The following is a 72,089-nucleotide window of genomic DNA, read 5'->3' as shown; positions in this document are numbered from 1 at the left end:
AAACATGGGTGCAGCCATCTCGCACCAAGATCTGGCACCTCAAGTTAAGCGCTTGGGGGACATAACTTACATCATAACCTGAAATCAGTATGTTTATCAAGTATGCGGCCTCTGGGGCTATCGATAGCCTTTGGCCCTCTTCACTTCTAATCAACGTCGTAAAAGAAGTTGAACAGACAGAAAGATAAAAAAATGTGCTATATTCGTTTTCACTGCAGCTGAAAACTCTGGTAATACTTACTTCTTTGCAAGGTAATATGATTGTGTCAAAAATAAACATGCTGCCAGGAAAACCTGGGGCTGCTCAAGTAGTCAGCTGTTGATGTTGACAGTACAGCGATGGAGCTTGTGGCTATGTACTTAGCGCACCGACAATTACATCGAGAGAGAAGGTTCAGAGACCCAATAGACCCCTCTCCATGTGCCTAAGGAGCATTTGCTACGTTATTATAGGTATCCACGACATGAAATCACTCGTATATGTGAGGAACTGGAGCCACTGTTTGATCGGACTACAAGAAGATCTCGTGCAGTTCCCACACATACACACACACAAGGAATAGTAACTTTAACCCGTCACGTCCCGAGGTTTTCCGCCCCTCCGACATCCCCAGTCCCGAGCCTTTTTAGAAATTTTTTTTTTTTGGGTAAAACTTCCGCTTAGGTTGAGAAACGAAGAAAAATAACGAAGAAAGAGCTTACCGTGGTCTATAAGTGGTCCATACAGGTGAGGTCCCCCGAGCCAGGTATCGTATTCTGTAATGGACGTGCCAGGCGCTCACGTTTTCTATGGTAAGGAATACTGGGAGAAACAACACACAACACCTCTATATTTATTTAATTAATTTTTGAGCTAATAAACAATAACAGTAACAATATAATGGATTTCAGACACATATATATGAAAAATAAGCATTGTACCATCGCTCGAGCATAGCGAGTTTGGTCCGAGTCGTAACATGCTATATGCTAAGTTTCTTGTATCAGTCAACATATCATTTTTTCTACTTTTATACCTCTGTTTCAATGACATTTTACCAATTACAACTGTTGGTAAGTGTTTTCAGATGTGTTCATTCATTATGATAACATGCAGCATAAGTCTAGCGAACATCAGCTTAGTAAGTGCACTCGCTATGACTCGTATTTCAACATACCCAATTGTTTTATCACTTTCCTATTATTTTTCCCTTTACATAGAACCTTTCCTCCACCACTGTAAATGTTTGCAATTATTTTCATTCATTACTAGGGCATTTAGCGATATGCTAGCGCATATTCACGTAGCAACCACGATCTCAAACACTCGTGTTTCATCATCTACTTTATTTATTCACTCCAATTATAATTTCCCAGTTACATTACACACGTTTACACCCCTATACTGCACTGTACATACTTACTAGCATTATTTATTCAAGTGAGCGTGAGAATATCGCATGAAAATACCCTCGCAATGAATGTTTCGACCAACATAATACTCACACACTTATATACTAATTCTTCACATATGTTATACACTTTACCACTTGCTGACTTTTATTTTCACTATTACGTGCCTTATTCATTCAACTGAGCGTCAGGATATCGCATCTCTATACACATGATATGAATATTTGACTTAGAATATATTTCAGCACTTACAATAATTTGAACTTATATTATACCCTTAAGCATTTCCAATAATAATAATTATATAATTACGGGCCGTATTTATTGCACTGAGCGACAGAATATCGCATCATAAAACCCTCGCTATGTATGTTTCCACTTACGGCATATTTATACACTTACATACAATTTTTGCACTTATGTTATACCCGTATGCACTTTATACTAATATTTGGAGATCAGCATGACTGATAATTTCACTGAGCGTCTGTCTGTCGCATTTACCTCATAATTTCAGCGTCCTGTCGCATTCACACCATATCAGAATTGCATCAACGTGTGATATTCGCTGAAACATGGGTGAATACAGAGACCCACGTCACACTCCACGCACTCATAGCAGGTGTCCTTCCTCTGTGTCGTGAGTCTCACCCGGGAATTGCTGCACACGTGACACCTGCGTTGGGGCCTAGGTCTGTTTGGCTGGGGAGGGATAGGAGTGGGGAAATGGAGCCGGATATTCTCAGGGGAGTTTGTGCAATAGGGGCAGTGCGGGTGCGATGTTGGGGCCTTTCTACAGCATACCATGCAAACATTTCTCTTGTGAGCTCCCTCACAAACCCTTCAAATGTTTCCTGAACTCCTGTTGTCATGGCGTGATGGTGGTGGCAATTCAGAGCAATGTTGTCTAGCAAGTGAAAGAACAGTTTCTTATACCACTTCATCGTGGTCCTGGCACACTCTACCGTCGATATCATGGAGTCTGACTGGTCCACGAGGCGCATGTTTATATTATAGTCCATGACACACCCAGGTTTCCAAATACGACGCCTGTTCTTGCTACGGTAATCAACTGAATCAGTACGGTGCATCAAGGGGCGGTGAACCGTTGACAATAGGCTTACCTCTCTATTGTGATTCCACACAGTTGCTAGGATGTTGTTGGCTTTGAAGAAGACAACCTCATTCCTTGCAAGTTTCCGCCCTACCTTGGCCATGTGACGCCGGTTCACCTTCACGGTTCCACAGATTCCAGTTTCATGTGTGTGAAGATAACGAGCGAGAAGAGGGCTAGTGTACCAATTGTCCAGGTAGAGGACGTGACCACGATGAAGGTAGTCTTCTATCATCGTTTTTATCACTGCTCCCGACAGTCCAATATTTCGATCTTCTATTATGTCTGTCTGTGCACCGTTGTACAAGACTATGTCTTGCACCTATCCAGTCCTACAGTCGCACATAACAAAGATCTTGAACCCAAAACGGTGCCTTTTGTTGGGTATATACTGCCTAAATGAAATATTGCCTCTCCACAACACGAGACTCTCGTCTATGACGAGGTCTCTATAGGGATAGAATGAGGAACGAAAGGTTTGTCTCAGGTGATCAAAGATCAACCTAATTCGCCTCATTTTATCAGTGTTGTTTGCATTTGCAGGATCATGAGCATCATAGAAATGGAGGCGACTTAGAATTTGTTGAAACCGATTATGGCTCATCACTTGACCAAATATTGGGGTAAACATAACAGGGTCCCTAGTCAAGTAAGCAGGAATTCTGTTCTTTCGTATAATACCCATCAAAAGGACCAGGGCAAAAATAAGAACATTTCTGGAAGGGAGACAGGGTAATCATAGATGATAGAATGCCTACTCCTTATTCCCAGTCTTTCACTCTCTAGGCGCTGGGTGCTTGCAAACTGGTTGGTATGGTATACAATCTGCTCCACAAATGCCTCACTAAAAAACAGGTGGAAAAAATCCAACCTAGTGGAATTACGGTGAATTCCTGGAGCATTGCAGCCAGAGCGCCCCTGCTCAGTGAAGGGGTGAATGAGGGGAGAAAAATCACTCCCATCCTCCCAATTCCACGCCACAAATCCCTTGTCCCCATCATCCCCATCACTGCCTTCGTCTGGGTGGGGAGGAGATCCTGGTTGGGGAGGAGGGGGAGAAGGAGTGCGGAGGGCTTCCCCACTGTCACTCCTCTTCCCTTTGCCTTTACCCTTTCCCTTTCCCTTACCCTTACGGCCTTGAGGAACATTAGGGGGCTGTGGGGATGAAGTAGGGGAATATTGGGGAGCAGAAGACGTGCTGGGGAGTGGTTCCTCCCCACCTTCCCCCTCCATGACAACACCACGTGCTTTCTCACGCACCCTAGCTCGACCAAGTGTTAGGGGATATTGGGGAGCATAAGACGTGCTTGGGAGTGGTTCCCCCCCACCTTCCCCCTCCCTCACAACCCCATGTGATAATGAACGCACCCGCACTCGCCCACGTGATACACTACGCTGCCTCACACTACGTAGGGAGAGCAATGACTCACTCACGTCACTCTCACTTGCCCTAATCCTCCCTGTACTTTCCCTTTCACTCCCCACTCCCTCCACTTCACTTCCTAACTCCCCAAACAAAATGCTAGGCCCATACCTGCTCGTCCGACGTGGTGTGCGCTCTGGGCCACAATGAATGATGACCTCACGTCCATACCACGTGGCAGCACGTCCCACGGCTCCATCATCGTCCTCGTCCTCGTCCTCGAATTCTGGTTCCAAATCACGTTGGGGATAGGGATAGGATGTTGCACATGCCTTCTTTGCCTGCCGCCCCTCTCTAGCAGCATGGTAAGTCATGTGGGGGAGGTGGTGGCTCAATCGGTAGAGAGGTGGCCTTCAGTCCTTACGGACCCAGGTTCGAATCCCGGCTGGGGTAGGGAACAGTTTAAGGATTTGAATTTCATTAAATCAGGCTTTACCGATCTACCGGAAGACCCGCCGACATGTCGTAAAAATACCCCCGCTAATACCAATACACCAGTCCTGTCTGAGACAGCCCTAGCATGTATTCAATATGGACGGTGGGTGTTAGCGCCGAAGTGGTGACATGTAGAGGTGTATGGTATGTAGGAGGACTGTTGGGCCTTGATAGCAGGCTGTGAAGCCTATGCCCAGAGTCGGACACATAAAAAAAAAAAAAAAAAAAAAAAAATGTACTGCCGCTTCCTGGGAGACGGAACTTCCTCATCACTGCTGGTGGTTTCTTCCTCCTCTGGCTGCACATAATCTTTATCAACAACCTCGTCGTCCAGTGGGGAATCACTGTCGCCTGTAAAGGTGTCCAGGGTGGCTTGAATTTCGCTGTCTGAGAGACCTCTCTTAGCCATGTCTGAGCAGGACCATTGCTACCAGGTGAGTGGACGAGTGGCAGGTTAGCGCGGGTCGCGCGGGGTCGCCGAGTGTCCCCGCCTGGTGGCAGGTAGGGGAAGGTCATGCGAGGATACGTACCGCAAATCAAGCGCGAAATTTGAAAATTGTCGAAATTATGCACATTGCAATTGCACGACGTACCGGTATGTCGCCGGGACTGGCAAATGCAAAACATTGCAACGTACCCATACGTCGACGGGACGGGGCGGGTTAAAGTTTTATGCCAGTGGTTCATTCCAGGGTGTGGTGGGAGATTCAGCAGGTTTCAGCCAGTCTACTGTCAGCAGGGTGATTACCCAAGTGATCCATGTTTTGTATAAGAAAGTGAGGCTGGAAATAAAGACCCCTAGAACAGTGCACGAGATAAATAGTGCAGTGCAAAGATTTTGGCAGATAAGCGAATTTCCCTGTGTCACTGGTGCCATTGATGGCACCCATGTTCCCATCATGGCCCTAAAGAAAATGAACATACGTTTGTCAACAGAAACAACTCCCATTCACTCAATGTCATGGCTGTGTGCAATAGTGATAATCTAATTACAAGTTACACTGCAAGATATGCAGGAATCACCCATGACTCATTCATCTGGGCAAACAGCCGTGTCAAAACTCTATTTGAGGCAGGGACACTCACGGATAAAGTATTACTTGATGAGTATTTTTTACAGAAATCTTGGAAAGGTGCACAGAGTTTGGTTTTGGAATTGTATAGTGCAAGGGTTTTGTGGTTGATATGAAAAGTAACTTGTAGCTACATTACATAATTAACCCCTTAACTGCGAGCTTGTTTTGCTCTGTCTTGCGTGTCCCACGGGCATATTCGGGCTCCGACAGACTCTCAAAAAATATTTGCCAAAAATCAGTTATTAGTCCTAGAATATTAAAATTAAATAGGCATATGGAACATACCTTCTGCTTTTTCCTGGGATGTTTGTTGAGCCTTCGTCTAGTACCGTAGGACTTGTGGAGACCTCTGAAGTTGGGTAACGAAGTCTCCACTTTACACTTCCCGACAACCCGTAAGATGATTACCACAGCCAGATAATATGACTAGAAACACTATTCTATGATTATCAAGTAGTTTGGAATCCATACTAAAAAAAAAAAAACACTGTGAAAGCAATGGAAATTACGAGCGCATATGACCTTCCCACTTGCGCTAGTTCGCCGCTGGAATTCTGTCATTTATTATTCAAACAAACACTCACCTTTTATATTTCTATTATTATATAACATATATATCTGCAGTCTTTATCCATAAGTTTCCTTCAGTAGTATTAGTTTATTGTCACTGAAGTCATTCAATTTTTCATCCAATAAAATACGTAGAGAGTCACGGATTCACTTTCACTATTATAACCTCAAGTATTTGTACTCATATTCTTATATTACTAATTATTTACATTTTTATTTACATTTTCTATTGTATTTTCAATATTTACACATCTATTGTACTTACACTATGTTATTCACTGTCACTTGTAGTAACATAAAACTATATTACACTGTTTAATCATATGTTCATCCAATGCTTTCACTTGCTATTTACACATTATTTACACATTATTTTCATTTCCCATTTGCACTTTTAGAACTGCTTCTGGCTGTGGTAATCAAAGAAGCAGGTAATGCAGAGGGGAACCTGGCACTGCTTTCACTTGCTATTTACACATTATTTACACATTATTTTCATTTCCCACTTGCACTTTTAGAACTGCTTCTGGCTGTGGTAATCAAAGAAGCAGGTAATGCAGAGGGGAACCTGGCACTCAGCGCACTGCCAAGAGGTGCGTTTGTGCTCAGGTGTGCGTCAGGTGGTATGTGCACACACCTAGCACCTGCGGATCGCAGCCTTGCTCTTGGTTGTGGCAGGCATTTGCAGCAGTCTATGCCGATCCATGTACGCCCTCTGCTCAAGTCTGTCGGGAAGTCTTACTGCATGGTGCCTTGGAGCTGCTGCTGTCACCTTACCATATCTTTCAAGCAGCTGCTGAACACAAGTCCTGGCGAACAACCTCAGGGAGAAGGACTTGGGTGGCTTTACCTTCAACTTGTACAGGATGAAGGAGTTCAGCATCGTCATGTCTATGAGGTGCAGAAAAACTTTCCTGTACCACCTAGTATTCTTCCTGAGGCAGTCGATCTCTCCAAATATCATGTTGGACTTATCCACCAGCCGCATGTTGATATTGTAGTCTATGATAGCATCAGGTTTCCTCACAGGTTCGCCTGTCCTACGATCGACCTTCCCACTGTCTTTCAGTTCCCCCTTGTGTACGGTGGTGAGCATGAGCACGACCCTCTTGTCATGCCACCGTATTGCCAGCATCTTCTTAGACTTGCATAGGTGCACGTCTCCTCGCTGCAAGTTTCCTGCCTCGGGGAATTTGGGGAAGTTGGCACAATTGCTCTTCACAGTGCCGCAGGAGCCGATGCCGTGCTCTGAAAGGTATTTAGCAAGTTTCGGTGCTGTATAGTAGTTGTCTGTATACAGCACATTATTCCCACCAAAATACCTTTCAAGGAGCACTTTCACTACACAGCCTGAGAAGCCAAGGGAGTGTGTTTTATCAAGATCGACAGTGCTGGCCGAATAAATGACGAAGTCAAGGATGTACCCCGTCTTACAGTCGCACAGTACAAAGAACTTGATTCCAAAGCGATGGCGTTTGCTTGGAATGTACTGCACAAACCTAAGACGTCCTCTGAACAAAACCAAGGATTCGTCAATGACAACCTTCTGAAAGGAGTGGAAGAATGTCATAAACTTATCCTTCATTCTGCTCAGAATCTCCCAGATCTTCCAGAGTGGGTCAGTTTGGGAAGGAACATCGTTGTTGGCAAAGTGCAGGTATCCCATGATGTTCCTGACGCGATCTCTGGCCATGTACTTATTGAAGGTGGGTGAGGGTAGTAAGGGGTCCATGTACCAGTATTCTTCCAACTCATGGTTCTTTGAGTGTGGCATGAGAAGCATGAGGGCGAAGAACACATACAGCTCCTGCACTCCCAGCATGGACCACTGTTGCATCTTGGCTGCACCTGTACCACTTGCAGCATGTTGTGATTCATACCTGTTGGTCTCAACACATATGTGCTGCATGACTTCGTCATTGAAGAAGGCCAAAAGGAAGTCAACACATTCAGCATCCTCGTTAAGATTGAAGGCAGGCTGTATCCCTGAGGAACTCTTGTTGAAATCATGATGTTCTGGGACAAAATCGGACCCTTCCGTCCACGCAAAGGCGTCCAGGATTCCCTGTCGTGGCGGTGTAGGGTGGGTGAGGGTGGAGGGTGGCTGTGAGACAGATTTATCTGGTTCAAGGTCACTCACACTGACCCTGGGTTGCCATACAGCACTAGCAGCCCTTACTCTACTGACAACTCTACTTTTACAGGTCAGGGATATACCTCTTCCTCTATGGACTGCCTTCAATGTTGATGCTGGTGGCGACTCCGACGATGAAAACTCCTGAGAAAATTCAGCAGAAGAAGAGGAAGAAATGAGTGAAGTGGGGCTTGGGGAACAGGGAGGTGATTCACCCCAGGACTCATGGGGGGCTGGGTCACGCGGGGCCATTGTTCCGGGGCTAACCCGCCGCCTTTTTACTCCCTTCCCAAATTCCTTCCCTTGCTGCACTAAGGGCTCCTTTCCTTTGGAGCTTGGGATAACTTGGGACACTGAAGCACTCATACTAGGAGTTTCTGGCACGCTTTCCTCACCCGGCTCATCACATGAATCACCCGAAGGATCATAGTCACTATCCATCATTATCATTGATAATTCGGCTAGTTCACGTTCCACTGCAGTCACTTAGTCCTTTCCTGCTTCCCAAACGAGTTTTTCTGGGGGTAGAGGTCACAGGGCCCTTTGCAATGGGCACAGAAGCGGCGGAAATGGTGGGGTGCAAGTGCGACATGCCTTGACCACAAAGGAGGACAAGGAACTGAATGGCGCAGCTTATCTGAGAAGGCAAGGGTTGACAGTGACAATGGGGCTGACAGCTGGTAACTTACATGCTAAGAAGTTATTGGTAGGAAATCTCAGCAATACATAAAGAAATAGGTAGTTCCAGGTGAATGTAAATGTCACTTAGGCTTTTCCCTTCCTTTCTTATATATATTTTTATTACGGAAATAGATTACAAGGCATAAGTCAAAGGGGAAATTACCGTGGGAATTTAGCGAACGAGTGCATGTGAGGTGTTGTCAGGTGATAATTAGCCAATTCCAGGTGTATACCACTATCACTTACCTTATTTCTTTTTGGTATATATTATTTTGTATAAGTACAGGGCATAGGGCTTTTTTCAATGGATGGAATCAGTGGAAAAATCCGGGGTAGATATGCTTTAGCACAGTGCGGCAGGGCAGGCGATAGGAAAGGGTAATGGAGGTGAGGTAGGGAGGGGTGAGAGGGTACTGGAGGGGAGGTAGGGAGGGGTGAGAGGGTACTGGAGGGGAGGTAGGGAGGGGTGAGAGGGTACTGGAGGGGAGGTAGGGAGGGGAGTCAAGAACGAGGGAAAATGGCTAAATTGTCAACAATGGATGGGAGTACAGATGAGATTAGGAGTGCTGACTATTGGTGGACAGTAGCAGTACATGCTAAAAAATGATTAGTAGGAAATCTCGAAAATACAGAAAAAAGTAGGTAGTTCCAGGTGAATGTAAATATCACTTAGGGTTCTCCCTTCCTTTCTTATGTATATATTTTTTACGAGAATAGATTATACGGCATATTTCAAAGGGGAAATTTCCGTGGGAAATTAGCGAACGAGTGCATGTGAGGTGTTGTCAGGTGATAATTAGCCAAATCAAGGTGTATAGCACTATCACATACCTTCTTTCTTTTTGGTATATATTATTTTGTATAAGAATAGGGCATAGGGCTTATTTCAATGGATGAAATCAGTGGATAATTCCAGGGGAAATTTGCTTTAGCGCAGTGCATCCGGGGAGGCGAGAGGACAGGGTAATGGATGGGAGGTAGGGAGGGGAGTCAGGAATGGGGAAAAATGGCTAAATTGTCAACAATGAATGGGAGTACAGATGAGATTTGGAGTGCTAACTAGTGTTGAACATTGGCAGTACTGATAGATGATACAAGTCACCACTTGTAACCCCGGGAGAATTCAAAATAACACAGAATCACAAAAGTGACGCCCCGCGGTTAAGGGGTTAAGGTAATGCTGTACCTGTATGTACTGTAAGTGTGACTTGCCAGAGAGGTATAATAATACTGATAAAATACCCCAAGCTTCCTGTATAGTTTGTCGAGTTAGAGTTCTATGGATATCATAAATGTTGGACCCCCTCTACATATTTAACAGTGGCAAGTTGTTTGTTTGTTTTTTTAACTGTATTTCATACTTTTTTGTAATTTTCAATACTTATGTGCTCTTACCTTTAACAACTCTGGCAATATTGGGCAACTGATGTAAATTTTACAAAATATACTGTATAACTGGGTTAGTAGAGAGAAAGGATGCACGACTTCCTCCTGTTCAGCCTACCTGCAGCCAATACGAAGAAAGAGTAGTCGTGCCCTGTTTTATCCCTTTTTACCCTTTCCACTTTGGATATTATTTTTTGATGGGTGTCCTACACATTGGGGTTTTGAGACACATGAAGATAATTGTTTTGACAAAATATTCCTCACCGAAAAACAGACCCTACTTTCGTAAAATGTAAAACATAAGTAAATATATATATATATATATATATATTTACATTTATGTATATATATATATATATATATATGTATGGGCCTTATTAGGATTACGGAAGCCGTAAGTCGACACTTAGGGACTACGATAACGGCAACTGCAACCTACACTCACAGACTAACTGACTACAATTACAGTAACCATAACCCAACCTAACCTGCATACATTTCACAAAAATTGTTCAGTTCAGTTTCTGTTTCTAACCTAATGGAACCAACAAACCTAACCATTAATTCTAGCAGTTTAAGCAAAATTGTTGTGGTATTAACCCCTGTCCCTATCGAACCTAATCTACCCTAACCTAACTAAACCAAATATAACCTATAATAACCAATGCAAACCTAACTGCACCACAAAACAAAACCTCTGATTCTTAGCTGCCGTAATGCTAATCATTTCGAAAAAATAATAATTATCAGTCCTGTGAGCTCTCAGAACCTTTGATGTATGATAGTTGGTATGGTGATAAACTCAAAGCTGTTTTTTTCCTTCTATAACAGCATTAAATATTTCACTCTCACTTTCATCTCACAATATACAGTAATCTGAGTCATCAGACATCACTTACACCAGATCCAAGTAAGCTGCCACGACAGTGAAACGTCTCACACCACACACGTCAACATACTTCTCTGTATTGTGATGTTAATAATAGACAAAAAAATAGTCAACCAGTGATGACAGCTCCTCAGTCTTTCCACTTCCTGAGATGGAGCCACTATTGGACAACCAGTGCTGACACACAAATGAAAAAGAAAATCCAGAACAAGTATACGTGATAACCGATGACTACAGACATTTACTTTGTGGCACGTTGACGTGGCACCCCATGTGAAAGGGTTTATGTAGTCATACGTTTTTTGGCCTCACTCAGATGACTTTACTGATATGACCTTTTCCCCTCTTGCCAAAAATTTTTGCAAATGCCACTGTTCAGGTAAAATATTTCCCCAAAACGATACAGCTTCTCTTATTGTGCTCATGCTCAATCAACAGCATCTCAAAATGTAAAACCAAATTGTGACATGGTCATTTGTTTTGTAGATGACAGTGGCTACCCCCTGGAGCCATACCTCATGACAACATTTGCCAACCCAGTGACCAAACCTCAGCAGCGGTACAATATATGCCAGGCCAGGACAAGAGTAGTTATTGAACAAACATTTGGAATTCTGAAATCATGTTTCCGGTGTCTCCACTGGTCAGAAAGGGCACTGCAGTATGACTACAAGAAGTGTGCAAAGATTACAATTGCATGCTTGCTGCTACATAATAGATGTATTAGGTGCAGAATACCAGCCCCTGAATTGATTGTTGATGCTGATGGTGAAGCAGCAGATATTGTAAATGTCCCAGCAGGTGATGAACGTAATGCAAGTGGATATGCAGTGTGAAGGGAGATCTATCTATCTATCTATATACCTAGGCTGCTTCCCCCAAGGAAAGGGAGATAGCCGAGACAGGACAACACACTCCCCATTTACTCATCCATTCAAACACATTCATTCGCATCTTAGCCCCAAAGAGGAGAAGGGACAGATCCTCACTGCACCACACCGCACAAGGGTCAACTACACAGTGCAATCAGTGACATCCGCAGCACGGCCTGACAGCAGAGCTGGTTTACCCCTGCCACATCATAATAGACCCATCCCCTTACCCGCACCTTATCTGACTAACTGATCAGAACAAATGTGGGAGAATATCCCCTCAGGGCTGCATCATCATTTACTCATTCACAATTTCTCTCCATTTATTTCTGTCACGCACAGCCACTCTTCCTTGTTCAACAGACATCTGTCTCGCATCCAGCACTCTCTTCACAGTGTCCATCCATCCTATTCGTGGTCTCCCCCTCATCCTTACACCTTTCACATCAGATCTAGTTATCTTTTTCACCAATTGCTCATTATCCAATCTCTCCAAATGCCCAAGTCATCGCAACACCCTCTGCTCAACTCTGTCAGCCATCTCCCGAACAACTCCAGTTCTCCTTCCCACTTCATCATTTCGCACTCGATCCATATGCGTCACTCCACACAAACTCCTCAGACACCTCATCTCCATTACATTCAAACTTTTCCTCTTTGCTACACCCACATTCCATGTTTCAGCCCCATAACATGCAGTCGGTACCAAAACACCCTCATACAGCCTTCTCTTTACATCCATTCTAAGTGAATGACATCTAAACACTTTTTTCTTTCCTCCCAGCACCTTACCTACTTCATTCATTCTAAACTTCACTTCTGCATCTATATTTCCATCCACAGCAACCTGTGACCCTAAATATTTAAAACACTCTACCTCCTCAAGCAACTCACCTTTCAAAACTATATTCATCCCCCTACCATCTACCAACCTCGTACACTTCATCACTTTACTCTTATTCTCATTTACTTTCAATTTCCTCCTTTCACACACCCTTCCAAACTCCTCTACCAACTATCTCAACCTCTCCTCTGAATCAGCCACCAGTGCAGTATCATCTGCAAACAGCAGCTGCTTCAGATTCCACTCTCCATCATCAACATTCACCAGACTCAGACCTCCACCAAAAACTCTTGCATTCACCTCCCTTACAACACCATCCATATTAATATTAAACAACCAAGGTGACATCACACATCCCTGTCGCAGCCCCACCCTCACAGGAAACCAATCACTCACAGCATTTCCCACTCTTACACACGCTCTATTATTTACATAAAAACTTTTCACCCCTTTTAGTAACCTACCATCAAGTCCATACAATATTAAAACAGTCCACAAAGCCTCCTTATCAATTCTATAATACGCTTTCTCTAAATCCATGAATGCCCAAAACACATCCTTGCCTTTCGCTAAATACTTTTCTCACACTTGTCTCACAGCAAACACCTGATCCAAGCATCCCCTCCCTCTCCTAAAGCCACACTGCTCATCACCAATCGCTCCCTCTGTACCCTCTCTAACTCTCATAATTACCACTCTACCATACACCTTACCTACAACACTCAACAGACTTATACCCTTAAAGCTAGTACATTCATACTTATCACCCTTGCCTTTATACAACGGGACCACACAAGCACTTGACCAGTCAATTCGCACCATACCTTTCACAAAGCACACATTCAACACCATACCTTTCACAAAGCACACATTCAACGATCTTACTAACCAGTCAACAATAACCACTCCACCACCCTTCAAGCATTCCACAGCACACCCATCCATACCTGCAGCATTCCCTGTTTTCATCTCCTTTACTGCCTTCTCCACTTCCTCCTTCGTGATCAAAGAATCATGCAACTCTCCCAACACATATATTCCTTGTACCCTTCCATCCACCACAATCTCAGCCACTCTTTCCTTCTCTACATTTAACAATCTTTCAAAATACTCTGCCCATCTCTTCCTTACTGCATCCATGTCAATTTACATCCTTCCATCCTCTGCTTTTACTTGCACTTCCTTCCCAGACTCTCCCTTTCGCACTCTTTTAACCTCCTTCCAGAACATTTTCTTATTTTGTTGAAAATTCTCAGTCAGCCGCCTACCCCACCTCTCATCTGCTGCCACTTTAGCATCATGCACAGCCCTTCTTGCCCTATTCCTCTTTTCCTTATACCTCTCATATGACACCTCATCCTTCCTCTGCAGCCACACGTAATGTGCACGTCTCTTCTCAGCCACAACCATACTTACTTCCTCTCACCATCATTCACTTCCTTTTCTTACACCAACACCCACACGTCACACACCACACACCTCTTCTGCATGCCCCACCACAGCACTCTTAAACAACTGCCATTCCTCCTCCACACTGCCATTATCCTGATCTTTCACTGCATTCCACTCATCTTTTAATTTCTCCTGATACTCTATCATTTTCTCTCTTTTATCCAACTCACTCACTTTCAAAACCTCCCTGTCATACCTAACTCTCCTAGCTCTCACCCATCTCTTACCTACTCTTAACTTTCCCTCCACCAGGTAGTGGTCAGACATACCTCCACCCTCCCCTCTCAGAATTCTCATATCCAGCAATCTTCCTATTACATTTCTAGACACAACCATATAGTCCATCAATACTTTATGAACAACCCTTCCACCCTCCTGTCTCACCCATGTATACTTATAATTATCTTTCTTCTCGAACAGCGTATTTCCAATCACCATCTCTCGCTCAACACACATCCCTATCATTCGTTCCCCATTTTCATTTCTTCCAGGCACACTATGCATACCAACTACACCTTCAACTGCTACATTTCCTACTCTAGCATTCACATCTCCCATCATTACCACATTCACATTCGCTTCAAAACTCTGCAGACACTCATCAACATCATTCCAGAAAGACTCCCTCTCTTCTTCATCCCTGTCACTACCAGGCCCATACTGTATGCGCTCACAAACACCCACAACTCACTTTCAAATTTCGCTTTCACCCACATCAGTCTCGATGACACCTCCTTCCATTCAATCACACACTGCTGTACTTCCGGACTCACTAACAAGGCCACACCTTCTCTTGCCCTTCCTCTATCAACACCAGACAATCTTCCATTCACACTTACAAGACTTACCCTCCCTTTCATCTTCGTTCACTCAAAGCTAACACATCCAACATTCTTCTCACAAACATTCTCTCAATCTCCTCCCTTTTAGCATTTAGGGAAATAGTAGATAATATCTTTACACAGTCACAAATTTTGGAGCACTGTGTTATTTTAATGCAGTGCCTCTGCATAAACTTGTAAAGCTCATTAAGAGTAAGTTTATACTTCGTCACTGTATACTGTTTCTCTTGTATTATCATAATTTTCCTGTGAAGGGAGGTCATAGTATATGTCAACAGACTTTCAGTCTAGGGAAGATTCCGTTAAGGTTTTCATTTCATTTTCACAAAATGTTACAGCCTTATTTTCATTGTATGTTAGGTTTCGAATTTATATGTCAAGAGAACTGACATGGTAGAAGAGTAAGGGGTGTCTTTTGTTGCTATCTGATTTGCTGTCAACAAGACTGAAGTCACAGAAATTGAAATGTTAAAACCTCTGGACTCGCTATACAGTACACTCAATTTTGCTTAAGGAAAAAACCAATAATAAATACTGTAGTTGTGTAAAGGAAATCAGAGTAAAGATATATATATATATATATATATATATATATATATATATATATATATATATATATATATATATATATATATATATATATATATATATATATATATATATATATATATATATATATATATATCTCGTCATCAGCCGTTTGAGTGTCCACCGTAGGACCGACCTATCCCTACCGAAGCAGGGACGATACAGCCAGTGTATCTCTACCAAGTGGCTTAGGCTGTCTAGTAGAGATTGTATGTAAGGTGAGAAGTGTTTGTAAGTGTAATTGTTGTGTTGGAGTGGCTTTGGATGTGTGTGTAGTCTGTGAACCAAGTGTAATCGGCCCACGCAAGCCGACTGGGTGCAAGCACACTTTATAGTATGCAACACTGGTTCAACAACAGCTCCCCTGATGTCCCCCAAAGCAGTAGGTGGCAAGAAGAACGCTCCCAAAGTTTATTACCCTAGCGGGGCGCGAACCGTCGTTCTTCAGTGTACAGAAAACACACTTTATCACTGTACCACAGAGACTTATATATATATATATATATATATATATATATATATATATATATATATATATATATATATATATATATATATATATATATATATATATATATATATTGTATTTGAGCATGTTACAAAACAAAGTTGGTATAAGAATAAATTTTCCCTTTTTCTTGACCTAATGACCCAAACACTCCTTCAATCCAATGGTAATGTGTTTGCTTTAGTATTTATGGACTGAAAATATTTACAAAATATTATCCACAAGCTTTCAATAAAGCCACATTTAATGATCAACTATTCAATGTTCTCCTGATGTTATGTAGTTATCTGGATGAAGTTTTACAAACAAAGAACTGAATCCATTGAGAGTGAAGGTTTCTTTTTTCATCACAGCATATGAGGTATTAAAGGTTATGTTAAAAATATATATATGTACTCATTTCCTCCGTTGAAATACTGCCAAACTGAAATCACAGCATGTCTGAGATCCAAGTTGAGTAATAAGAACATAGTGGCACAGTAAAGAATAAACATTCTTGAGAACATGACATTTTCAGGCCACTAAGTTAATGAAATGTAACATCCATGTAAAAGACTAGTTAATGAAGTAAATTACCTTCAAGTACAAACTACTTATATAAAAGAAAATAAGTGACTAACTGAAACAGGGAAAACGTTCGCCAGATTCACTCAGTTGAACAAACAATACATCCTTAATAAACACACGCTCTTCAGTAAGTTATATAGCACATAACGCAATGAAGTTATTAATGACTAAGCCAGAATGATTGCACATTTAAATTTTTTTCTACGTAATGAGGCAGCAATATCCCGCAATGATGATGCAATGTCTGGCATCACCTTAACAGACTCACTGATGCTCTGGAGGGAGTCCCGAACATCAACCAGCAAGACTTTTATGTCTGACTGAATGCCGAAAATGACAGATATTAACTTTTCATCCCTAGTTGCGCTTCTTGACCGGCTATGCAGCCTACTGGAAGGACGGCTGCTATAGTGGCTTGAAGGAAGCTGGCTTACAGTTTCAGGTGTTACAGACTGTGCCCTGCTGTAATCATGCTCAGTCTCAATCTCACTGGCTGGAACTTCCATCGGCAGGTCATCGGGAAGATTGACATCAGCCATTTCTGACTGCCCCCTTTCATGCATTATTTCACCCAGACCCACAGTAGAGGTAGAGGGTCTTTCTGCAACAGAGGTTGACGGAATGGCAGCAGATAATGCTGGTGTATCTGCACCTGAGGTTGAAGGGATCGCGGTAGTGGAAGACTGCATGTCTGAAAAAAAAAAAAAAAAACAGAGTGCATCATTATTTTATCATAGGAAGATATTATTATACCATATAGTGAGGAAGTGTGAAAAGAAGACTATTTGAAAACTGGTAACACGAATGAGATTCGTTATGGAGCATAGTTAATAAAAAATCGAAGTAGCTCCCTAATAAGTAAATGAGTTACTATTCCCATTCCGCGTAAAACATGTAATAAATGATGCATATGGAAATGTTTTTTGGGGGACGGTCAAATAACGAAGGATGTTCAGCTACTGTATTTTAATGATCGTACAGATACAAAATTATAAAGCTAGAACACCACCAGCCACAACAGGAATTTAACCAGCACTGGGTTGAACTAACTATACTGTGCAAAATCAACATATATCATGTTACCAATATAAAGCACCATATGGACCAAAATGCCTTAAAATCATAGAAATAACTTCAAACACATTTTATAAATATATATATATATATCTATATATATATATATATATATATATATAGAGAGAGAGAGAGAGAGAGAGAGAGAGAGAGAGAGAGAGAGAGAGAGAGAGAGACTCTGTTGTGCAGTGGTAGAGTGTGCGTTTTGTACACGGGTGGGCCAGGGTTTGCGACCCACTAAGGTAATAAACTTTGGGAGTGTTCACCCGGCCACGTACTGCATCGGCGGACACAAGGGGTGCTGTGTTTGAACGAGTTTCGCTTACTGTAAAGTATGCTTGCACCTAGTCAGCTTGCGCGGGCCGATTACACTTGGTTCACAGATTACATACACATCCAAAGCCACTCCAACACTACAATTACACTTATAAGCACTTCTCAGCCTACATACAATCTCTACCAGACAGCCTAAGCCACTTGGTAGAGATACATTGGCTTTATCGTCCCGACTTCGGTCGGGATAGGCCGGTCCTGCAGTGGACACTCAAACAGCTGATTATGATGGATATATATATATATATATATATATATATATATATATATATATATATATATATATATATATATATATATATATATATATATATATATATATATATATATATATATATATATATATATATATGATATACACACACACACTCATTCATCTGCTGGTCTGGCTGCAGAGGACGGGACATCATCATTAGTGTCCTGGATACTCTCAAACCCTTCAACATCCTCAGATCCAATAAGGGCAAACATTGTTTCTTCCAGGGCTATATAAACTACTTCCTTACTCTGCCCACCACATGAGTAGGAAAACCATCATTCAAGTTAATGCTGAAGACATAAATCCTATATCTGTAAAGCAACCATACCATAATCCATTTGCTTGTTATTTTTTTAAGCAATCTCACCCCAACACCCCAACCCCCACACAGAAAATAAGGCAATGGAAGAATATCACTAAAATTTTTCCATGACATGTAATTTGGTAAAACCATGTGTTGATCGCTCGGTTAGAGTCCTTTAACATTTGAACAGTTATACAGTCCATTTCAATGATGGATTACAACTCATGGGGAAATCCATAAACTGTTATGTAAAAGAAAATTACTCACAATCAAGTTTTCCGTTTACTGCAAGTACCAGAACATATGATTTTTAAAAATGCTCCTTATAGACGTTTTCTTTCCAGGCTTCTGGCAGTTCATGGACTGATAATGGATGTGCTGAGCCATGACAGTTTGATATACTAAGGTGATTGAACTTACATGAAGACAATAATTTTATTTGAAACACGGTATTGGAATTAAGTTGCTAAATACACCTAACAAACATAACTAAACAAAGCCTGTGCAATACAAATCATTTCATGCATCAATGTACTGGATAAGGGAACAAGGAAAATCAAAAGGAATAACTTAACAATATGAATGCTCAACATAAGACCAAAGTGAAATTTTTACTGATTGATGGGATCAACTTTAACCTTTGGCATATACGAAATTTTTCTAAGGTGATTGCCTACATTACCAAATGATTTTTATCACCAATGCCAAAAGCACAACCCAACCTCCCCCCCTTAAAAAAGGAAAGAACTTCATAGTTTTAGTCTTGTATGATCAAGCTAACCAAGATGCAATAATCAAACCCTACCTCTGCCAGTAAAGCCTCATGAATAGGTTAGGTTTGTTTGATATGGTAAGTTAGAACGAACAGCTTACATCCTCACAGGCACTATGTAATTAACAACAGAAATATGCTTTTTTTTTTTTTTTTTCAATACTTACCACTTTTCTTTGTATCCCTCAGTGCCTTGGCTGCCTTCCCCTTAACTTGTGATCTAAAATCACGAAACTTCTTCTCACTTCACTGCTCTTCCTTTTCGGTTTGCCAACTCTATTCACCCTATAGGTAATACTTTCCCATGCTAGGATCTTTGCTTTTTTGTAATGTTTGTGTTTAGTCAGGGAAAAATTACTGATTTTCTTATGGAGACTTCATTAACCAAAGCTAAGAGTTCGTCACTTGAAAACTAAGGACGTCTCTTCTTTAGTTCTGTTGGACTTAGCGTTTTTCTTTCCATTATATATTTCATTAAAATAAGAAAAGTCGAGTGTGCTTGTAATGTTACTTCCTCCTGTTGGGTTGAGGACTATGTGTTGTGCGTGTTCTCCCCTCAGTGCTTGTGTTTACATATAGTGCGGGCCCACATCTGTACTCGAACATGTGTTGACAACACAGCTGTCAACATGTTTGGATACATGTGTGCAGCAGTCTTTGGACAGATGTATGCAAACATGTTACAGGGCAGTTTCAAACCTGCTGGCAACAGTGGTGATGGGATAAGTGTATTACCAGGTAACTGAGACTTCATCATGTTGCCAACATGGTCTGGACGCTGCTGTTCCCAGCACCTTTGCAACTTGTTCGTTTTTGTGTTGCTTACATGTTTCCAGCACTTGTTCTGGCACATGTGTGGATGCGCACTTAGGGAGATAAACAGCAAAAATGAGGGTTTGCTCCATGATCGGTTGATCGTGACAAAGCCTCACTTGAAAGATTCCCTGTCATTGGCTGACCAGAAATCAGCTGATGACGGCCGATTTAAGGCATGTATAGCTTACGACTGGGGTAAGGTGCCGTAAAAAAAAATAATAATGAATAGCAAACTCTGGTGAGAAATATGGCGCCACAGGAGTGCGTAATCTGAGGTGCCATATCTTGCTCAGGCGCCTCAAATTATGACCTTGTTAGTGAATCCGCCCCCAGGATATGACAACATTCATATAAAAACACCAACAAAAAAAAATGCATATATTATCACATAAACTAGTGCAGTTAATTAATCTATCATTTCAAAAGGGTATTTTTCCTACTGGTTAAAAATATCTTCAAAGGTGGTGATCCTCTTCAGCTCTCAAATTATCGTCCTATTTCCATTCTGCCTACACTCAGTAAAGTTATCGAGCGACTAGTTTATGATCGTTTGAAGCCTTCTTGAAAGAACATAGCATCTTGGCGAACGAGCAGTATGGGTTTCGAAAGGGTGCCTCACCACTAACTGCTATTTTAAAAAGGATTAATCATGTCCAGTCTACTGATACAGTTCCGTTCACTGTTGGGATGTTTCTGGATCTAAGGAAGGCATGTGATACCATTGATTACAGATTTTTTATGAATTACCTATTCTTTTATGGGGTCAGGGATACTGCATATAAATGGCTTAAAAGTTATTTGTCAACTCGTCTACATTACATGGAATTGAGCAGAGGAAGTCAAAGATGGAAAGTAATTCATTAGGTGTACCCATTACTGTTTTCTATATATATTAATGATCTGATAAATCGTTCTACTCAGTTCAAGTTCATATTATCTGCGGACAGTACAAATATTTACTTTTCAGAATCAGACTTAAAAATACTGACTGATTGTATCAATAACGAACCCTGAAAAACATCACAGAGGTTATTTCTAAATAAAGTTTCTAAGTCTAAATAAGACATATATTTGCTGGTATGGTAACAGACATATTCAAAATTACACCAATATTATGTTAGGCAACGAAAAAATTCAAAGATGTATTTCTATAAAATTTCTAGGAGTTTATGTTGATGATCAGCTTAATTTGAAAGAACATATCAAGTACATAAAAGAACAACAATCATAATCTTTAGGCATTATATACAAAGTAAAACATCTACTTCCCAAAGGAGCATTACTGAGTCTATATAATAGTTTGATTTATCCGTATTTTCAATATTGTAATGTTATATGGGGTTCAGCCACAAAAACAACCAACCAATATTCTTACTACAAAAGCCACCATAATTGTATCGAAAGTAGGATTTTTAGATCACACAACTCTATTTAAAGAATTACATGTTTTAATGCTGCATGAAATTTATCACACTGAGGCACATGAACTTTTTTAATCAACTAGGTAATGTACAAAATGAATGTTTTTTTTTTTTTTTTTTTTTTGTAAAACTGACAATATACAGTCACAACACTAAGAATAAAAGCCTTCTTTGACCCCCCAAACCAAATACTAACTTCAATAAAATATTCATAACTTACTCTGGAAGCATTCTATGGAATAGGTTGCTGGAAGACATAAAGGTAGCTGATAACCTCTTGATATTTAAGTGAAATTGCAGAAATTGTTTACTGAGTCAGTATTAGAATCTACAATGCCCACTACATTAGGTTCAGGAATTCTATGAAACCTAAATAATACATAGGAGAACACTGTTGCTAAATTTCCTAAACGTATTATCAAGGAGCCCATAAAAAATGAATACATTTCATGGGCTCAGCCTTGTTATATGTATTATGATGATATGTCTTGATACATTGTAATGTGTTTGATTGATTGATTGATTGCAAATAATTAAAATCTGGTGGCACAACTGCCAGGGTCATATGCCGCCGGACGACAAATTAAAACACACAGGAAAAGAAAAAGAGCATATTCAAATTAAAATTAATATCTGTTAGTAGGACTAAAACACTGAAAATAATAAAATAATGGTTTATAAAATATCAGTTACTTATAAAAATGGAAGGAGGCCCGCCTCCTGAAGAAAACTAAAAACATCACTAAAATCGCTAAAGGCTTCACCAAGCATCGAGGACAAACAGTAGGCACCATCTACCTCCTTATGCCTATGGAGGAATCTCTGACGTAGGTCCCCCAGACTCGGACACTCGACCAGCAAGTGACGGAGAGTAAGGGGAACAAGGCAGTCATCATAGTACGGTTGAGATTCACCATTCATCAGGAACCCATGTGTAAGCCGCGAATGCCCATTGCGAAGCCTAGCAAGAGCCACCTCCAATCGCCGAGACACAAAGGGAAGAACCCTTGGCACAACCACTCTCTGAAAGATTTCTTTTAGTTTATTGTGAGAAACAACATCTCACTGTCTCTGCCAACATGTTCGAATTGTGTACCGCAAGTAAGGTGTTACATCAGAAGCAGGAAGTGGGTAGTCGGTTGGGGGCTGTTGATAAGACACAGCTTTAGCTAAAATATCTGCCCTCTCATTGCCCACCACACCAACATGTGCGGGTACCCAACAGAAGTCTACACGGCGGCCACGACGGCAACGACGGCCAAGAAGAAAAAGCCACTCTAAAATTGATAAAACCAATGGATGGGGTGCATTAAAAGACTCCAGTGCAGACAAAGCACTACATGAGTCACTAAAAGTCACAAAAAAGGATTGGGGGAGAGTAAAATAATTTTAACAGCATATAAAATTGCAGTCAGTTCTGCCGTATACACTGAAGTAATGCCAGGAAGGTTACCGCCCCTACTAAAGGAAGGGAATACAACACCAAATCCTACTCCAGCATCAGTCTTAGACCCGTCAGTATAGACAGGGACAGAACCCTCATGAACGGAGGCATGTTCTAAAAAGAGAGAGAGGGACACCTGAGAGGGAAGTGAGCCCTTTTTTTCAACAACGGACCTACAGAATGCCATGTGAGGGAGCAGCCAAGAATCCACCCTTGGGATCCGATGTGGACAAATTGCCAGTCTCGGAACAGAGAGGGCTAACATAACAGATCAGACCCTGTAACCAAATGGCTTTGGGAAATTAAGACAGGTGTCAAAAACAGATCGGGAATCCTGGGAGATGATGGCACAAGAAACTGAGTCTGGAATGCGGTGAAGACAATACCAACACCTCATCATTAGCAACTGGCGTTGCAGATCCAAGGGGAGTACACCAGCATCCACCAATAAGGGGATGATCTGAATGCCCCGGTTGCCAGACATACACCAGCATGATGCACAGAATTTAACAAACGGAGACAGGCATCTGTTGCAGAGGAGTAGACCTCACACCCATATTCAAGTTTAAGAAGAATAAGAGACCTATGCAAGAGGAAGAGGGTCTGACTGTCAGCACCCCAAGAGGTGTGAGCTAAAACCCTCAAAAGACTCAGAGCTTTAAGACAAGCCACCTTAACAGAACGAATATGAGGGACCCGGGTTAGTCGTCTATCAAACAGAAGACTCAGAAACCGCATCTCGTCCACACAGGATATTCTCCTACCATAGAGATACAAGTCAGGGTCTGGGTGAACCCCTCGAAGACAACAAAAATGCATAGCCACTGTCTTTGTTGAAGAAAAATGGAAACCGCAAGTTTCTGCCCAGTCAGAAATTCGATTGAGAGCCAGCTGCACCTTCCTCTCTATCAGAGACAGTCTAGATGCTGTGAGGGAAATTGAGAGGTCATCGACATATAGTGACCCTCGTACACCGTCAGGAAGTACACTAATGACACTGTTAATGGCAACAGCAAATAGAGTAACACTAAGGATACTCCCTTGTGGTACTCCGTCTTCTAGTGCTCGGGCATTAGAAAGCACTCCTCCCACTTGCACCCTTAAAATTCGTTTAGATAAAAACTGTTGAATAAAAATAGGCAAGCATCCACGAAGACCAAACTCATGAAGATAGAGTAAAATACCATGATGCCAGGCAGTGTCATATGCCTTCTCCAGATCGAAGAAGACCGTGACCTGGTGTTGGTTAGTGGAGAAAGCCTCACAGACAGAAGATTCCAAGGACAGCAGTGCATCAGAGGTAGATCGCATTTTCAGAAAACCATACTGGGCAGGGGATAAGAAGTCACCTCTCTCTAAAAACCACACAAGCATATCATTGACCATCTTTTCCAAAACTTTACATATACAAGACGTCAAAGAAATAGGCCGATAATTCGTCGCCTGTAGGTGATCCTTACTTGGTTTGGGGATGGGGATAACTACAGCAACACCCCAACCAGCCGGGAACTCCCCAGAACACCAGATCTTATTAAACAGTGAAAGCAAAAACAACAGGGACTCATCAGACAGGTGGCGTAAAAAGGCATAAGGAATATCATCATAACCAGGAGAGGAATCATGGCACTGCAACAGAGCTGCCTGGAGTTCAGAAATTGAAAATGGAACATTCTAAGCCTCTCTCCCAGCAGAGGCAAAACTGAGACCACGAGACTCTAGGCGCCGACGGTGGCAAGCCAAAGGTGTATCTGCATCCTTCTTTGACACACTGGCAAAATGATCAGCAAGCAACTCTGCAACAGCAAGTGGATCAGCCACAGTTTCACCTGCTGCAGATAAAACAGGAGGGGAGGGAACAATAAATTTTCCTGAAAATTTCCTTACCCTATTCCACACCTGGGTGATCAAAGCTATCGAATTGATGGAGAAAACATAACCCTTCCAGGATGAACGCCTGGCCTCCTTTAAAACCCGCCTCATTTGAGCCCGTGCCCTCTGAAACGCCACCAAATACTGAGGATCCCCACGGTGATGAAGTCCAGAGAAGGCGACTCATTTGGCTCTCGCTGCGGAACTGCACTCAGATTTCCACCAAGGAACCGGACATATAGGAAACTGACCATTCGTTTTTGGAATAGATAACTGGGCTGCTGAGTGCAACGCGGTACTGAAATATGACACAGCCTCAGTAAGACAGCCAAACTCGTTGACAGAAAGGTAAATGGAACTTAATTCCCTGAAACTTGGCCAGTCAGCCTTATCCAGAAGCCAGCGAGGAAGATGTGGCTGAGGTCCACCAGCACTAGCAGTTAAAAGTAATGGAAAATGGTCGCTACCATACAGGTCTGGTAACACATCCCAGGTAATATCTAAAACAGCATCAGCTGAGCATAAAGACAAATCAATGGCAGTAAAAGTTCCAATCTGACTATGGAAATAAGTCATTTTATTGGCATTGAAAATGCCTAACTCCTCATCTTCCACTAAAGAGGCCAGCATTACACCCCGAAGGTTGACCTCACTGTTTCCTCATAGCGGATGGTGACCATTCATATCTCCTATTAACAGAAAGGGAGAAGAAAGTTCATGAATAAGGCGTTCCAGATCTGCCCTTTCAACAGTAGCACTAGGAGGAAGATAAAGACCGCAAACTGTATATTGCCGACGTAAAAACATCCGGACAGCGACAGCCTGCAGGGGAGTGGAGATGTCCAGATGATTGTATGGAATATCCTTGTGAAGGAAGATAGCAGCACCTCCATGATGACCTTGGCCCGGCACAGGATTAGAATAAAAGGCATGGTAGCCTGAAGGACCGAAAGGAACAGTATCACCCACCATGGTCTCCTGAATACACATGCACAGAGGAGTAAATTGAGAAACCAGATGACACAATTCCTCATAGTTGGCACATAAACTCCGACAGTTCCACATGGATGATGGAACCCATAATGGAGGAATAATGATTAAGTGCAGAACTGTACACCTGACAAGCGAGCGGGTTTCGATTGATGCTTATGAAGGCCCTTGACAGGAGCCTGCCCAGCACCAGAAGCCTGCACCCTCTGTCTAACATCTGAAGACAAACGTGAGGATGTGGAAGTAAGTTTTACAACACTCCTTCTTGGAGTGGGCATACCAGTTTGTTTGGAAGGTGGCTTGGGGTCTGTCTTTGGAGGTGTAGGACGGCCAGTGCCCCCACCAGAAGCCTCAGAAGTGGGAGTAGAGCCCACAGGTCTAGTCATATGAGGAGGCCATCCTATGCTTCAGATCTGAAGCACCAACGAGCGGTCCAACATCCCCAGGTGGGGACTGGACCAGAGCTGAAGCAACAGCTCCATGTGTCTCCTGGTTAGATCCCTCAGCCTGCTGGACAGAAGGACAAGAAAGGTGTCAACAGAAGGGTCAACAACAGAGACCTTAGGTGGCCGGTCTTCAGATTCAGAGGACTCTGATGAACAACGATGACGTTTGCCAGGGACAGTTGGAGCCTCAGGCATACTGGCTATGACGGGAATAGGAGTCTGGTCGACATAGACATCTGCAACCACCACAAAAGTGTGCAAGTCGTCAGCCACGGAAGTGGGGATGGAAACAGTGTGAATATTGGTTGGGCAAGCATCAGTCTCACCAACAGTACTAACCATGGGACAGCATTCTGCATATCACGAGTTGAAGGAGTGGGTACTGGAATGGGTCGAGGCTGTCTTTGAGATACAGGGTGACGCACTGGTGTTCTGGAAAGAGCAGAAGCATATGTAACCCCTGGCTGAAAGAAGAGTGTCTGGGCTCTCCTTTTTGCTTCAGGAAATGAAACCCTCTCAGTTGTTTGAATAGACAAAATCTCCTTTTCCAGGCAGTAGCGAGGGCAGTTTTTAGAATTTACAGCATGAGGACCCCCACAATGATAGCATTTAAACCGCCCCGTCCCAGAGACCTGAATTCACGTCCTCACATGATGTGCACTCATATCCCGGAGACGTAAATTAACGTGGCAACATTGCAAGGTCCCTAATTTGCACAATTTCCAATTTTCATGAGTGATTTCGTGAGTGATTTTTGGCACGTATACATGAGACCACGGGACACCTTCCTCTATTCCTCTACAAGATGCCAAGCAGGGACAATGCCTTACACCACATAACCTCCCCCCCCCCCTGCACGCCATTGTCTCAGCAATTCACCTGTTACCAGTGACCTGGCCAATAAAGACATTCAGGGCCAGAGTGATTCCCCAATCGATGACAATGTGGAGGACAAAGTTTACATAGCATTAGAGGAAGAAAAAGTCAGAAATGATGATCAGGTAATGTGGGAAAATAGGTCATGAATGGTGATGAGTTAGTGAGTGAAACAGTGCTTATAATGCCTATATTACTGTTTGAAAACCAATATACTCTTGTACTACATATAAATTCGTACCAAGTAAATAAATAAATACTGTTTATGAGTGGATAAAATAGTTACCCTCCCATAGAACTCGTTTTCTCTGGTGCCAACCTGTTAGAAAACCCAGTCAGGTAAGGAGGTAATCGTACCTGGATCGAGTATTTTAAGCCTCAGGTGAGCGATTTCTCTATGAATTTTTGATGTTTCTCACCAAAAGCGAATGTTTGAGCCTAAAAGAAAAAGGTCAAAAAATGTTGGGACTGAGGCGTACCACTGCCCAGAAAACGTCGGGATGGGGCGGGTTAAGGAGGCCTGGACAGTCATTGGTATGGCTTGGTCTGCCATAAGAGACACATACACCAGGAAGGCCAGCCTGTGCTCTGTGGCAAAACTGGTTAATGTGGCCATAACCTTGACAGTGGAAACATCGTTTTGGGTTGGCACATAAGGCTTCACTGGAAGTGACAGCCAAGCGAGTTTCACTGACGCAGGCAAAGTTAACCTATCAAAGGTCAGGAACAAGGTAGGAGTAGGGTTCTGGACACCATCTATTTTCTTTTGAAGACGTTCAACTTTAGCCACCCCAGATGATTGTAGTTCCTCTAACAACCGTGCCTCTGAATATCGGAGTAGGTCACATGAAAAAAATGACTCCCTTACACCTATTAAATGTAGCATGTGGGATACAGTAGACATCAGAACCAGACACGGACGTCAGAGCCATTAGGCGGGAGCTCTCTTCTGGGGAAGATACCTCAACCAGGTTGCTTCCATCCCCCTGTGTTGAGATTTTTGGTTCCCTCCTACATGCAGACACTATGGCTCGGTGGAGATGAAAAATATCAATGTCCAAGACTGACTGACCAGCAGAAGATTTCAAAACAATATATGTAACAAAAGTCTCAGGCTCAGACTCTTTTAGGCCTAGCCCCAGAGCCCCACCAACCCGACGTGACTGCCTCCCTGATCCAGCAGAACGCTGGGGCAGAGGAGGCTAACCACCAGGGGCCTGGCAAGGTTCAAGAGTGGCAATGAGTGAGGTGGAATCTGATGAGTGGTCGGGGATGGATGCTGCTTCTTCAACATGAGTTTTGTTCTTAGCTAGAAAACCCATTCATGTAACAACATAAACTTCATTACCCCACCCCTCCACCAACCACGGAGCCCAACAAGAGGAGGTCAAAAGCCAGGGATAACACCACTGACGACCCCAGAGGTAGCGGGAGAGTATACGCAGGTAACCACTGGGGGACCTGGGCAAGGGTGACTCCAGGACGATAGGAGCCACCAGGTCCCCCAGTGCCCACTTGACCCTAGCCAACGCATGCCCAGCCGATTGACCTGGTCGGGCCCAACCAGGACACCTGTCTAGCCAGAATAAGGGACCAAAGAGGTATATTGCTAGCTGCAGGGTGCATCGTGCAGCATCACTCAACCTCCAGGACTCCTGTCTCCCAGCATTACGGGAAGCCACGCACGGCAAACACGTGGGGAGGCAACAGTCCCGCCCTAGATGGCAAATGGGCAGGGACTAATATCACCAGCAGGCCTCCTCCACCAGTGATGCAGGGGGTGCTTGGTCCACGTGGTCGACAAATGCTGAACCCTACAAAGGTAGGCATGCCTCCAAAGTAGGTGGCACAGCCAACCACGCTTCTAGCCCAGCCACCATGTCAAGGTGACCCCCAGCAGCGGGGTTGTATTGTGTTTAATGCTAAATAAAGTTAGTATTACAATTACAAATGTAGAAGTGTGCATGGAAAAGTTTGGAAGGAATGAGAGAGTGTTTTTGATCGGTGATATGAATGGTAAAGTTGGGAATGTGAAGGTGGATGGAATAGTTGGTGAGTGGGGATTGCCTGCTGAGATAGATGAGAATGGGAGTGCGTTAGCGGACATTTGTGCTGGGAGGGGGTTGGTGAGAGCCAATACCCTCTTCAGGCATAAAATGATCCACAGGTATACATGGCGAGTGATAAGAAGGGTGGGTGGTGAACTGAATGAAAGGAAGGCAATGATTGATTATGTGTGTGTGGATGAAAGGATGCGAGATGTGTAATGGATGCAAGAGCTTATAGAGGTTGGGGGAGTGGATTTTCTGACCACTACTTGGTGGTAGCCAGAATTAGGATTCAAGTAAGATGGAGGAATAGAAGAAGGGAAAGACGAGAGGAAGGAGTAGTTGCAAGGGTGAGTGGAAAAGTTACAAGAGGATGAGAAAAAGGAAGAGTATAAGAGAGAAGTGGAGGAACGATTGGGCAAATATGAACTGGAGCAGATGGGAGACGTGGTAGGTGTGTGCAGGATATTTACAGAAGAAATATGTGCAGCATGTGATGTGGTGTGTGGAAAGAAGAGAAGACGGAGGGGGGTGCAAGGAACAGCTTGGTGGACTGAAGAGGTGAAACAGGCTGTGGCACAAAAGAAGAAAGCATACAATGAGTGGATGAGAAATAGGGGTGTGGAAGAAGTTGAGAGGCGGAAGAGAAAGTTATTTATAGAAAGAAAGAGAGAGGTGAAAAGATTAGTAAGAGAGAGTAAGAAGAGAGTGGATGAGGAATTTGGAAGGAATTTGAGTGTAAAGTGGAAGGACTGTAAGAAAATGTTCTGGAAAGCGGTGAAAAGAGTAAGACAGGGTGGAAGTGAAGTTAGCAGGGGAGTGTAAGATAAAAATGGTAGATTACTAGTGGAGAAGGGAGAAAAAGTGAGCAGATGGAGAGAACACTTTAAGGAATTGTTGAACATAGAGGATGCAAGTAATGCGAGTATAAGTGGCTGGGGAATGGCTGGGAGAAGGAGGGAGGTGAGAAGACAGGAAGAAATCAGTAGGATAGAAGTTGTGGAAGCAATGAAGAAAGTTAAATCGGGGAAAGCCCCAGGAATTGATGGAGTGTGTGGTGAAATGCTGAAGCATGGGGGAGAGATAGTAGTAGAATGGGTGTGGAAGATGTGCAGATTGGCCTTGGAGGAAGGTAGAGTCCCAGAGGATTGGAAGTCAGGTATAATTATTCCCTTGTACAAAGGAAAAGGGGAAAAAGAAGTGTGTGGTAATCATAGGGGCATTTGTCTTCTTAGTATAATAGGAAAAGTGTATGGTAAGATACTTATTGACATAGAGAAAGAACAGAGAAATTAGTTGGAGAAGAACAGGGAGGCTTTAGGAAGGGAAGAGGTTGTGTAGATCAGATATTCATTCTTAGATCTTTAGTGGAAAAGTTTCTAGAGAAGGGAAAGAAGTAGTATGCGGCTTTCATGGATTTGGAGAAAGCATAAGACATGGTGGATAGACAAGGATTGTGGAAAGTGTTAAGAATATATGGAGTAGATGGGAAGTTGTTGAATCCAGTGAAGAGTATGTACGATGGTGCGAAGGCTGCAGTGCGTGTGGATGGTGAACTAAGTGAATTTTTCTCTTTGGAAGTTGGGTTGAAACAAGGATGTGTCATGTCTCCATGGTTGTTCAATCTGTACATGGATGGGGTAATAAAAGAGGTACAAGGTAGGGTAGTGGATGTTGGAGTGGCCTGGTGAGAGAGGATAGTGTTTGGAAACTCCCTGTACTGTTGTTTGCAGATGATACTGTGTTGTTGAGTGAAGACGAAGGGGAGCTGCAAGGCTTGGTGGATGAGTTTGGGAGAGTAAGAAACGGAATCTAAAGGTGAATGTAGGGAAGAGCAAAGTGATGGTCTTTGAGAGAGGTGAAGTCAGTGAATGTACAGCGAGGTTGGATGGTGAGGAATTGGAAAATGTGAGTACGTTTAAGTACTTGGGTAGGGTGATGAGTAAGGATGGAGGTTTGGAAGGTGAAGTGCTTGAAAGGGTACAGCAGGGAAGAAAGGTTGCTGGTTCTTTGAAAGCAGTGATAAGAAGCAGGGAAGTGAGCATGGAAGTGAAAAAGTTACTACATGACAGTATTGTGATACCAACTCTAACATATGGAAGTGAAGCTTGGACGTTGTTGGAAGGACACAAATCAAGAGTGAGAACAGTGGAAATGAGTTATTTAAGAGGAGCCTGTGGAGTCACATGGAGAGACAGGCTGACGAATGAGAATATAAAGGAGTGTTGTGGTGTGGATGTGGATGTGATAGGAAGCGTTATGAGGAACACACTGAGGTGGTTTGGCCATGTGGAGAGGATGGAGGGTGAAAGACTGACGAAGGGAGTATATGTGAGTGAGGTGGAGGGGGGAAGAGGGAGGGGGAGGCCGAGGATGAGATGGAGAGATGGGGTGGAGAGGTATATGAGAGAGGGGGGTGTGAGTTGGGAGCAGGGGAGTGAAAATGGCGGGAGACAAAGCGACTTGGAGGCGATTTGTTTGTGGCCACCCCAAACGGGATTGAGGAGTCTGGTAATAGATAGATAGATAGATTATTATTATTATTATTATTATTATTACAGTTATCGACAACCCTTCTTAACCTAGCTTTTCCTACTTATTGAGGTGAAGGCTTCTTTTACCATAGTTCTTGTCATGACTAAAATAATTCCAAACATCAACAAACATCATACTCTTCTTTCTACACGGATTTTCTAGGCTACTGCTGACTCCTATCATTCCACTGAGAATTATAAAAACGTCAAATCTTGGTAGCAGACCACAGATTACTAACCCCCAACGTCATTCTTTGGACTTTCTTACAGTTCCAAAGAATCTCCTCTGACCTGCCCCAAGTTTCATTATTAGTTCCTACCACAGTAACAAAGACCAGGCCCTCAGAGGTGTCGCTGTCATAAAGCTCTCTGTCACGTTCTATATATAATTTAAACTTAGAAAAGCATAAACGCTTCCTTCTTGAACTCGTAGTACAAAACCCATTCTGATGCCTGATCAATGAATCCCCAACACGTATGTCACTGCTCTTAACCTGCACTTCATATTCTAGAACTTGAAACCTATCCCTGATAGATGCTCTAGTTTCAGTGTTCCTTGCCTTACCTTAGCCTTGCACCCTTGCTTCGGTGGCTGGAAATCACATTTTTTAGCCTGGTCTCAACCTTAACTAGCCTAGTTTCTATGTGGTGTGTCTTGCTTAGTTCCTATGCTTCCACTTCTTCTATATGTACTGCTTTAGCACTCACCATTCCAACTTCATTCTATCAATCTTTTAAGCTGTCACTTTACACCTTAATCGCATCATTGTTTTTCATAATTTCTGAACTAAGCCTATTCGTTAAGTCACAAAATTAACACCACGGGTTCTCATCTTCCTCTTTCACCATGAAGTCTCCTTGGAATACACACAGCAGGAGAATGGTTGGTTTAAAGGGGGCTTGGGAATAACTCCGAAAGTACAATTAAAGACAAAAGTCATGTCATGAAATTGTGAAAACTTTTGCTTAAAGGCTTAAGGTTTGATGAGTTCTGCTTTGTGTCATATGGACTGTTGGTAGCACTGACATGGGATGGCATTTGCTTCAGATAACGAGCCTGTGGATGCGAGCAAGTTATCTTCTTCTTCTTCTTTTTTTTTTGTAACTAAACTAAACATGTATATGTTATGTTCTTCCGACTGCTACCTTTACTTGATATAATTGAACGTTTTCACATCTGCTTTCATTTTTTTCTTTCATGTCAGCAACATTGCGATTCAGTTAGCTCAGGAACTAGCTTGAAATCAGTTCTCTTTCATTCATTTACCTTCTACTTACATTAATTAGATATGTGCTTTTGATTATCTGTTTGTATTGTCAAACAAATACGTCCAAACCATTTTACATACAAGGGTAGATTTACTGTCTAATCGAATGTTTTGTTGAGAGTGGCGAAATTAATCCCACAGGCTTGAGTTTGAACACAACGCAGAAGACAAGTTTACTCGCAATTGCTCGCTTTTGTCATTCCAGGTTCACTCCGTTTCTTACGGCGTAAGCACTGTTTGCAAGTGCAGCCTCCCATCGCTTTGATTTTTTCCTGGTCCTGTCTGGGTGTAGTAACGCGAGGACGACCAGAACAATTACCGTTCTCCGTTCGTCATATGATGTTCCGGGATTCATAAGGGGCAGCTCCGTGAAATTAATAATGTGAATGTACTACGGACAATATTTTCAGCAAGGAATTATTTAGATAATACAGCATGAAACAGTGCCAAAATTTTGCAAGACATTGCACAGTACAAAAGAGAATGATCACAACGAAGTTTCCCTGCAAAATTGCTGACAAGTGCAATAGAAGGTCGTTCTATGAGATCTGAAGTCGATATTTTGTTTGGAAGTCAGAGTTTATGAAAATTCACTCACTAATCCTCTTTGACATTTAAAACCGTCATATCTTTAACATTAGACTAGGAGAATTACAAATGAAACACCCTGTTAAATGAGCCATCCATCACTTCAGTTATATATATAATCATTCAGTATCTGCCGATGTAATAAAAGAAAAATCGGGTAAAATGCAAAGCAAATTGATTAACTGATTAAAATATTTATTGCTGTAAAGGTATACCGACTGCTTATTTAACCATTGACCGTGATGGGTCTTTCCATACTCCTCCTTCAGCAAATAGATTTATACAGTCTGTCTATCTGCAGTATCTATCTATTGTAAGACGCCTTAATCCCATAAGGGGTGACCACAAACAATTCACCTCCATGTCGCCCTGTCTAACGCTGTTTCACTGCCCTCCCCCCAGCTCACACCCACCTCTCTCATATACCTCTCCACTCCATCCCTGCATCTCATCCTCGGCCTCCCCCTCTCTCTCCCCTCCCCCTCCACCTCACTCACATACACTCTCCTCGTTAGTCTCTCGCTCTCCATCCTCTCCACACGGCCAAACTATCCCATTTCATTTCTTCTAATGCTTCTATCACATCCACATCAACACCACAATGCTCCTTCACATACTCATATGTCAGTTTGTCTCTCCATGTAACTCCATATGTTCCTCTCAGCTCACTTCCATTACTCTAACTCTTGAATTATGTCCTTCCAACAAGGTCGAAGTTTCACATCCATACGTTAGAGTTGGTATCAGTACTGTCCCTCAACAACTTTTAAACTTCCACGTTAACTTCCTTATTTCTTATCACTGCGTTCAAAGAACCAACAACCTTTCTTTCTTGATGCACCCTTTCAAGCACGTCATTCTCCTAACTTCCATCTTTACTCATCACCTTCTCCAAGTACTTAAATGTACTCACATTTTCCATTTCCTGATCATCCAACCTCACTGTACAGTACATTCAATGACTTCATTTCTCTCAAAGACCATAATTTTACTCTTTCCTCTTCACCTTTAGAGTCCGTTTCATACATATTCTCCCAATCTCGTTTACTAAGCCTTGCTGTTCCCCTCGTCTTCAATTAACAATACAGTATCATCTGCAAACAACAGTACAGGAAGTTTCCAAACGCTACTTTCTCTCAATAAAGGCCGTTTCACACCGGCTGCGATGCTACGCGAGCCACGCTATGCCGTGGACGCACGCTCCCGATGTTTGCTATGCGAGTGTTCACACCAGAAGCTATGTCTGCTAACACACACTGTTTCTTGGCTGCAGCGATGGGAGATGGTACTCTGTGGTCCCCTGAGGAGGAGGAGGAGGAGGAGGAGGAGGAGAAGTTATTAATGTTAACTGTAGCCATGAGCAATAAGAGAAAAAAGAAGTGAGTACATGAAACAAATATGAAAAGACTAGAATGTGATGAATATCATCATCTTGTTCGAGCTGGAAATGGATGAAAAGAAATTTAGAAAATATTTCAGACTGTCTCCTGCTCAGTTCACTGAAGCTCTCCCAGTCATAGAACATGACATCAAGAAGCAGGACACCAACTACAGGAAATCCATCGGTATGAGGGAACGGCTGGCCATTACCTTAAGGTAAATAATAAAAAAAATTACCTGTAAAAAAGATTTATTCAGAATTTTATACAAGTCAGCCTACTGTGTATCTCCACATGGGGATGGTAGTGGTGAGGCTGTGTAGTGCACTGGGAAGGGTGTGTAAGGTGCTGAGGAAGGTGTGTAAGGTGTTGAGGAAGATCAGCTCTGTCCGAGTTGATGTGAGGTGCTGAGGAAGGTGTGTTAGGCAACTGTTCTTCAGGGTAATGTCCTGGTAGCCTTCCGTGGTCATATCATATAAGCACGGATATTTCCGTACCTCCTCTATCAGCTGCTCCATTCTGCATATGGGCCCTCCGACGATACGTCTCGTTCAAGTGCACGTGACAGACAGCAGACTGACATCTCGGGACTGGGAAGGGGGAGCGTGGGGCGGCTGGCGTGAGTCCCAGAGTGACCAAGTGCGCATGCATGAGCAAAGCTATGCCGGGAAAAATCGCCGGCCGGGCAATCGGGAAAGCTATGTGAGTGGTGTCGCAGGCATTGCTCGCGTAGCTTCGCATCTGGTATGAACTGCCTCATTTAAAACAACACAAGCTATTGAAAGCCACGTGGCTCGGCATCGCCAGCATAACGTGGCTCGCGTAGCATCACAGCCAGTGTGAAACGGCCTTAAGGGTGCTCCAACATTCACTGCCCTACCTTGTACCTCTTTTATAACCCAATCCATATACAGATTGAACAACCATGGATCCATGACACATCCCAGTTTCAATCCAACATGCAGATGGGAAATTCACTGATTTCACAACCCACATGCACCACAGCCTTATTGCCCTCATGCATACTCTTCATGGCATTCAGCAACTTCACATTTACTCCAAATATTCTTGATATTTTTCACATTCCTTGTCTATCCACTCTGTCATATGATTTCTCCAAATCCATGAAGGCCATATATAACTTCTTTTCCTTCACTAGAAACTTTTCCACTAAAGACCTCAGGATGAATATCTGATCTACACAGCCTCTTCCCTTCCTAAAACGTCCCTGTTCTTCTCCAGCTAATTCCTCCGTTATTTACCTAACGCTGTCAATAAGTATCCCACCATATACCTTTCCAATTATACTGTGAAGACAAACGCCTCTATGTTTACCACAGACTTCATTTTCCTTCTTTCCTCCAATCCTCCGGGACTCTACCTTCTTCCCAGGCAAATCTGCACATCTTACATATCCATTCAACTATCATCTCACCCCCATGCCTCAGCATTTCACCACTCACTCCATCAATTCCTGGGGCTTTCACTATAATTATGGACTTTGTTCATTGCTTCCATTTTTTCCATCCTACTGATCTCTTCCTCCCTTCTCATCTCCCTCCTTCTCCCAGCCATTCCCCAACCACTTATGCTCACATTACTCTCACTCTCTATGTTTCACAGTTCCTTTAAGTGTTCTCTCCATTAGCTCACTTTTCCTCCCTTCTTCACTATCAATTTACCATTTTTATCCCTCACATTTCTAGTAACTTCCTTATCACCCTGCCTAGCTCCCTTTACCTCCTTCCAGAATATTTTCATACCCTCCCTCAACTTTTCACTCAAATTCCTTCCTGATTCCTTATCCATTATCTTCTTATTCTCTCTTACTAATCTCTTCACCCCTCTCTTCCTCTCTAAGTATTCCTCTTTCTTCCGTCTCTCAACTTCCTCCATGCTTCTGTTTCTCATCCACTCACTATACAGTATTTATTCTTTTCCACCACAGCTTATCTCACCTCTTCACTCAACTATGCTGTTCCTTGCACCCCTTTACGTCTTCCGACCCCACACACCACCTCACATGCTGTACACATTTCTTCTCCTCCACCTCCCCCATCTGATCGAAATCATATTTACACAGTCGCTCCTGTACTTCTCAATTATATTCTGCCTTTACTTTATCCTCTTGCAACATTTCAACCCTCCTTGTATGGACTACTTCCTCATGTCCTTCCCTTCTCATCCTCCTCCATTTAATTTGAACCTTGACTTTTACCACCATCAAGTGGTGGTCCGAAAGTCCACTACCCCAATCTTTGTATGCTCGTGCATCCATTACATACCTTCTCATCTGTCATTCACACACAAATAATAAGTCACTGCCTTCCGTTCATTCAGTTCACCACCCACCCTTCTCATCTCTCGCCACATATACATGTCGATCATTTGATGCCTAAAGAAGGTATTGGCAATCACCAACCCCCTCCCCTCACAAATGTCTACTGGAGCACTGCCATTCTCTTCCACTTCTGCACATACACCCCACCCACCAACTACTCCATCCAACTTCACATGCCCTACTTTTCCATTCATATATCCAATTGAAAACACTCTTTCATTCCGCTCACACTTTCTCATGCATGCTCCCACATTTGCCTAGAAGTTTTCTTTCACTTTGCTTGCACTAGTTATAATTCGTGGGTGTAGCCACACGCCCTTTAGAAAATAGTAGGTATAGCATAAGTTATAAAATGTAAAGAAATTTATACGACATACTGCATACAGGAGAGAGAAATAGCATAAGAGCAGTATATAGCTCTGCGTGGAAGCATTAGCCCCAGCCTAAGATGATGACAACGCACCGCCTTATCAGTGGGTCGTATGTGGTCGGTGAATGATGGCCAGAACACCCACCAACACGACACAACTCCCTCTCTCTCACTCATCATTACTATTTTTAGTTGTTTAATTATTTTATGCATGCTCTTCGCTGCTACACACTAGCGTTTTGTCTTACACTGGCTTGAGTAGAATATTTATTAGCGACTAAGGTTAAGCAGTGTAAGGCGTAGATAGTGAGGCCATGATGTAAATATACCAGCAAAAAGTTCTTAATAATGAGTAACGTAATGAATGTTGACGATAAATATATGATAGGCTGAAGGACAGCACGTACTTGTATGTGTAACTATATATGCCATGAATGTAAAGCTTTCTAGAACTTAGGTACAACTTTAGGATATTCACGGAGTAAGTAAGAGACTTTCATTGATTAGCCATGAGATTTGCTCACTGGGAGGCTGTGGCTGAATCGATTGAGAGGTGGCCTGCAGCCCTAATGAACCCAGGTTCAAATCCCCGTTGGGGCACGGAATAGTATGAGGATTAGAATTTCATACAGCAGACTTAACTGATCTACCAGAACATTTTCCGCTATGTCGTAAAAATACCCGCTGCTAATATTAATACACCAGTCCTGTATGTAACAGCCCTAGCATGGATTCAGTATTGACAAAAACATAAGAAGGGAGGATAACTGCTGTAGGCAGACTGGCTCATGCTAGGCAGCTCCTACTGTAGAAGAGTTACTGAACTACCAGAATGAGGTAAGGATAGCAGAGAAGAAGGCTCTCCCTAGACGGTGGGTGGTAGCATAGAAGTGGCGACATGTGGAGGTGAATAGTATGGAGGAGGATTGCCGGGCCTGGAAGCTGTCTGTGAAGCCTATGCCCAGAGTCAGACACATAAAAAGAAAAAAAAATCCAGCGTCATAAGTTGTGGGTTCCTATGTTTAGCAGCAAGTGGACATTCCATTATATAGTGATACAGTGTGTGTTCTGTAGATGCCCCACAAACTGCGCATGGTATAGGATCATCTCGGGTGAATTCCCAGTAATTTTTTTATCCGTTTCAGTCTTATGAGAACGGCATCACACAGTCAGCCTCTTTGGTCATATATTACTTTAGCATTCTGAGGCACATTTACATCGTGAAGAGAGCTAGTACTGCCATTTGCAAAGCTGTCATGAAGCTGTCTAATATTATCATGACTAACAAGGATGCTGAACGTACTTTTGACAGAAGTGTAGCTGTATTCAGCATTAATATCAGGAGAGTCGAAGAGTGGAGCTTTAAGAGCCAGATCGTTCTTCATGAGCCAGATCGTCAGCCTTTTCATTAAAGGGTGTCCCAAGGGAAGGAATCATCGCAAAAAGTATGTGTTATCCCTGCTATTTATTGTAGTTACTGAGCATTAAACTGAGAGGCAAATAAAGCTGAGTTTTCATAATTAATACAATATTTTTACCATTTATGGTTCTTCTTGGTTCTGTGAAACAGTTTATTCAGTTAAGTAGAGACCTCCCAGATTCAGTGAGCAAGAGGAAACGTCAGTTTGATCTGGTTTGAGGCATCTTTTTTTCCCCCTCCAGGAACCGTTTTTTGTCTTTCTTTCTTTCTTTCTTTTTAGGCCTCTTTTATGATCAGGTTAATACTAGACAGTGAAAAAAGTTTTATTTACGTCATATCCGGAGACTAATTTTTCTGCAAGCAGTATTGACCAAAATAATCTCACACACACACACACACACACACACACACACACACACACACACACACACACACACACACACACACACACACACACACACACACACACACACACACACACACACACACACACACACACATGTAACTTGTAATACTTTGGTGATAGAAACTCCGTGTACAAACAACTAGATAAGGAGTTTATTACAAGCTCACAGTAAAACAGTCTGCCCGTGTCGGCTGTCTGCTAAGAACTGATGCAATAACGCCGTCTTCAGGCGTGGGAGAGCATGCTGACCTAGCAAATTTAGTGGGGGCATGTATGCATTGGGGGGGGACATATATACATCGGGGGTAGACATATTGTGGAGGGGGTACACTACTCCCCCGGGAAGCTGAGATGGTGTCTCCTGACACCAGGAGTTAAATGGTGGGTGATTATAGTAGTAAGGCAGGACCGGGGAGGGTCGTACAAGGGATAAGTATGATACAGGGGCAGTAGGGGGGACATGGCCATGTTGAGGGGAGGGAATTAGAAGGATATATACATATAAGATATACAAGGAATAATAGGTACAAATCCAGTAAGGGTCGAAGGTATATATAAACATAATGGGAATTGCACAATAATAGTTTGATACATGATAAAGAAGGAGTAGATATGAGAGTTCTAGTGTTGTTCTTCCTTCATTTTTTTTTTTTGTGTGGATTTTCTGTAGGATACACTGTCACTGAGTAATGCATGAAAGAAATACCATCATTTTCTAGTAGGCAGAGTGCTGTTCACAGTTTGGGTAATTGTTAGATGGCAATGGTAGTCACGGAATGCGAGGGCACTAAGTACGGGGAGTTTCTATGTCGTGTGTAGGGCGTACTATGCCTGTAGCGACTCTGATTTCCTGGAGTCGACGTTCCATTTTTCTGACACAACAATGCACTGCACAGATGATGAGTAGAAAACCTATGAAAGCGATAACCACAGGGGGAAACACAACTGTTGGATGAACCCATGAACGGCTGAAGGCCAGAGAAAATTGATCCATAATGGAATCACTGTCATTGAGGAAGGTGAGCATGTGCAAGTAATGTTGGCAGAAGGTAGGGTTGAAGGCATGTCGATTGGTTGAAAGATGTCATAGGAGTGGGTACGAACAGCTTGGTGATAGCGAGTGGCGTAAGTGATGACGGACTCTGATTTGACAGTACAATAGTCAGGTGCTTTGTAGAGACCACTAGCGGGGACGGAGCGAACGGAAGAACCAGGACACATGATTGTGACAGAGATGGGAACAGCAAAGAAGAAGTACTGGACATGGTTGAGGTGAGCATGGTGGACCGGGAGGTCAGGAGCCGGGACAAAAGAACAGGCCGAGTAGATGGAATGGTTGCGAACTAAAGCAGACTCACAGGGTGTAGCACTGCCAGGGAAGATAGCGAAAAGGTGGGCAGCACAGAGACTTGAGGTCGGAGTAAGGGAGGAACATTGCTGGAGGTCTGTGGAAGAAAGGAAGGCAACGGAAAGAGGATCATGGGAGAGGAGGAAATATTCTGAAGGAACAGAGACCTGTAACAAGGAGTTGTTGAGGCGGAAAGGGAAGGGAATGATGTGGAAAAGGTTAAAGGTTATGGCAGAACGGAGAGGAATATGGACGACGACGGATGTAGTGAGAAGAGTGGCTTCGAGAACAGGATAATAATATTCAAGGGAGGAGTAAGGGAGGACTGGGGAGAGACCGAAGGTGGAGTGAGCCCATTCCAGGACAGAACGGAGAGCTGAGACAGGTACTAAGTCGGCAGTGACACGTCCACTGATAGCATCGACCAGGATACGAACCAAGGTAGAGCCTTGAGACAGGAGAGAGTCAACGGCCAGTTGGAGATTATCCATGTTGAGTTTGAGTAAAGTAAAGTTATGGTGTTTGAGAGGAATGAAGTCACAGAGTGTGCAGTGAGGTTGGATGGTGAGGATATGGAGAATGTGAGTGCATTCAAGTACATGGGTAGTGTGATGAGTAAGGATGGAACTTTGGGGGATGAAGTACGTGAAAGGGTACAGCAGGGAAGGAAGGTTGTTGGCACACTGAAAGCAGTGATGAGAAATAGGGAGGTGAGTATGGAAGTTAAGAAGTCACTGCATGATGGTATTGTGATCCCTACCCTGACGTATGGAAGCGAGGCGTGGACCTTGCAAGAGGGGAACAAGTCAAGAGTGAGAGCAGTGGAAATGAGTTACTTGAGAGGAGCATGTGGAGTGACATGGAGGGACAGGTTGACGAATGAAGAAGTGAAGGAACGTTGTGGGGTAGATGTGGATGTGGTTGAAAAGATTAGGAGAAATACACTGAGGTGGTTTGGACATGTGGAGAGGATGGAGAATGAAAGACTGACTAAGAGGGTGTATGTAGGTGAGGTGGAGGGAGGGAGAGGGAGGGGTAGACCGAGGATGAGGTGGAGGGATGGAGTTGAGAGGTATATGAGGGAGGGGGGGGTGAGTTGGGGGGAGGGGAGTCAAATGGTGGGTGACAGAGTGACTTGGAGGCGTTTTGTCTGCGGCCACCCTTTGCGGGATTAGGGCGTCGGGCTATAGATAGATAGATAGATAGTTTGAGGTAGAAGAACTGAGAGATAACGTTGAGATCTGAAAGGTGGCATTGTAAGATATCGGTGAAATTGTTTAGAGTGGACGTGACTTCATTGAGTTGGGTTGTGAGCTTCTGTAACATAGTGTGTTGGATTTTAAGGACTCAGCGTTGTGATTCTAGGGCTGAAGCTAAATGAGTGAGATCAGATTTGAAGCCAGAAATGTCACGGGCTGTAGCAACGCCAAACAAGCCACTCAGAATCTCACAGCCGAAGTCGAAGAGACCTCGTTTCACACGAGAACGACCCACGGGTGTCTGAATGGAAAATGTGTCATTCAGCTCAGTGAATCTGTTACTTATGTATTGCAACTGCCAGGAGAGTGGGAGGAAAAGGGTATAGAGATACTCATTCGGGTTGTGTGTCCCCATGAGGGCCTTGAGATGGTTCCTGATTCCGTGGAGCTGGTGCGCGTAGGCAGGTAGGGCAATGGCTACGTCGGCCAGGGGCGCAAGATCGTAGTGCAAGGAGACCTTGCCTCCTGAGCCGACCAAGGCCCCGGGACGTACTCCACCATCGTCCTGACCTGACCCAGACCCCAGGAGGGTCAGCACTGCCAGCAGGGAGATCACTAACATCGTTCCTAGAAAATCAGGGTAGAGTTAATGGGGGAGGTCGTGAAGAGGTTGATGGGCAGAGTGCAGTTTGGACCGATATTGATTGGTTGATGAATGAGCAGGTGGAGATGGAGATGAAGGAGACTGAGGGATAGGTGGAGACAAGGTAGACTGAGGGACGGGAGGAGGGGAAGAGGGGGCAGGAGGTTGTGTAAGTGACTCTTCCAACACGAGGCCACGGGGTGCGCGCTTTAAGTCATCGACGTCGACCCACCTGGTGTCCCTAGTGGACAGGTCCTGGAGGTGAAATTTGTTGCCTTGTTGAGTGAGGACGCGGTGGGGCCCTGTAAATTTGTCATCCAACTTAGAGGAACGCGTATGGGAATGAGCAAAGACAAGATCGCCTACATTGATAGTGATAGGAGAGGCGGACTTATGTTGGCACTGCAGCATGTCCTCCTGAGAGGAAGCCAAAGTGGATTGGACATACTGGTGGATTGTCTGGAAGTTGGCCAATTTTAGTTTAACATAATCATCCATGTTGTAGATGGGTTAAGGCTTTGAGGATAAGAGAGAGTATGGGAGGTCCTTGTCAAAACCAAAGAGGACGAAGAAGGGAGATTCAGCAATGGATGCATTGATGGAACTATTGATGAAGGATGCCACTTGGGGAATCCAGTCATCCCAGGACGAACTATGGGAGCCTAGATGTCTGAGGCACACTAAGATTTTTCGGTTGTGGCGTTCTACAAGGCCATTGGAAGCCGGTTGGTTAGGCACGACATTGCACTTACTGATATGAAAGTGGTAACAGATCTCATCTAGAAGGCTATTGTTGAATTCTGTACCGTTGTCAGTAAGAATGGTATGAGGGGTACTGAATGGGCAAATTACGTGATCTACAAAGGCACGGGCAACGCTCTTCGCAGTCTTGTCAGAGAGGGGGACGAGGACACAGTAGCGGGAGAAGTGGTCGACCGCTTCGAACAAGTACTCAGCGCCAGATTCTGTGAGAGGTAGTTTTAAGAGATCGATTGAGACAGTTTCCCATGGTCGTGATGGGATTGGGTATTGTAAGAGAGGTGCTGGTAAGCCGGTTGATCCTTTGTGGCGGTGGCAGGAGAGGCAAGAGTCACAGTGGGCATTGATATCGCGGCGCATGGTTGGCCAATAGTATTTGAGACGTGCTTGGCGCAAGCATCGGTCTTTACCTGGATGGGAAGCTTGAGGAGTATTATGAACAATATGAAGAACCTTTGGTATCAGGGCAGTGGGGACAACAAGTTGGCGTACTTCGCAATTGGGCATATCTTTGCCTGTTAGCAGTGTTTTCCTGTACAAGAGATCATCATCTAGCATGAACTCATCTAGTGATACTGGCAGAGTAGGTAAGGTCGAGGCATCGCCAGATTCTAGGAAATAAATGACTTTGGACCACATGGGGTCTTGGCGTTGAAAGTTTCGAACAACGTCTGACGTTAGTGTAGTGTTTTCAGTTACTTCAGGCTGCAGTGATGTTATAGCTGCTGCTACGTGACGTGAGAGTGCGTCTGTGACTACATTCAACTTGCCTGGTACATATTGAAAAGTGGGATTAAAGTCCTGGATGATGATAGACCATCTAGCTAGTCTACCTGTTAGGTTGCGATTCTTGAACAAATCACATAGTGGAAGGTGGTCTGTTTGGATATGCACTGGATAACCATAGACTATATCTCTGAAATGTTTCAAGGACCAGATTACCACTAGCGCTTCGAGATCTGTGACACTGTAGTTACGTTCAGCGGTTGTAAGGGTGCGACTAGCATACGCTATTACGCGCTTCCTTGATGCTTCATCGAGTTGCATCAAAACGGCACTAAGTCCAGTGCCTGAGGCGTCTGTGCAGAGAAGGAAGGGTGTGGTATAATCAGGGAACGCTAGAATAGGGGCATTTACAAGAGCTGTCTTTAGCTTTTGGAAAGCCTGTGACTGGTCGTTAGTCCAAAAAAAGGGCACATTCTGCTTGAGTAAGTGGGTCAGAGGAGCGGCGATCTTCGCGTAATCCCGGATAAAGTGACGATAATAGCCACTGAGGCCCAGGAAACTTCGTACAGCGTCGATAGTGGTAGGTTCTGGGAAGTTAATGATCGCCTTAGTTTTATCCTCATTAGTATGAATGCCTTGTGCATCTACGACATGGCCTAGGAATTTGATTTTCTTTCGCAGGAAGTCACATTTACTGAGATTGATTTTCAGGCCTGCGAGCTGGAGGCGTTCAAAGACTTGCTGGAATTTGGTAAAATGATCAGGGATGGATTTACTCACAATGATATCATCTAGGTAAGCAAAAAGAGAGTGTCCCATCATACCGCTGAAGACTGAATGGATAAGTCGCATGAACACGGAAGGAGCATTTCTCAGACCAAAAGGGAGTCTCTTAACCCCTTAACCGCGGGTATTGTTTTGGTCTGACTGTCCTCTCCCGCGGGGGTTTCAGCCAAATGTAAACAAACCTTTAAACCTTAATAACTCTGCACAGAATAAAGCTAGAGAAAAAAATAAGGTACCATTAGAAAGTACAAGCCTTCAGCTTTCCATTGATGTAGGTTTCATGACTTCGTTGACTTTCACAGGACGGGGAGAGCCGTTAGAAGTGAGGGGTGTGAAATAACTATTTTACGCCCCACACACCAGTACCAAATGCCAACCACTCTCTCATAATAGTAATATAAACATATATGAACACTGTACATACGATAAACACCCACTCTGTGTTCACTGAGGTAGGTAAAAGGCACTTCCCTGCGGCTGCACTCGCTCTTCACTGCGGCTGCGCCTCACTTCACTGCGGCGGCACCCGCTCACTGACGTTTCCTGCAATCTTTTCATTCTTTCTAACTTCTAATATTATTTTACATATAATATGGGCAATGTACATTATATTTACAATGCACTTATTACTATATTGCATCACTGGCGCATCACAGAATTACATAAGTGCCGCAGAATTCCACAAGTGCCGCAGATTCTCTTATTACAATATCACTTATTATACTGGCCAATATTTCCTTTATTTTCTAGGCAAAATATCCCTTATTACTACATTATCCATTATACAATTATTGGCAAAGCACGTCACTGTCGCATCACTATATATCACTGTCACTTTCAGTATTTACTCAGAGAGTGGTACTCGGCAAAGCACGGAGTTACACATAGAGCGACTTGGCATTCAAGGCACTGGTGTGTGCTCATTTTTCTCGTCGTAGGCCTTCGTGTGGTGGTTGAACATACTCTGCAGCGGCCCTGTGACAACCTGCCGCCTGCTTTAGGAGGCAATTTCACAAGCTGGTGCCGGCCCATGTAATTGCGGCACTCAAGACGGTCAGGTTGTGTGTCAGAGTGTCGCCTCGGGATCAATGCCGTCACCTGACCAAATCGTTCAAGTAGCTGCTGCACGACAGTCTTGGAAAACTGTCTCAGTGATGGTTGCCTTATGCCCCCGACTTGTGTCTTGTAAAGAATGAAGGCATTGAGCATGCACATATCGAGCATGTGCAGGCAAGCCTTCCTGTACCATCGGGTGTTTCTCCTGAGACAGTCTATTTCGCCAATCATCATATCAGACTTATCAACGAATCTCATATTTACATTATAATCAATGACGGCATCAGGCTTCATGATTGGCTCTCCCGTCCTGTAGCTGACCTTCCCAGTTCTCTTCATTTCCCCCTTGTGGATGGTGCTGATCATATTGACAACCTTCTTGTCATGCCACCTGATCGCAAGAAGCTTGTCTGACTTCTTCAGGTGAACATCTCCCCTGGATGATGATGATGCTTCGGGGAAACTAGGCCACTCTTTCCTATAGCTCCGTACAGTGCCAACAGTGCCAATGCCGTGTTCAGCAATGTATTTGGAGAGTTTCGGTGCTGTGTAATAATTGTCTGTGTACAGCACATGATTAACACCAAAATACCTCTCCATCAGCACTTTTACAACGGAGCCAGAGAAGCCAAGGGGGTCTTTCCTGTTCACATCCATTGTGCTAGCCGAGTAAATGACAAAATCCATTATATACCCCGTCTCACAGTCACACAGCACAAAGAACTTTATCCCAAAGCGGTGGCGTTTGCTGGGGATGTACTGCCTGAATTTGAGACGTCCTCTGAACAATACCAGGGACTCGTCTATGACGACTTTCTGCATAGGCCTGAAAAATCGCATAAATCGATCCCTAATCTTGTTGAGGAAATCCCTCACTTTCCACAAAGGGTCAGTTTGGGACGGGTTGTCATTATCAGCGAAGTGCAGGTATCCAAGCAGCTGTCGGAACCGATTCCGTGACATATACTTCCCGAATATGGGGATAGTAGTTATGTCATCCACGAGCCAGTACTCCTCCAACTCATGTCTCTTTATATGGGACATCAAAAACATGAGTGCAAAAAAAACATACAGCTCTCTGATCCCGACAGGCAACCACGACACTTGCTTTGGCGAGCCAATAGGTCCCAGCCCTTGTGCTGCACACTGAGTTGCATACCTATTGGTCTCATCGCTGACATGCTGCACAATTTCATCATCAAGGAAGGCCAGGAAGTAATCAACAAACTCATCACCTGCGTTGCATGGGAAGGCAGGCTGTATTCCAGCATTTGTCATATCAAACGGTGGATTGTGTGGCTGGAAATCTCCACCGTCAGTCCAAACAAATGCATCAACTTGCCCTGTGCGTGGTTCAGTGGCAGGGGCAGGTTGCATTCCACTCGTTTCCCCGTGAGAAGGAGCTGATGTAGAGGCAATGGGTGAGGCAGGAGGTGAGGCAGGAGGCAAGCGGGAGGTGGGTGAGGCAGGAGGCAATGGGGAGGGGGGTGAGTGCGGGGGCGGTGAGTGGGGGGGTGGCACGGGTGATGGAACTGAGCGGGGGGCAGGCGGGGGTTTCTGACCTGGTGCGTGGTGAAACTTGACCCTTTCTACCCCGCTTATCACCTCGCTTATCGCCTCGCTTATCGCCCAGCTTTGCCCTCCAACTGCCACGCATCCCCTTTGTTCTAGGCCTGCCTGCACGGCCTGCACGGCCTGCCTTCCCTCGCTTTGCAGGCTTTGGTAATTCGTACTCCTCAGATGATGTAGACTGAGGAGAGGGCACGACAGATGATGATGATGATGATGTGAGGGCAATTGGGCTAGGGGAACGGGAAATTGATGGGAAATGCATACTAGGGCCTGGTGTGGGAGACGTGAGCCTGCGCTTCACTCCCTTCCCACGTGCAATACCAGATTTGCCCATAGGAGCCTTTCCTTTCCCAGAGTAAGTTGGGGGTGGTGGGGGGGAATCAACACGATCACTTTCATCACTGTCACTATCAATGGAAAATGGTTCACCACCAATCACTGCCAAATCATCACTGCTTGCTGTGAATGTGTCACTTTCACTGCCACAATCAAGAGTAGTGCTTACTGTTTTGTCCAGCTCAGTTCTAATTTCAGGAGTGCTCAACCCCTTCTGCCTCGCCGTCGGCAGTTCCTTTACCGGTGTAGAGGTAGAGGGAACACTAGCACTAAACATTGTAGAGGAGGAAGCGAGTGACGATGAGTCGGGACGGAGCGCCATTATCACGCACAGAGCTGGACAGATACTGACTGACGCGGGTCAGGGCAGGGGTGGGGGGGGGTCCCCTTGGGGTTGGAGGAGGGAGGTGTGGGATGGCTGGCGTGAAAGAACTCAACAGCTACTCTTGCGTGAGAATATTTGCGCGCCGGGAAAACGCGCGGTGTTCAAAATATTCACGATCATTCCAGAATGCCACCCGCGGTTTGGTCCAGTTTTGTCGCCGTCATTCTGGAATGACACCCGCGGTTAAGGGGTTAAACTGAAAATGTCCGGAAGGGGTGCTAAAGGCTGTGACTGGGCGAGAGGACTCTTCCATTTCGACCTGCCAGTACCCGCTGAGGAGGTCTAAAGATGAAAAGACTACGTTATTGTCACCAAGGGATTCTAGCAAATCAGTGAGGACAGGTAGCAGGAAACGGTCTGGAACGGTGACAGAATTGACCTTACGATAGTCGACTACTGGTCTAAGGTTGCTGTCCTTCTTTGGTACTAAGAAAAGTGGGCTATTCCATGGACTGACGGAGGGTTCAATAATGTCCTGGTCTAACATGTTCTGTACCATTTGATCTGTTTGCTTTCTCTGGCTGTGAGGCAATCGATACTCTGGTATGTAAATCGGCTGAGTTCCTGGGAGTAGTTCAATCGTATGTTTGACAAGGTCTGTTTACCCATCGGTTCACCGGGTAAGGCAACCACGTTTCTGTACGAGGTCAGAAGGTCGAGGAGTTGAGGCGTATGTTCTGGGAAATCTGTGCAAGTGAGATGTGAGAGCATATCGGGTGAATGCGTCGGCGCAGATCCCGTAGAGTTAATAGTACATACACCGATTGGCGTATCATCAGTCTGAATAGTAGGAATTGAGGAATCCTGGCACACCTTTACAGCCGCTGGGTATACTAGGAAGTCTCCAATCTTTACACCACTTTTAAGTTTTAGTGGAGCATTTGTGACATTGAGCAAGTACAGGTAGCATAAACTGTCCTCTAAGACTGTACACCACGCTGACTCATAAGTCAAGCCATTCACACAACACGTCTCAGGTAGGGTTAGTACATCCACTCCTTCTTTCGCACCGGCAACACAAACAGAGACTTTGGTGAACTCATGCGGTAACAAAATTGTGCACGTATTCGTTACTGCACGTTTCGTCTCTGCGTGTTGGAGAAGATCATTCAGACTGTGTGAGGTAGGTAACTGAGACATGTCTGAGTCAGCAATAGTGTTGTCGGGAGAGGATGTAAGAGCCATGTTCAAGGGCTGAGATGATGTATCAGGGGACATTGAGGAATTTATGTCCTTGCTCGCAGTCAGTAAAGGAATGATCTCTGTATTCTCAGATGATGATAGTGGTGGTTTGGGCTGGGTTGGACTTTTTGGTAGTGATAGGGACAGAGGTAAGTGAAGGACTGATTTGATCGTAAGAACAGGACGGGGACATTCCATAGTGTAAACCGGGAATCCAGAAATGTCTATACTACCACAAGCAGGTAATAATGCAATGGAATGTTGTGCCATGGTGGAGAAACCAATAAGGGCATCTGCGGGATACTGCAAGTCATTAGTGACATGAAATTCAATGAGGATAGGGGGCAAAGCTCTGTGGAGTTTGACTTCAAGGGTGACTCTTCCCTTAACCTTAAACTCTGAGCCGTTAACACCACATAGGCGAATGTCTGGTGGTTCTAGGAAACTGACGTGGCTGTGATGGCGATGAATAATTTGTAAGGAATTTTCGGAGATGAGATTTACTATAGATCCTGTGTCCAAGAAGAATGACGTTGGTATGTCATGACTGCTTCTGAGAATGACTAAACCCGAGGACGTTATGGGACCTACATGGCGGATGGGGAATTGGGTTTCTGGTTCTACGTGATATTGGTCTGATACGGGCGCGGCGCTTCCCCCGACTGTGGGCGGTTGAGGTAACGACATTCCTCAGTGGTGTGAGTCGTGCTTGATTTGTGGTATTTGCAATGTGGACGATGTGAGCGGGAAGGCGTACGCTGTCTGGTTTGGGAGTGAGGACGTCTGTATGTACGGTTGCAACTGGATGCTTGATGTCCAGGATGACCTCAGTACCAGCAAAGAATCGAAGATTGTCTGTTCCGTCGGGCGCTAGATTGATCACGACTTGCAGTAGGAGAGCGATGTGTGGCAGGTCTGCCGCGTGTGGTGGGACGGAAGCGAGATTGGTCTGGGGTAGTGGAGATGTGACAGACTGAGGAGGCCAAGGGTTGGGTGGTGCCCTGACGCGTGTAGTTCGAACCTGTTCTTTCATGAATGGCTTTAGTGACCTGAATAATTTTATCTCCTGGATTAAAACCGATTTCCAAGGCTAGCTCTCGCTGTTTAGGAGTAAGCCAGTGAAGGAATCTCAGGTAACCAATTAAGTCAGCAAAGTTGGTGAGTGAAAGCATTGGAACGCCATTCTTATCTTCTAACCATTTCGTGCCTACCAGTAATTGGAGCATCTCACTACTAGTTGCTTTCATGGCGGCGGCAGCTTCGCGGAGCTTGGCATATTGCGCTGGGACGCGCACGTCCTCATCTAGTTGGTTTAGGAGATTAATGAATCCCATGAGAGACGCAGTATTTGAATGCTGGCAACAAAGGCTGATGAGTTCCGTACGAAAATCAGCAAAGGTACGAATGCTATCGAAATGTCCTGCACGGATCGCGGATCCGATGTCTGATTTACCGTGATGCAAGCGACCGAGGAGATAAGCTACTTTGAGCGATTCCTCGGTAATTTGTCTATTATTTATTTCGGTTCCGACTTCTCTGAGGAAATCATAGACAGACCAAGTTGGGTCCTGGCCGGTAAATTTGGGACGATTGGCATCGTCGAGATAGATAGACTGTGGAGGGTTGGCCATGGCTGGAAGTGCAGAAGTGGCGGCAGGAGAGGTGTGGGAGAGAGAGAAGGTAGTGGCAGTTAATGGCGAGCAAGACGGGGTATGAAAGGAGGCAGGAGAGGGAATGACAGGGGAAGGAGTAGAGGAAGAAGAAGGGAGTGTAGAGGCAGGAGTAGAGGAGGAGGTATCTGGATTTACGAGGGTAGGACGGGTAGTAAGTGATTCTGCGGGAAGTGAAACGGGAGTCTCAGGGACAGGGCAGTGGTACTCTTTGCCACTTCGTAAATGAGTGATTGTGTTAGAGTCGGCAGACGGGGTATGAGCAGGTGATGTTTCCGGGTCGAGAGGGCTGGTGGTAAGCGGTTGCCGTGGAAAGTATGACATTTAATGCGGCAATGGAAGATGAAAGGATGAAGATGGATACGTAGGTGGAAATGTATAAATAACAATGAGAGAATGGAATACACTAGGTGTGAAAATGAATGAAGGTGTGGGCATGGATGGTTTAAATAAAAGGCGAAGGATGAGATGGATTATAAATAACGTAGGTGAAGATGAAAACGGGGTAGTGGAAATGAGATGGAATATTTACAATAACCAATCTGTAGAGAAAATTGAGGATAATCCCTATAGAAAGGAAAGATATACTATAGTTACACAGTATAAACGGAAGTGTCGAGATGTATGACGTGCAGGGTGGCTGGGCGTAGCTGGTCTGGGGCGGGGCGGGGCGGGGCGGGACGGGGCTGGGCTGGGCGGGGCGGGGCAGTGGGGTAGAGACAGCTGGGCAGAGAGGAGAAGAGACGCCGCGATGAATCACGGGCAGGGAGTGGCGGTCTTAGGAGGCTCCGTAATGCAGACCAGATGCGGGCGATGTCGGAGGCCGGTGGTGGGTGGTGAGGCAGATGTCGGCGCAAGGCAGGTGTAGAGCTGGTGAGTTGCAAATGCAGAGAATGGTGGTGGGCAGGCAGCGGGCAGACAGTGATAAGTGGCACCATGGGGGCAGGAGCTATGATGAGTCCGGAACAGGTGCTGGGAACAGGTGCAACAGGTGCGTAGGTCGGCGACGGTGACACGTGCGGTCAGGAACAAGGCGTATGGGTGCGGTTGTTTGAGAGGTGAGCACTGGTGAGAAAAATGGTGTCTCGAAAAGCACAGCCAAGGTATACAGTAGAGGCACGGAGGAGGGGCGAGGCTGGCAGATGTGAGTCGTCGTGTATCTTGTTGTATCACTAAAAATCCAAGGAGGCAGTCAGAATGTGATGGTTCGAAACACCGCTGCTACCAAATGTAACTTGCAATACTTTGGTGATAGAAACTCCGTGTACAAACAGCTAGATAAGGAGTTTATTACAAGCTCACAGTAAAACAGTCTGCCCGTGTCGGCTGTCTGCTAAGAACTGATGCAATAACGCCGTCTTCAGGCGTGGGAGAGCATGCTGACCTAGCAAATTTAGTGGGGGCACGTATGCATTGGGGGGGGACATATATACATCGGGGGTAGACATATTGTGGAGGGGGTACACACACACACACACACACACACACACACACACACACACACACAAAGGCGCGCGCACATTCGTGAGTGTGTCTATCTTAGTCCTGTAATGAATAATTTGTTATCTAATAATGCTAAGCAAGGTTTCCTTATCCTTGTATCCTTGTTTTATGTGTAACGGATTCTTAGGTATTAAAATGTTTGTGACATTTCTACTTCAGTTGGTGAAGGTATGGAGGGTCGCTGTGTAATTGATGTAGCGGATAAGAATGCGGGGATTATTGAACATGTAGCCTAAAAACATAATTTAATAACTTAAGTTGATGTGCAGTTTCTTCCTGTGCGTCCAGAGAAAACATGAAAACTCCAAATATGGAAACTGCATGGCGGTTTGAAAGAACTATACAATAAATTGACTGCGTCAAAAAAAAATATATATATATATATATATATTCCTATATAAAGCCATATGAACACAATGAGTCCAGAAGGGAACGGCGGCTATCCCAGGATACACTCAGAGACGATGACAATGACCACCACCACCATTACTAACAGTTAGCGGATAGGGGCCCACTCTACATGAACTAAACTATCACAGCAGTATCTAACCTCCTTTCCTTAATTGTGGCCTATATAAGTTCTGGAGGGGACAATCCCCTAATAGCATTGTTTGAATATGTTATATAGTGGAAGACACTGTCAATGAACAAGACGACTTACCTGAGAAGTTTCGTTGATGTAAATGTGATCACGTTCCTCTACTGTATCTTCATCCTTCACCTGACAAAGTCAGAGGAGGATGTTATCATCACTGGGATCAATAGGTGTCTGTCCGTAGAGTTTGGCAGCAGGGCGGTTGGCTGGGTGTACAAATTTTGTTTCTGGGCCAGAACTCAGAAAGTATTCACTACAGAGTCATGAAATTTCACTTAGTTCTGTGCCTTATAGTGAACTGGTGCCTTTTGATGGGTAGAACGCTGTGTCTTAAGTATTTTTTTTTAATTACGAAAAAATTTTAAAAATAATTTGTCATTTCTGGGCTACGACTCAGAAAGTAATACAGGGGGGTACATTGCTTCAAACTCCCCAGGAATATGTGTCAATATGCCTTCTGGTGCATTTTGTTTGTTAGAATGCCATGAGAGTATATAATTATATGAAATTGCAAAAACACAAAAAGCTGATTATTTTAATGGATTTTTGAAAAATTGTACACAATAAATGATTATATGAATATCAAATTATGTATGAAGTTTCATGACTGTACCTGTTATGTAATAATAAAAAAATGGCTGATTGAATGAAAAAAGCATGCATCATAATTTCATCAGATCTTTTTTTTTTCTTTTTTATGTGACCGACTCTGGGCATAGGCTTCACAGCCTGCTTTCAAGGCCCAGTAGTCCTCTTACGTACCGCACACCTCTACATATCTGCTCATAACTTCATTATTACCGTGGTAAAATTACTGAATTCTTTAAGTTTTAATATCTCTGTATTATACGGGGGGGGGGGGCATTATGTGCTTGGTTAGGTGTGCAGGGAGGTGGGGGGTATGTGCATGGCCAAATGGAGAGTTGCAACAGCATAGCGGTGCCTGTGTTGTAATAATACTGTTGTTGGGAGGGTAATGACCAACCCCCCCAGGAATCATTGGGGAGTCACGCTCCATAAACTGCACCATGGATGATAGTCCATTGTACAATGTGTACTAAGATATCAACGCCATATCTGCCCTCCTTTTGCCAATGATGAAAATGAAATTTTATGAAGGAGCAGGGGGGGAGGGGAAGTTTCGCTGAAGTTCATCAAACAATGTTGAAGTTAAGGCACAGGCACACAGACAGACAGAAAGACACACACACACACACACACACACACACACACACACACACACACACACACACACACACACACACACACACACACTGAATCTTGAGCAACACTATAAGGCAAGCTGCCCAAAACACTGCTCGAAAAGAATTTCACTTCAGAGACAAAAATGGGTATCCCAAGGCAATAACATGGCTATGATTTCAAATATGATGTTCATTTTGCTCTAGCACACAGTTTTTTTTTTTTTTTCTGAACTCATTTCCCTTACACGCATCCAATAGTTCAGTGGTCCTTCTTTTCATCAGTTTATTCCTGCTCTTTATACGTCTGTATATATGTATGCAGTGTATAATATCCAACCGATACTGACTTGTCAATATCCATTATCTAAAATATGTTTATGTAAATTCATTATGCTTATCGTAACTCCTATTTCAGATTTATGGGTTGACAGTGCCTCATGAATGTGTGAATTATCCTAATGCTTTCTGTTATATATGTGGAAGTTTCACTCCAATGAAACAGAAACTTATTTTGCCGTTAAGACTGGCAACCAAGACAAACGATGGCCACCAAATAACTACTGCATGGCTTGTTCCACCTCTCTTCGTGAATGGCTAGCAGGAAGGAAAACAAGGATGCCTTTAGCAGTTCCCACGGTGTGGAGAGAACCTAGTGACCACACAACAGTTTGCTACTTTTGCAAGACAAAAGTCGTGGAATTTACTTCAAAAAAAAAAAAAAAAAAAAAAACAGCATTGTTTATCCAAATTTACCGTCGTCAGTAAAACCAGTTGATCACACGGAGGACCTCATTCCAAGCTCAAAAAAAAAAAAAAAAAAAAAAAAAAGTGTACGGTATTTCAGTCTTCAGATGAGGATGAAAATGAAGAGATATCTGGAGCAGCTGCCCCTGGTTCTGACTTCGAATGTCAGACGTCTACCAAAATAACCCATTTAGTCATCAAAAGCAACTTTGACGATCTTGTACGTTACCTAAATTTGTCAAAACAACAGTCAGAACTACTCACTTCGACATTGCAAGAATGGAACTTGTTGTATCCAGACACAAAGGTGAAGAGTTTCAGGAAGCAACAACAAAATCTGGAACATTTTTTCCAGTCAAATGGAGGAGTATGCTACTGTAACAATGTTGCAGGTCTGTTTGAAGCCTTGGGAAGGATTCATGATTCTGATGGATGCTGACTTTTTATTGACTCCAGCAAATTAAGTCTGAAGTCTGTACTCCTCGACAATGGGAACATGTTGCCCAGTATATTAATTATTTTATCCCCTGAAATGAAGGAAAAGTACGAGTCGGTGAAAAAACTCCTGGATTTGACTGAGTCACCCTGCTGACCATTGCATCACTGCGAGATCTGATTCGTTGTCAAGATGTTGCCCAAGAAGAACAGCCTAACCCAACACTTGCCATGATGTGGAAGGAACTAGAGAGTAATGTGATCAAACATTCACAGAAAGGTCAAGCTAGGTGTTGTACCTGCAAAGTATCACTGAGCAGTCCAAATTGGGTCATTGTTCAATGCTGGGAGGTCACATGGGCTAAAAGAAAACCTTTGACTGTATCCACAGTAACTTTTCTGGCCACGAATGGGACAGGAAATAAATAAGCTTGTGCATTTCTGTGATGTTTGTCAATTCACCACTGACCGGGGATGTGTCCATCCTGCGCTGTTGAAACCCATCCTTACAATCACTGAGCCAGTGACAGTGTGGGCACACGCCTGATGACTCACCTGTTGGTTCCACAGGACACGTTTTGTCCTGGATCATTATATAAATATATATGCCATAGGTTAAGGGGGGAAAGTTTGAGAACCCCGTAGAAACATTCCAAGACTGTGTTAGAATTGTTTGGTGCTGTCATTAAGGCTAGTTTATCCATACAAATGTTCACACCTGCACTGGGTGTTAAAATGTGACCTGACCGAGTTTGCATAGGGATTCTCCAGCTTACCTATATTAGTTGTAAATGTAGGGTAATAAGGACGTTCGAATACTTAGGAACAAGTACCGCCAGACAGTACATAGACTAGTAGCATGTGGAAGGATAGCCCCATGTTAACAGTCACTACTCACATTTTCGACCTGTGAAGGGCTGTGGGTCATTGAGGGCCCTGTTAGTTAATTGGCACCCATCAGGATCTCTTAATATACCAGGGGTCGATGCTGGAGGGGATGGATCAGCTGAACTGAAACATGGTCTTGTAGTGGAGAGAAGGAGATGGGGCTTTACTGACTGCTGTCTCCCTTGAAAACGCCAGGCAAGGCTCTGGACCTCCACCCCTCAAATCCAAAATGTGCCTATGTATTAACCAGGGAACAGCTTGAACTCCAGTTAATAAAGGTAACGGGTTTAACCAGGAAGCTGTCAGCAATTCATTCTGAGCGGTTTGTCAACCCAAGAACTAGCTTACATTTCCTGGTTAATAGTCTACCTGGTAAGAATGTATTTGCGACCTCGCATGCACAAAGCTCTGGCTGGCTCCCAAATTTTTCGGCCAAAGTGTACAATTCAGAGCATGTGCTGACCATTAGGGAGAAGATGATTGTAATTTAATACAAACTGTAACTGTCACATTGACGCTACTGATGCACCACCTTTGAATAATTCTTCATGTGAAGTTGGCGGATGTAGAAGTGCTGCCGCATTAATCTCCATGAAGTTCACCATTGCCGCTTGAATCCTGCTGCCTTCTCTTTTGACTCTCCTTGTCTGCATATTGCTACTCCTTTGTATTGTACCATTTTACATGTAGGTAAGGTCTCACTACAACTGTCATACATACACCATGTATTACATACACCACACTACATAATCGTAGTGTTAAAGTAAATGTATTGAAGTTTCCCTCAGTTTGACTTAAATACAGGATGTTTCTCCGTCGTTGTGGAGTTTTTTCCCTCGAGCTTGCAGTCATTTACGCAATACGAAGCTTTTACGCCCAATGTAGCTCAGTCGGTAGAGAGGTGGTTTGCGGTTCTACCGGACCCAGGTTCAAATCCTCAGTGGGGCAGGGAACAGTTTAAGGATTGAATTTAATAAAAACAGACTTTACGTATCTACCAGAAGACCCGCCGACATGTCGTAAAAATACCCCCGCTAATACCAACACACCAGTCCTGTATGAGACAGCCCTATCATATATTCAGTATGGACGGTGGGTGTTAGCGCCGAAGTGGTGACATGTAGAGGTGTATAGGATGAAGGAGGGCTACTGGGCCTTGAAAGCAGGCTGTGAGGCCTATGCCCAGAGTCGGACACAAAAAAAAAAAAAAATTGACGACGGTGATTTTCCCCTGTAACAGGATAGTACACACAGCACACTGTGAATTGTGTGTGACTGATCTAGGACATATATATATATATATATATATATATATATATATATATATATATATATATATATATATATATATATATATATATATATATATATATATATATATATTAGCTTCTTCAAATTTTCCAGAGTAAAATTTCATTTTGATGGTGCCTAATGTCACAAGTTCGTGACATTTTATTATTATGGGAAATCGTGACATTGTATTATTATGAAAGTCTACGAACATTAGTGAAATCCTAGAAAAATTCACTCAGCCCTTACTGCCAGCATCATCACTCTGGAATAGATTTTGAAAATACTTGTCATTGTTTCACGAGCGACTATCTTTATGCAGCGATTCTAGTGTATCACTGAGCAAAATTAGTATGTATATAAAATTCACCCCGCCCTGTGACTGCCGACTGAGGAAGCTCCACCCATATTTCACACTCAGCCTGGTTTAGTATTTCTAAGTTCCAGGGTAAAGTTTTAATTGTCAGGGGGCAGAGTTCTTTCTCTAGAGGCCATAAAATCCAAGACTTAATTTTGTATATATATATTTTTTTTAAATATCCCCTTACACAAGTGATGACTTCCCTTTCCCCCTTTGACATAGGCGTGAGGCAGTGTTGCAGGTAGCCACAATACCACATGTGGGAAAGAAGTTTAGGATATGACTCCCTTGCTTGATAACACCAAAAATCAAGTTATTCAGCAGTTTTTAATTATACGGACACTTGATGCACTGCACTGTGGGTTTGGATGAAACCTACAAGAGCAAAATCACTATCACTACAATTAATACTAAACATGCTAAGTGAGCACAACCATGATAAAGGGAACAACCCATTGTATGAGCTTATTTTTCTAACATTTACTACTTTTCATATCCCTAAGGTTCTTATTGGCAGGGTAGGGCAGGGAAAGGCAAAACATATCAAGGCAAAGCAGATGACGGCAGGGCAGGGAAAATCAAGGCAAGCCAGATCTACCGTATAATAACGCTCAAATGCCGTGTGAGCGTTATTGTAATCAAGGTGACAACACATCATATGTGCTTTTTTTCCTAACATTTATTACTAGTTCGGCACGATAGAAGCAGGGAAAGGCAAAGGATGGCAGGAGAAAGCAGGGGAGGGCAACGAACGGCAAGGTATGGCATCGCTACACTTACCACTGAACATGCCACAGGAGCATAACTGTAGGCTAATTGTGGTGATACTACATTGTGTTCCGCATACTTTTACATTTTCTCGCAAATACATTACTTATTGTGATCACTTTCTACTACAGTGTCATTTACAGCTTACACTGAAGAAACATAATTATGCAGAGATGTTATGTGAGGGGATTATAGCACTTGACGACACCAATTGTCACTGATTTACTTTATTCTGTACCCTCTGTTATGAGAGTACTTAATTTTCTTTCTCTGTCAGTACTTATATTTGGTCATGCAATTATAGCAAGCCAAAAATAGCTCCATACCAAGCATTGCTTTCACTTTTGCTAGTGTGTCGCGCACTACAGTGCCACTATTCATTGTCTCTGCTAGGATATTTTCACCTACTTTTGTAATGTTTCGAAGCATTCGCGGTCCCTATGTAAGAAAAGGCAGAATAAAGTGGAAAAATTTAAGGCCTGGCAGGGAAGGACATGGTAAGTTTAGGAAAGAGAAAGCTTATGAGAAAACAGCGTAGAGAAGGAAAAGGGAGGGTAGAGTAGAGAGATGCAGTGTAGCGTAAGGAGATGCGAGGTTGAATAAGAAAAGCCAAAGTGTGGCAGGGAAAGGCAATGTAGGGTAGGGACTGGCAGGTTAGAGCAAGGAGATGCAGGGTAGAGCAAGGAGATGCATGGTAGTGTGGAGTAAGGCAGGGAAGAATTGGAAAAAGCAGAGTTGGGTAAGGAGATGCAGGCAGGGAAGGGTAAACCATGGCAGGAGAGGGCAGGGTAGGGTAGGGAATGGCAAGGTAGAGTAGGGAAATGCCGGGTACAGAAAAGAGATGCAAGATTGGGTAGGAATATCCAAAGCATGGAAGGGAAAAGCAGGGTAAGATAGGGAAATATAGGGTAGAGTAAGGCGATGCAGGGTAAGCTAGGGAAAAGCAGCGTAGTTTAAGGAAAGGAAGGGTAGAGTAGGGGAATGCAGGGTAGGCTTAAGAGAGATAAAGTTGAGTACTGAAAGACAAGGTATGGCAGGGAAAATAGGGCAGGGTAGGGAAAAGCAAGGCAGGGTATGGAAATGAAAGGCCATGTGCTCCAGTTACAGCAATCTTCCCACGTCCACCTTCTCTATTTTAGCAGTGCTGCCAGAGTTGTAATTAGGTGATAGTGGCGATACTCAGGTGGCTGGGCTTGCTTCCCACCTAGTTGGACGGTGGTGGAAGGGGGAATTCTGAGAGAAACAGGGCACTATCCTCACTTTATAAAGGCCAGTGACAGACTGACAGGTGTAACTACCTCCTGCAGCCTGGGAGGGATCCACATGATCCACTCAGCATGAGTAATCAAGAGTTATACAGGAATAACAGAATGCAGATAAGTTCAAAATTTCCCCTGGCTTCTGGAATGTCCGTCACAGTCACAACCACAGACCTTCTGGAAGATCCATCGCAGTCTAAAAATTATAATAAATCTATACCTCCATGTTTGGTAGTTTCAAAGGTTTATATTAAAGCTTATGGGCGCATCAGTACCATCACTACTTAGAGTCTTTACAGACACTCTGAAATGCTGCAATGCCTAATATTCGTGTTAAAAACAGCAGATAAGTTTTCTGTAACAATATAACGTTGGACGTTGTATGGTGAGGTATTCTATCACTGAGATTAATTTGCACTGCAATCAACATTAAGATCATCAAGCCATGGAATTTCCGGAGCAATATTGTCCATCAACACAGCCCTTTAATTATCCTAGATCGACATCTGCTATCAACACGCCTCTCCGTGTGACATCATCTGTATCAAGTGGGTGTAATTATATTTACTCATTTCTTCTCAGTGCTTTAAATTAGGTACAATCACCTCCATTACTTGTTTTTATACATACATTCATACACTTATTATCTTTCATTTACTACAACTCATTCACTCATCTGTTCCGTTAGGACATAAATAAAAGACGTATTTCATTACACTGTACCCTAGCAACATGAGTTCATTTTAGCTGAATGATATGACCGGAATATCTTGACCTCCACCCGTGTTAGTAACGATGATACACAGTTTGCGGCCACAGCATATCCACAATTAGGAGAACAACAGGACAACACATCGACACAAACTAAAAACAAAGAGACAAATACATAATTTCTAGATGGTGATGATGATGATTCTTGGGAAACTCCTGATGTAGCAAGTGAGAACTTTGTCTCTGACTTGCATGTCTATGAAAATTTACTTAACAGAGCTCATCGCTCAGGGAAAACCTATTCCACTATTCCCTCACATAACGATACACAAATCCAAGTTACATTAACAATGCAACCAGTGATAATGAATAACGGAAGCATTACAACAGATCAAACATCCCCACTTCATGTTTACTTTTATCATGAGTATAAAACCGCCCCAAAATTTTCAGGGACAGAAAAAGATCGCATTGATGTAATATCTTTAATCAACCAGTGTGAACAACTCTTCGTAAAGAGACATGTAACTGATGAACAAGAGAAAATTGCAATCAGGAAAGATGCCTGGCAGGAGATTTGCTGAAGTCTGATAAACTTCTCCGAGCTAAGATATATGAGTTTAAAACTGAATTTCTAAAGAAATTTTCAGGAGGTATGAACTTTTTGCCAGGTATAATCCCAGAATTACGTAAGATTGTAAATCTTGTAAGGAAGCATGCTACAAATCATGTGCTCAGTGAAATAACTGTTGATGTCTCCACCATTAAAAGAACATTATTAGCTACTTTAGAAAAATCAAACTGGATATCACAAGATGGAAAGATGTTTCCAGACCTTGTTGTAGACATCATTGGTTATGTAGCTTGTTTAAATTACCTGATAGGACCCTTAAAATTGCCAAGACGATACAGTACACCCCAGGTATGTGCTTACCAGACTTAATGAACGAGTTAGAGATGCAGTGCAGCAAAGCAGGGGTGACCGAAACACAATCACATTCTAGTAGAATGAGAGTACCTGAGACAGTATCAGCTGTTAAAACAGCTACAAATACCCAAAACAGTGAACAAAATCGATCGCGACCCAGAAACAGACAGAACAAACAACCAAACGCGTCTAGGTAGCGATCTCAAACACCTGACCATAAACTGTCACGTAAGTTTCCGCACAGTCCGAGCAGACACCACTAAATATGGGAAGTCATCTCGCAGATCACAGTCGGGAGATACTGTAGGTCAATTCTATATTATTATGGTGCAAAACCAGGACACACAAAGATTGAATGCTTTATCAAAACAAAAGAAGATAAACAAAAGACACAAGGATTTGATCCATACTGTAGGCATCGTCGTTGCCAAGGGCATTTGAGCAGTAATTGCAAGACAGTAGAGAAATTAGTTTCCATTTTCAAATCGGGGGAAGGCCAAGTCACGACAAAAAACGAACAAACGTAAAGAAAAGCAAATCTAAAATTCACATAGGAGGCACGTTGGGAAGTGAGTGTATCTTGATACCAGCTGTATGTGAGGATCAAAACTTTTCCTTATTTTTAGACACAGGCTCTCCAGTGAAATTAATAACACAAGAAGAAATAAATAGAATTTTTAGAAATAAGATAGTAACTTTTCTAGAAGAATCTGATTTAGACTTATATACAGTAGATGGCAAACAAATTGCAGTAAAAGGTATGATACGGTTAAACATAAGTTTTACAGAGACTGCAAGACCAATTTCTGCATTTTTTTTTATATTGCTGAAAACTTACCAATAAAAGCTGATATGTTGCTGGGCTTAAGATGCATGAGAGCAAAGAAAATAACTTTATTCACACAAATGAATGGAATAGACTTTGATAATGAATTCATAGAAGAAATACCATCCTCACCGATTAGTGAAACAGAACCAAAAAGAATTGGTAATATTAAAAACTTAAACAAACATATAGAAGCGGATGAGTGTATAGATCCACTCCCCCCACCCCCCCAGCCTCCAGGACTAGAAACCCAGGTAATCGTACTGTCTCATCAGTTTTTCCCGCCCATCTCACCAATGATTTAGTTATACCGCCTAACTCATACACGAAAGTTACCATAAAGAGCAAATTAAAAAATTGAACTGTTCTTATCTTGGAAGAATTATGTAAAGTAAAAGGATTGTCAGTAGAAAACGCATTGTCATGAATAACGATGGGCAAACTCAGATATTCCTAATAAATCACATGAATGGGGAAGTACAGTTGAAAAAGGGGACTTATATAGTTATTATTGAATAATGTCCCACCCCCGTGATGGAAATAGTTTTAGCTGGAGTGGCAAGGGAGATAAAATCTACGGATAAAGAAAGCATAAAAGAGAATTTAATTAACTCAGGTGAATTTGATGAAGAAATTGATTTGTTAAACCTGTTGGAAAAACATAGGGACACCGTAGCATTACCCGGGGAACAATTAGGGTGTACTAACCTGATTAATCACAAGATTAACGTGCACCCAGACACACCACCGATTTTCGTACCTGCCTGTCCAGTCCCACAATCTCAACGTACACTCGCAAACCAGTATGTCGATGAAATGTTAAAACTTGGAATTACTGAGCCATCAGTCTCCCCGTGGAATGCCCCATTATTCTTCGTGCCCAAACGAAATGGAGAAATGCGTGCGGTAGTAGATTACCGTAAACTAAACAATCACACAATCCCAGACCGGTTTCCCATGCCATTGCTAAGTGACATCCTGCAGAATATTGTACCAGAAAATAATGTATTTTCCACGATAGATTTGCTCAATGGATACTACCAAATTCCATTAGACCAGGAGTCACGTAAATACGCTGCCTTTTCCACAAATACAGGACATTATTAGTACGGGAGAATGCCAATGGGGTTGAAGACAGCACCAGGCACATTCCAGCATCTTATGAATTACGTATTGTCCGGAATTTTAGGACAAGGAATAATTGTTTATCTTGATGACAAAATTGTCGCAACGAAAGATATCACAGAACATCTCTAAAAATTAGACCTACTCTCACAAAAGCTTGGTGATGCTGGTTTAAAAATCAAGTTTTCTAAATGCAAATTTTGCTTTAAGGAAATAAAATTCTTAGGCCACAAATTAAATGCTGAAAGTATTCACACCTCCGATGACAAAATACAGGCAGTGAGAGACTTCCCAGAACCCACTACGACAGACGAAGTTTGACAATTTTTAGGTCTAGCGGGGTATTATAGGTCATTCATACAACAATTCTCTCATATAGCCTTTCCTCTATTCCAACTACTCATAAAAGATGCTATATTCCAACGGGGAGAAGAACAAAAACAAGCATTATTTAACAAATTAAAAAATAAACTAACAAATGCACCATGTTTGGCATATCCGGATTTCACACAACCATTTATTATTTATACAGACGCATCAATTAAAGGATTAGGAGCTGTTTTGATGCAAGAAGATAAAAGAGGACAGAATCAACATATTGCATTTGGCAGCAGACAAATAAAAGGTGCAGAGAAAAATGATTGCACTACAAACTTTGAGGCACTTGCAGTGGTTTTTGCATTACAAAAGTTTCGAGATTTGGTATACTGTATAGTTAAGAAATACACTTATTCACTGACCATAAACCTCTAGTGGGTATGTTTAATTCCCAATCAGGACAAACACACAGACAGGCAGAAACATTATTTTTTTTTGTCTCTCTACCTGTATAGGTAGAAAGGCAGATAAATATAGACAGCTTTAGCTAATTTTTTAGAACACCTAGAAACTACTAGTTTTGGCGACATACTTCATAGAAAGTTAGTTTGGTTTAGATATGAAGACGAGGTACCAGTGATAGCTCCTTGTAGGCTACTTTTGAGTAGTCACGAAGATTAGGCTAAACACGTAGAGAATATTATACAACTGACGGCAAAAAATTAAGATGAAAGTCGGCTGCTTCACCCATACAATTATTTGATAACGGTCGAAAACAAGATTAAGTTTAGAGTTTTTAGAGAACAGACTATTAAGAACTTTTATGTTTATTATTATTCTACTATAGATAAGAGGATTCAAGTAGGCAATGTCATTTTTTTTTTCTTTTGGTGTTGAGAAAAGAATGATAACAACATGTTTAAGACTTTCATTGAACTGCAACAACCTCTTCACTGTATCCTCAAGGCCTGGAAAAGGATGATAATATCCACAAAAGAAAAGAGAGGAGAGAGAGAAATATGTAAAGAGGATAGCACTACCAAATACCTCAGTAACTAGCAATGTTTTGCCAACTGCTAAACTAGGCTGGTGTTGGTGTTGGGGAAAATATCTGTAATAATGGGCAATATACTCAAAAAGAAAAAGAGTAGGCAGGATATATGTCAGACAAGAATTTACTGGGTACCTTGTTCAGAATATGATGAAGTATTATACTGGTGAAACATTTAGTGGAGCAGAAAAGGGAGTAATGGAACACAGACATGACATGAAATGTTTTAATATGAATCATGCAGTTGTTAACCTGTTAACTGTCACAGTTCCCGTTTGGTGACACATATTAATGTATGTATGTTACTGACGAAAATTATTTGTCGAGTGACGTAATTTTTTTGCCATGTTTATACAAGATCACACACTCCTGGCTGTCGTAATGAAACTCACTTGGCTTCTTCTGTCAGTGTCCGGCGATGGTCTGAATTCCCCTGAACTTATAAGAATGCGTATACTGGTCGGTATCTGTATCTTTTGGTAAGTACTTGTATATGTTGTGCAATATTTATAAGAAAGAAAAAAATCTATATTCCTTTATACCAGACACAAAAAATTATTTCAAATAAGATTGACTTCGAGTTGATTTTGAGTTAATATAAGTCAACGAATTTGTTCCCAAATAGGAGCAACGGCAGAATCTACATGCACGTAAAGGAAGCTTTGTCAGTATGCAAAGTGGCAGAAAATATTTTCAGTACCTAACTTACCTACTAATTACTTGTATAGTTTTATGTTATCAATAACTGCAAAACACTTTGAATCAAACTAGTGGGCATTAGGGAGGGGAGGAGGTGTATGGATCAGATATTCGTTGTAAAATGGTCAGTGAAAAAGTATTTAGAGGAGGAGAATGATTTGAATATCTCCTTCCTAGATAAAAGAAAATAACATAAGGATAAGTAGACAGACGAGTGGTGCTGAAAATACGTGTGTAGACTGGCAACTGAAGAATGCTGTCAAGAGTATGTGTAAGGACGTAAGGGGTGCAGTGCTGGAAAGTGAACTAAAAAAGGTCTTTCATATGAATAATCGACTGAACAGGGATGTCCTATGTCTCTGTTGTTTTTTGTTGTTGATCAGTCACAATTTGTATGGCCAGGCAAACCTGTGAGCCACAGGCAAGCAGTCGCCCCTATAGGATCGTCTTGGGCACTGAACCGATGTTCCTTTGCGGTTGTCAACTCCCCGCAACAACAAGGCACGGGGAAATGTGTGGTAGTTTGGTTCCTGGATGGTGCCACATTTGCGTCTCTCCACCCCATTAACAGGGGCAACGCAGCAGGCTCCTTATCTTCCAGTTATTTGGTTATGTGGCTACCACCCAGCGTTGTAAATGATTTCCTGGGTTGTAGGAAAACATCAGGCTTGTCACTCAGTGTAGATCCACCTGAAGTGGAAAGAGGAAAAAAAGACCAGAAGGAAATGGATAAGCCGGAAGAAAGGAGGGCAGACACAGACGGAAGATGAAGGAAGATGCAGGCAGCAGTACGTCAAGTCAGTGGATGATGGTTGTCACCATCTACCACCAGTTATTCACTGCATACATGAATAGTGTTATCAGTAATAGAAGCTAAGGCAGTGGATATTGGTGTCCTTAATGAGAGAAGGTAAGGCTCTGAAAATGCCTGTGGTGTTGTGTGATGTTAGCACTATGTTTACTGAATTGAAAGGGGAGTTGCAAGGCTTCGTGAATGAGTTTAGAAGTGTTTATAGAACGAAATGTAAAAGTGAACGTAGCTAAGAGTAAAGTTATGGTCGTTGAAAGTATGCCAGGGAGTAAATAGTCATCCTGGTTTATCAGATGATGGAGAATGTGAATGCTTTCATGTATTTACATATTGTGATGTTGAAGATTGGAGTTTAAGTGGTTGAAGTGTATGAAAAAGTACTGCAGGTAAGAAAGGTTTCTACTTTACAGAAAGTATTGGTAAAAAACAGGTGGATGTGTAATTTAAAATGTCGCTCCACGGCAGTACTGTGGTTCCTATTCTGACACATGGATATGAAGCTTGGACGTACTTTGAATGATGAAAGCCTTGAGTGAGAGCAGTGGAAATGTATTAACTCAGAGAAGCATGGGGAGTTAAATGCAGAGACAGCGGACAAATGAGGACGTGAAGGACTGCTGTAGTGTTGATAGGAATGTGTTAGAATTAGGAGATGGTTTGACCGTGTCAGGAGGATGGAGAATGTAAGACTTGACAAGAAGAGTGTATGTGAGTGACGTGGAAGGTAGGAGTGGGAGGGAGAGACTGAGAATGAATGGAGGGATGGCTCGGAGAGAAAAAGGGTGTGTGAGTTGGAGAAAGGGCAGCCAGGTGGCGGAGGACAAGGCGACATTAAGGCAATTTGTTTATTGTCACCCTTTATGAGAATAAGGCATCTGCTGATAAATAGGTAGATCTAAAATGAACAGTACATTTATTAAACATAAACTTGGCTTGCTTTAAGTCATAATTGATATATCTGATCTAGCCTTTGTCTCCTTTTGAGAGCATGTCATACCTGTCATACTAATGTGAATTTTTACATCTTGCGGATCTAGTATCACTTTAACACTATTTCATCTTGTGCTACACAGAAAAGCACTTGAGTTAAGCTTAAGCATTGTTGGCGCATAATGAGATGAGCATAGGTTTGGTACTGATCATAATGCCGACTGGAATGAATCTAAAATGAATAAATATTAAGACATTATTACAAGAGGTATATATTTCGAGCAAGCTGCCATAGCAGACAGCCATGGGAATCAGGCAGTGTAGAACTATTTACATAATGTGTTTAGGTCACCACTTAGGCTGGAGAATGTTTAAGTAGTGAAATGTTTCAGGTGACCGAAACGTTGAAAAAAAAAAAAAAAAAAAAAAAACGGATCCTCTTCTCTGCTCTTGGCCTTTCTCCGTGTACTGAATATTGCTGCAGTATTCGCTGCTTCCTAAACAGCCTCTGCGGCATCTCCAGCAAGAAGGGGGTAGTGTAGCAGAAAAGCCGCAGGAAATAAAATAGAGAGGCTTTGTAATACCCACAGAATTCTATGGAAGCTCTACTCATATGCGATTATCTGAGCTAATGAAAAAGGTGTCATAACTTTTATATTCCAGCCACGATCGTTGTGCCCAAAAGCCAGGCCTGTTTAAAGAACCACAATCAGTTCGCATCTCCATATCTCTGTTCCGTTTCCATATAAACTTGCATTTCTGTTAGTTTTCAGGTTCTCACTCAGCATATTTTTATTCTCTCTCTCTCTCTCTCTGGGCACAGCCATAAATCCAACAAAATCTCCTAAGAACAGTCCACGAAGCAGAAAGCATTGTGTAGGTACAGTGCATTATCTCATGTCCAAATTAACTATACATAAAAATGCGAATCTCGGTGTTTACAAAAGGAATTAAAGATCATAGCAGAGTGGCAAGCAAGGTTGGCGACAGCGAATGATGATGGTGAAAGTGGTGGCAGACAGGTGGGATGACCAGGGTGACATGGTTGTATAACAGAGAATAGGACGATAGTGGTGCCAGACAGGGTGATGAGGGTAACAGTGGTGGCAGACTGGGTGATGAGGTGGCAGACAGAGTAATGAGGGTGGTAGTGGTGGCAGACAGGGTGATGAGGTAGCAATGGTGGCAGACAGGGTGATAAGGTGGCAATAGTGGCAAGCAGGGTGACGAGGTGGCAATGGAGGCAACAGGGTGATGAGGTGGCAATGGTGGCAGACAGGATAATGAGGGTGGTAGTAGTGGCAGACAAAGTGACAAAGACTGTATGTTATGGCAGATCAGTCCTTGAGGAAGAAGTAAGGTTCCCTAACTCGTGTGAATGCATTAATCTAGTATTGTTATCAAACTACCCCCGGCCCCGTACTAGAGGTATTAATACTGGAAGATGCTGCTGGTATGAAGTATGGCCGCCTCGAATACAACCACCAACGTACCAGGTAATATCACTTTTATATCTCTTTGAATCACGAGACCCCGTCAGTGCCGACTCAGCCAAGAGGCCAGTTGAATTTATAGCCTCACAGTTACAGTCAAGGATATACCAGATAACTTCCCCTCTAAAACACACACACACACACACACACACACACACACACACACACACACACACACACACACACACACACACACACATACACACACACACACACACACACACACATACACACACACACACACACACACACACACACACATACACACACACACAACCCGAAATATATGAAATTATGAAATTACGCATGCAGAAGGAAGAAAATAAAAATTTAGGAAAGGAATTAAGCAAAAAAGACTCAACAAATAGATGAGCTAAGAAGTGGGTTCACTTAGAAGGAAGATTTATGAAATGGCTAGAACAGTTGTCAACCATGAGAGTATTATGGAGGAGTTCAGAAATGATACAGAGACAATTAGGCAAGCAAGCAGTCTGATGGACCAAAGCAGAGATACTGAAGGGAAGAAAACCTAGGTGAAGGAAGTAATGCACAGTTACAAAGATGATGTGGAAATTAAGTATACTGAAATGGTGAAAGTAAGGAAAGACTTAGAAACAAGAGTCGAAGAAAAAAGCATTAGAAAGGAAGTGAAAGAAATAATGATTAACAGCCCAAAATTGGTCAAAGATTCAGCAGATATCAACAAATCTAGGGTAATCACTAGCATTCATGAAGAAGAAATAAAACACAAAATTTCGGGAGACAAAAAAAGAGACAGCAAATATAATGAGCATAATGAAGAAAGTATCAGAGGAAATTTGTGATAAAGATATAGTGGAACACAAAAGGCTAGGGAAGTATGAAAGAAATAAGTCAAATCCCCTGAAAGAAACCTTCCAGAGTGAGAACACTGTGGAGGGAATTTATAAGAAATGCAAACAAACTAATATAAAAAGAAGAATTTGAAAAAAGTATGGGTAAATAAGATGCCTAACTCAAGAAGAATTGGGAATACTAAAGGTATAGAGGGAGGAGGCAAAAACAAAGAAGGAGGAAAGTTCAGAGGAAAATATGAGTAATTTTTTAAAACTAATTGGATTGCAGGTACGAAAGTGGTACATAACCAACAGGGAATAAAAAGAAGGAAGGTAGTAGACTTAAGTTATGGCAAATATGTAAACAAGATGATTAAGTTGATGTACTGAAATGTAGATGGAATGGTGTCTAAATTATTAGAGATGAAAGACTATACCAAAGAAAAGGAACCACATAATATTTTCCTAACTGAAATAAAGTTAACTCCAAAGATATCAAACGATCCCCTAAACATAGAGGAATACAATATATGGAGAAGGGACAGAAATTTAAGAAAAGGAGGAGGAGTTATAATCTTAATAAAGAAAAATCTACGAGTCAAAGAAATAAAAATAGATATACCCTCGCAAGTAGAACTGGTTGCATTGGAGATTAACACTTCAGAAGGGAAATTGATTGTGGCATATATGAACTTGGGAAGTAGGCAAATATGAAAACCTGGCAGAAAGTACATTCAGAGTTGGAGAACATTACTACAATGAATGGATGAGAAATCTGAAAGAATATTAACTGGAGATTTCAATACAAATATAAATTGGAATACCTTAGATGTAAGAAGCCATGAAATCTGTTGAGATCAAAAGCTCCTGGATCTTCTGCGGGAGTTTTTCGTAACACTGCATGTAAAGGAAAACACCAGAGAAAGAGGACTTGATGATCCATCACTACTAGATCTTATATTTACTAGGCAAGAAAATTATACTTACAGTATCATGTATCACACTCCATTCGGCAAAAGCCACCACGCGTATTAAATTGGAACTTCAAGATTGCATTTGACATGGTTACCAAATGAGAGTTAAAAAAAAAGTGTCTAAACTACAAAAAGGGCAACTATCATGACCTGAAGAAGTATTTCTTTGATATAAATTGTGAGCTTCGAGGACAAGTTTTATGTTATTCATAGAAAATTCTTTTATTTTTACGAAGTAGGAGTCAAAAATTACATTTCCCGGGACAAAGAAACAAATGAAAATAAAGAAATGGTTTAGTCTATCTATCTATCTATCTATAGCCCGACGCCCTAATCCCGCAAAGGGTGGCCGCAGACAAAACGCCTCCAAGTCGCTCTGTCACCCACCATTTGACCACCCTCCTCCCAACTCACTCCCCCCTCCCTCATATACCTCTCAACTCCATCCCTCCACCTCATCCTCGGTCTACGCCTCCCTCTCCCTCCCTCCACCTCACCTACATACACCCTCTTAGTCAGTCTTTCATTCTCCATTCTCTCCACATGTCCAAACCATCTCAGTGTATTTCTCCTAATCTTCTCAACCACATCCACATCCACCGCACAACGTTCTTTCACTTCTTCATTCGTCAACCTGTCCCTCCATGTCACTCCACGTGCTCCTTTCGAGTAGCTCATTTCCACTGCTCTCACTCTTGACTTGTTCCCCTCTTGAAAGGTCCATGCCTCGCTTCCATACGTCAGGGTAGGGATCACAATACTATCATGTAGTGACTTCTTAACTTCCATACTCACCTCCTTATTTCTCATCACTGCTTTCAGTGAACCAACAACCTTCCTTCCCTGCTGTACCCTTTCACGCACTTCATCCCCCAAGGTTCCATCTTTACTCATCACACTACCCGAGTACTTCAATGCACCCACATTCTCCATATCCTCCCCATCCAACCTCACCGTGCATTCTGTG

The sequence above is a fragment of the Coenobita brevimanus genome, chromosome 46 (assembly GCF_032717465.1).
Source record: "Coenobita brevimanus isolate Jiangsu-jjx chromosome 46, ASM3271746v2, whole genome shotgun sequence".
NCBI lineage: Eukaryota > Metazoa > Arthropoda > Malacostraca > Decapoda > Coenobitidae > Coenobita > Coenobita brevimanus.
Note: the sequence above shows the minus strand (reverse complement) of the source record.